At 39.0% G+C, this 71159-nt stretch overlaps 6 protein-coding genes across 8 annotated transcripts; 4 read left to right on the top strand and 2 right to left on the bottom strand.

Annotated features, from left to right (window-relative positions):
• Positions 1-17717: 17717 nt before the first annotated feature.
• Positions 17718-21677, top strand: LOC133982287 (receptor-interacting serine/threonine-protein kinase 3-like). The gene is made up of 12 exons (XM_062421265.1): positions 17718-17839; positions 18073-18252; positions 18999-19302; positions 19403-19551; positions 19639-19688; positions 19862-20011; positions 20162-20244; positions 20414-20480; positions 20579-20676; positions 20886-20931; positions 21072-21314; positions 21427-21677. Exons 2-12 carry the CDS (start codon positions 18098-18100, stop codon positions 21432-21434), a joined length of 1353 nt encoding a protein of 450 aa, XP_062277249.1. The 5' UTR covers positions 17718-17839; positions 18073-18097; the 3' UTR covers positions 21435-21677.
• Positions 21678-23408: 1731 nt separating this feature from the next.
• On the top strand, positions 23409-31100 carry impdh1a (IMP (inosine 5'-monophosphate) dehydrogenase 1a). Of its 2 annotated transcripts, none has more exons than XM_062420538.1 (15): positions 23409-23644; positions 24383-24481; positions 24966-25092; positions 25881-25982; positions 28132-28206; positions 28361-28567; positions 28702-28789; positions 28872-29071; positions 29149-29239; positions 29349-29444; positions 29631-29774; positions 30074-30215; positions 30303-30446; positions 30529-30612; positions 31079-31100. In XM_062420538.1, the coding sequence occupies exons 1-15, from the start codon at positions 23409-23411 to the stop codon at positions 31098-31100; spliced, it is 1857 nt and encodes a 618-aa protein (XP_062276522.1). The 2 variants fall into 2 exon arrangements, with proteins under 2 accessions (XP_062276522.1, XP_062276524.1); XM_062420540.1 differs by having other exon boundaries at positions 25044-25092.
• Positions 31101-33954: 2854 nt separating this feature from the next.
• On the bottom strand, positions 33955-38373 carry prrt4a (proline rich transmembrane protein 4a). Its single transcript, XM_062421491.1, has 3 exons — positions 38052-38373; positions 37557-37784; positions 33955-36065 (listed from the first exon to the last, which is right to left on the bottom strand). Exons 1-3 carry the CDS (start codon positions 38371-38373, stop codon positions 33955-33957), a joined length of 2661 nt encoding a protein of 886 aa, XP_062277475.1.
• Positions 38374-42994: 4621 nt separating this feature from the next.
• On the top strand, positions 42995-48943 carry si:dkey-5i3.5 (uncharacterized protein LOC565091 homolog). Of its 2 annotated transcripts, none has more exons than XM_062421372.1 (4): positions 42995-43095; positions 44669-44940; positions 46207-46453; positions 46632-48943. In XM_062421372.1, the coding sequence occupies exons 2-4, from the start codon at positions 44692-44694 to the stop codon at positions 46991-46993; spliced, it is 858 nt and encodes a 285-aa protein (XP_062277356.1). In that variant the 5' UTR covers positions 42995-43095; positions 44669-44691; the 3' UTR covers positions 46994-48943. The 2 variants fall into 2 exon arrangements, with proteins under 2 accessions (XP_062277356.1, XP_062277355.1); XM_062421371.1 differs by lacking the exon at positions 42995-43095 and adding an exon at positions 43350-43413.
• Positions 48944-50713: 1770 nt separating this feature from the next.
• rbm28 (RNA binding motif protein 28) lies at positions 50714-59027 on the top strand. The gene is made up of 20 exons (XM_062420542.1): positions 50714-51047; positions 51970-52116; positions 52205-52371; positions 52485-52560; positions 52883-52975; positions 53094-53165; positions 53321-53420; positions 53507-53745; positions 53844-53910; positions 54072-54181; positions 54278-54351; positions 54480-54615; positions 55402-55466; positions 55554-55712; positions 55919-56068; positions 56247-56321; positions 56400-56526; positions 56885-57020; positions 57159-57273; positions 58507-59027. Exons 1-20 carry the CDS (start codon positions 50930-50932, stop codon positions 58645-58647), a joined length of 2367 nt encoding a protein of 788 aa, XP_062276526.1. The 5' UTR covers positions 50714-50929; the 3' UTR covers positions 58648-59027.
• Positions 59028-59332: 305 nt separating this feature from the next.
• LOC133982067 (leptin-like) lies at positions 59333-61292 on the bottom strand. Its single transcript, XM_062420970.1, has 3 exons — positions 61191-61292; positions 60343-60535; positions 59333-60247 (listed from the first exon to the last, which is right to left on the bottom strand). The coding sequence occupies exons 1-3, from the start codon at positions 61235-61237 to the stop codon at positions 59912-59914; spliced, it is 576 nt and encodes a 191-aa protein (XP_062276954.1). The 5' UTR covers positions 61238-61292; the 3' UTR covers positions 59333-59911.
• Positions 61293-71159: the final 9867 nt, after the last annotated feature.

Genomic DNA, 71159 nt, shown 5'->3' on the forward strand with positions numbered 1-71159 from the left:
TTTGGCATGTTGGGCCACACATTTCAGTTGGCAGCATCTGTGTTTCACTGTCATGGAAAGGCAAAATAATTAATGGGTTGTCTTGTTTTGCAATTTTTTTTGTCAACCCAAAGTCTTCAAATACTATCTTTTATTTCAGCATCCAGATTAAGACATTTCACAAGGCAAAGAGGCAATCCACTAATTCCACAACTTAATATTGACAGATCTATGTGGTGTGTATCTGTGGGATTAAAGTAGTAAGCCTAAGAGAGGGTTAATTACTGTTTAAATCAATTAGCCACATTATCATAATTAAATATTAAAAATCCTCATTCCTGGTGGAGACTTGAGGTAAGCTGCTGTACAGTAGACGTGTTAATCCAGGAATTACTCAAGCAGAGATATCTTAAAAACTTAAATACTTAAATACTTCATACTATACATCTGAGGACTGAGAGAGGTCTGAGGCTGCTCCAGAAGCTTTCAATAAGATTTTTGCACAATTGGTTAGTGATGCTTGGTGTTGGACTCACGGCCAAGGCTAGAGATTTACTATGATATATTGGAGTGTGAAACTACTTTAGCCTGTTCTTGGAGCCAAGGGTCCTGGCCATGTTTGAGTGAGCTGGGGCTGATTGTTGCCAGAGGGAATTTGTCTGACATCCCATCTAAAGTTCATTAAATAGCAATCCCTGGAAACATGCTGCACATGCACATTGATATGCCCATGCACACACTCACAAGCACACACACACACACACACACACACACACACACACACACACACACACACACACACACACACACACACACACACACACACACACACACACACACACACACACACACACACACACACAAACACACACACAGAAAATGTCCTCCACCAATATGCACAGAGATATATACATTTACTATGTGTGGCTGCCCTCACTGGCCTGCAGTCCTGGGAGGTAGTCAAAGGGAGAGGAGGGAAAGACCCTCTTCTCTCACACCTTGCCACAGCTCAGAGGGAGGAACATCTTATCTCACTACTGCAGAGAGACAGAGAATTAGAGAGGAAGAAAGATGGATGGGTTAGGGTAATGTGAGCAAGAAGGACATAAGGGATTGAGAAGAGTGTGGGCAAGAGAGAATAATAGTGATAGCTATGGAAAGGAGGAGAGAGAGCATATTTAATTAATCTCATTTACATAACTTTCATCCTCTGGAGGAACAGACTTTGTGCACCCACTGATTAGAAATATGTTGTTTTAGCCAGATTTAATTAAAAAATGGTCATCATTTGGACTATATTTAGGTCTTTTCCATTAGGATGCATTTTTATAGCAACTAAGATGTATACAATCATCTATTCACTGCATGCATTGATGTACGGATATTATATCAGTGCAATAAAATATGTTTGTACATTTTGTGTGAGGAGGAAAAAAGGGAATTGGCTTTATTCATCGTGAGCCACGGTGTAAGCGTGCCTGATGCTATGAAGTCACTCCAGAATGGTATCCTAGCAACTGTTGTCAAGGGCAACCAGCATTCTCTGCAGACAGCACACTGAGCCTTGTAGAGAGAGAAAGAGAGAGACACACAGAGAGTGACAGCATGGCTGAGAGTTGACCATGGTTAAAATACTGTTTGCTGTGTCTTCCCGACGTTAGAGGCAAAACACAATCTTTGTATTTCAAACACTGATCATATACCATCATGTGTCATTACTATACATAATGGCTCAAAAAAGCTAATTATACAGCCTATTCCTATTAACAGAGTCCTGGTTTGTATGTTTCTCATACTGTTTGTGTTTGCAGACACAGACACCCACAGAAATCTGACCTATTTCTGTATTTCTCACACATGCTGTATACTCACACAAATGCCCAAAGCATGGCGAGACACTCACTATTGCATGTACTAGGCTTGGTGTATCGCCCACCCACATACACACACTGCCCTCTACTGCTAAACCTCAAACAAAACATGCAGGCATTACGTCAGCTCTTATAAATATGACCATATGGCAAAGTGTGAAAATCTGACACACGCGGATGTGGATAACAAATCAATTAGCATTTTGTTTTCCAAAACTTGAATCATGAATAATGTAAAAATGCATGCAGGGAAGATGCAATAATAGGATGGATAATGAAAGCACTGAGTTAAATCTGCTATCTCCATACTGATAATGTCTGGATTCCCATCGCTTACTGGAATATTAATACGGAAAAACACATTTTTTATTTATCAAAATTCATCTCTTTGTTGTCTTGTATCTTTGAACTGACTGTAATTGAATCCTGGTCCATGAGTCCGTGGCACTCAGATGCATTCATTAACATGTCATTCAGACACTGATAGGATTTCTTAGGGTAGAATTATTCTTCTGCTTCATGATATGATAAGGAAGCTGATAAAATTCATGGCAGAAAATAGAAAAGTATAAATGGTAAATGGTATTAACTGGTTTTCACTGATATTCAAACAGCAGGGTGTAGCAATGAATGTGAATTACCTTCACTACTTCTACAAATGTAACTGCTGCTGAAAGCACAATCACAACTGTGATATCTGCAGGACTATCTATAAGCCTGTGCAGATACATCATGATCCAACATTAAGATACAGGTACTATCTTCGTTATGTACTCATTACTCGTTAACATCAAAGTAATCTACAAAATATTGTTGCTGTGGCTTTTGGGGGATTTGCTGTTCTGTTTTCAGGTTCAAAGTGGGATTTTATATATTTCCATTTGAATGTTAAACTTAAAAGCAACAGAACAGATGGTGGAGAAAAAATGACAGTATGATCTGGAAACATTATGTGTATGCATGGAGACACTGAACTGCACACCAGCTCTGACGCATTGCATGGCAATTGACGGTTAGTATGAAGGTAAGAATCTGGATACTCTATTCAAACATCATGATATAAATGTTCATGATACTGAAACCATGAAAGAGAGAAACGATTGGGAGACAGTCGACATTATGGCAAAGACACTATGCAATAGCTTTGAGATAAATTTAGCCAGCAGCTTTAGCCCAGAGGTTTGAGAAGAGGGCTTTAGATTCATAAAATCTGCATATTTCAACCCTGGACTGGTGTGATAAAGGGCTGATGAGAGCAGAAGGGGTAAATGCGCTCTCCTCCCTCATCAGCAGCTGCTGAGATGACCCCATGTGCGAGAACCTTGACCCCGGATGGCTCAGTGGTCAGCAATAGAAGACTTTGGGCTGAATAAAAGAAAAAGAGAACCCGGAAAGGTTAAAGGAGCAAAACTAAACAAAATGACTTTATGTACACGCTTAGATGTGATGTGACTCTGAAGTTATAATAATGTTGGCTGCTGGCTTGTATGTGTCTTCTGGGTAATATATTATGCATTACGGCTGGGATTAGTGTGTCTAAGGCTCCATAATGCTTAAAAAGCAGCAGCTCTGATATCAGTCATCAATCAGAGCTGTATCGGCCAGTCAGCCTATACAGCGCACAGCTACATTAACTGAGACAAATCACAGACTTCATTTAACAATAACAACCACTTTTACCCTCTATGTGTGTGTGTGTGTGTGTGTGTATGTGTGAGTGTGTGTGTGTGTGTGTGTGTGTGTGTGTTTGTGTATGTGTGTGCGCGCGTGTGTGCGTGCAAATGTGAACCCCTGGACTCCTGGAGAGTTGCCATTTACAATAACATGCTGAGAAGATGCATCCACTGTTGACCTTACTGCTTCCTGACCTGCTCATAACTGCAGGGGTTTTCACTTTTAAACCCAACAACTGTGTTCAACCCAACTGGATAAATGTCATTCAAAGGACTCGAAAGAAAACACAATACACTCTTTGAAACCTCCAGGGATCCAATAAACTGTAAACACTTCATGGATCATCATTAAAAGCAGAAACAAGCAACATTTTACTCTGCCATTACAGAGGTTATAAAACTTCATTTGGATCTGATTCTGTAGTCTTCATCTCCCTCTAGAGGCAGGAAAGAGAAGCTACAACAAATAGTTTACTGCATTCCTCTTCCTCTTCCTCCTGCCGTGTCCTGCTCTTTCATCATCTTCCTTTCGTCATTGCTGCATGGTAAATCATCTGCAAAATGTACATGCTGGTAATTTCCCCCTCGCTTTTCTAACCGCAGTTGCCTTATGTCAAACAGGAATAACTTCCATATTTTAAACCAACAAAAGCCACAATTCCCTCTTGTAACCACCCAGAACTCCTGCACACTTCACCTCTCTTATCTTTGTTATTTGCTTCTTTGTATGCATGTATATAAATATATCTTATTTCTTTTTATGTGGTTTCATTTGAGCAATTAATTGCATTCAGATGCTAGATACCCTCATATACTTATCCATACACTTACATGTTTATATTATTTTTTTATATTTTGACTGATGTTTTGTCTGTTTTTAGAAAAAATAAAAAATGTAATTAAAAAATAATTAGCATGGTTCAACAACAAGGTTTGGCCAGTTTCCTGGGGCAAGTAAAAATGCTGCATTGAGCTAGTAAATCTAGCAACTCACTTGCCCGATCAGGCAAGTAGTAAAAAAAAAGAAGAAAAAAGTAAACAAAATAGAAACAATAAAAACATTTCAATCATTCTTTTTCGATCATCATTGTATCATTAATCATTTTCTCATTCCCCTTGCATGCATCACAAAATATTGGCACACACTGTTGGCCAATCAAAAAGAGAGAAGGTTAGTTGTGTGATGTGTGAAACAAACATCCCTCAGGTTTATATGAGCACTATCAAATAGAGGAGCATGTCATTTTTCACTGCCATAAATACTCTTGAGAGCAAGAAACTTTAAATAAGGAAATCAGGAGGCTTAGAGTAGAAGAAATAAGTCTAAAAGTGTATTTGCCATCGAAAGAAACTGGACTGAGTTTAGATTAGATGACCCACTTACTGAATAATAACATTGACATTGAACCACAATTACGCTTGAACTTTAAAGCATCTCAACAAAACACATAATTCATTCCTTACGACTGCTATAGTTACAAAAAGACAACTTTACTGCTGTAAACTGTATTTTATGTATAGTTGGGGGTTAATCATACATGAATGCGTTTATTAACTTTGGTACTGAGCATTGAGGGGAGTAAAAGGGATCTTTAAAATTGCTTTGCAGCAAGGCAGCTGTTGCTGGGACAACCAAGGTTACTTTTTGTCTACTACAGAGATGCTCCAAAGTCAGTCTGAGCTGGACAAAATGCAGTGCTGATTCAGAAATCTCCCAGTTTTTGGATAATATAATCTTTATCAATACATATACTGTATATGTCAACGTCATTATGACACTTTTAAGTAATTACCTGGAATCTAATGAGACAGTTCCTTTCATCTTAAGAGTTACTGGTTACGCAAGTGTTTCTCAATATTTAGTATTAAGTCATCTTTCACACAACCCCTGTTGCTTCCTGTTGCAAACAGGATGTTACCGCCAGCCCTTCCTCTAACAGATTTCACTGTTTATACACATTTTGTTTCCCATTGTGCCTTACTGAAATAAAGCAACATGAAATCAATAGTCATTCACCTCTTTTACCACTAAGTTAAAAGCTTTATTGTCCAGTGTCCACAACTACTGTGTCTCTATCATAGGCAAAATGCCAAAAATCACAAACATAAAATATAATTTATCTATTCAAAATATGTGTTTAGTTTTAACTAAACATTTGAGAGAACTGATGTCTGGTTATGACAGTTGTTGCTGTATGTCATTGTCCAAATACCATAGTCTGAAGTAAACAAAAGAAAACATAATCATGAAATACAAAAAAAGAAAAAAAAGAATACACAGAGCTAATGATTATATTGTATTGTACAGTAAGTTAACCAAGTTGTAGAAACTGCGCACATTTTCAGACAGATTGCTGTAAAAACTATTACTTTGCACAATAAACGTACATCTTGCACTACTTCCTCTTTTCTAGTCTGAAAGCTTTGGTTTGTTTTGTTTTTTTCCTGTGATTTGCTACACTATGCCCCACTAGCCCATTAAACACTGTGTGCCTTTTCCAATTAATTTTTTTTTTTACACAATATTTTTAGTGACTCTCACATAATCCTGATAGACAATGGATCCCTGGAGCAATAGAGGGTGAAGTGAAAGGGTGGGCATAGGATTAAAACAAAGCTTGTCTCTCTACTTCTGTTTAATCAAGAAACATGTTATGTTTTATTTTCATTTTTACAATACACTTGAATACAGTCACTGTGCACACTGATTCACACCGGGTCTCCTCATCTGTGCTGTATGAGCTGCTAACAAGACAGCTCTTCATTATGAAAAGAACCTGTTTACTGTTAACTCACTCCATATGGAAGACAATCAGCCCCACTGGGACCTGTGTCAACCAGAGTGTGAAATGTCAGGAGTGTGCACACACAAACACATACACACAAATACACATGTGACTACATTCACCGCCACAGACATACACACAAAGGGAGAATGGGAGACAGTGAACTTGGAAGCAAATAGATTGGTCTTTCTACTCAGACATCTGCTTGGTCCCAAAGACAGATGGTGAGCCAATCAGACCGCATGGCCATGCCTGGTCATGCCACCCTGCCGCCCCTCCCCAAAATCTGCACCCTGGCACACATGACAGGTGGCACCTTGCAAATGTGACACTGCCATTACCCTGAAAAATAATTTATGTATTCATTTCATTAAAACTAGCAATTGGCAGATAAGCAGAATACAAACAAAACTACCAGTGTGCAGCCATGTTAAAGCCTCTGTGAGGCTGTACTTAAGCACAGCAGGTAATTTAAGAGGAGCTCCACACAAATTTCGCATTTTTGAATTAAATATGCTGGGAGGGGGGCTTCCAGCAGAGTTTGAGGGTGTAGTTACCCTTAACATGCTCACATTAGTATGCTAGTATGCTCATAACAAAAATGCTAACATGTTGATATTCAGCAGATTAAATGTTTATCATCAGAGTTTAGTGTGTTAGGACTGTAATATTGAGGAGTATTGGACGAACAAAATTTTAGCACTACATCAGGGGATGAAGTCTTTATAGTTCATCCTCTGAGGAACATGACTGTCAGTACCAAATTTCACAACAAACTTTCCGATAGAGGTCAAAATGTTCTTTAACAATCAAAAATGTGAACCTCATGGTGACACTAGAGGAAAAGTCAGGGGATCACCACAGTCACTTCAAAATTTATCCTCACTGGTATCAGATCCGTATTCAGTATCGGCTGGTACCCAAAGCCCAGGTATTGGTACTAGGACTGAAAAAGTCAGATCAGTGCATCCTTAAAAATATCTGTGGCAAATTTCATGACATCCAATCAGATAGCTGCCAAGATGTTCACTTTGAATGACAAATGACAACCTCATGATGGTGGAGGAAAAATCAGAAGATCACCGAAATTGGCAGGATTCATCTAATGGGGACAATGAATGTCTGTACCAATTCACAATAATCTACCCAATAGTTCTTGAGATGATTTGGTCTGGAACAAAGTGGTTGACCAATTTTCAGCAGTGTCATTAGCATCGCTATTTTGTTTCTAAGTGACTAATGGAAACTACAAATTTGAAATTGGTCCAGTATTGCGCGAGAGCACTTCAGTCTTGCTTCAGTCGGGTACCTTCCATAATGTTGTCACACAATTATAACAATCTGAGACTGTCAGTGGTAAAAACAAGCACTTTTAGTGGACATACATTGATGGTGTGTAAGTGCCCCGAAGGATTAGGCTACACTGAAGTTCGTTTCGTGGCTGCAGTGCTCTCGCTCAATACTAGACTAACTTAGAAAATTGATTTCCCCATTAGTCACAACAAAATGGAAAAAAGTGTCCAGGCTGAAAAACACTGAAGTTTCCCTTCAATTAAATTCACAACAATTTTGTTCATGGACAGTTCACTGAGGTCATTGGTAAGAAGTGCAACCCAAAGTCAAGGAATAAAAAGCAGCAGACAGAGTTCATTTGCTGACCTCCGCCGATAGTGCACCAACCATACCCAGAGGCTTGCCTCAAATTCTGCTGGGATTGATTAAACTGGAATACACTGAGCTTATTGTGTTTTGATGCTCAGACACCAAGCAGAAAACCCTCATTTATCCTCCGTGAAAGGTTTATTTCAACGGCAGCTTGACCTTCTGTAGGACACAGTCATCAGTCATATGTGGGCTTTTGCTGTGGGCAATATCCTGAAAGCTAACTGACTTGACTCTCTTAAAAATGGCACAGGAATTTCATCTTAACATCTTGTTTGTTCTGAAATCATTGATTGACTGCACCATATAGTATAGTAGGTCATGTACAAGAATGGGCAGTGTGTAAATGTGGGAGTGTGTGTGGGTGGGAAGGAATGAAAGAAAGACGTTTTTTTTCTCATGCTGCTGTGCGATCAATGAAAAAGCCAGCGTTTCATAGTGAATGCAAACACAGATCTCAGTCCGTAAACTCCTACCATGCGTTGATTCAGGGATCGCATAATTAGCAAGCCCTCTTTCATCTGAGCAGTTTCAGCACACATCAATGTATCTAAATACTGGCAGACGTTGATGAGCATCTGCCAGGGTGCACATGTCCTGCTCGTTAATAGCTGTTTCAGTAACCCCTTCCTCACATCACCTACACAAGCTCAGCTCAAACGACAACCTGGCTCACAGACGGTCGGCCATTTGGATGCACCAGCAACATTGTCACGCTTCAATCTGGAGCCTGCCGCATACATTAGCATGCAGGAGGGGATGCACTGTGCACACACACCTCAGACTGCAAACACTTCACATGTCCACACCTGAGACCCTCCCCTGGCTACACACACAAACACAAATGACCACAGCTGAGCGAACAGATACTCTGGTGGAGTCAATTAGAACTGAAGCGCCTTCACCTCTGCAGTTCATCAATAGTCCTTAAACAGGCTGCAGTGTAAATAGCTCAAAAGATTTAATGGTATGCTGTGGTTTCACACACAATCATACACACACAACCACACACACCAAACCTTATACATTTATGCATGTGGTGAGAGGTGAGAATCATTTCTCTTATTTGCGCTTCCTGTTGGTTACTCTCTCCCCACAAACACATTTTCTCTTCCTCTTTAAAATCTGAGGAATTCTAGTAAAACTAAACAAACACACACACAAAAAACTCACAATTAACACATCTTCTTTGTAATTCCATTGAGCCTACAACCATTTTCACCCTGCAGCAGAAACTCTTGATGATGCTCCTTTGATGTTGGACAGGCTAATCAATACCGTGATCATGGACAACTTTCAAAGCCGGACACCAGAGAATCAAAGCTTCGATCAATATCAAATGCAGCATGTGTCCATGACTTTGAAGACTCTGTGAATGGTTTTACATTCAACCGTAATAGGTTGAAACAATAGATGTAATTACACCTAGACAACAACATAAACCTTCATTAATCAATTTTTTTATGCTCGCATTAAATCAAATGACCACTTCCATTACATATGACTATATGTCATATAATGTAATGACTATCTATAATGAATGTGGTCATTCATAGCAGGGACCCACAAAGATTGGCTGCTATATGGTTCAGTCACATCCAGGGCACACAATTAGCACCAGCCACTAGCCAAATGCTGATAAAATATGCAAAATATGCAACTGGCTGCTTCACTCACTAGCAAAAAAACCAACCAAATAATGGTACTTTATTGAATAGCTGACAAAATGTTAACATTAACTTGGCATTTGGCCGGTGGACAAGGTGAAAACACACATTTTTTTCAGAAGTTGGTTGAGACTAAACTGCAGATAAAAAAAGAGAGTTGGACTTACATTACACTAGACGCCAGAGATACGACTCCAGTGGGATGATAATGTTGTGCCATGTTTGCTAACAAGCTTTAACAACTTCAACAGACGTTAAAGGACCCCTCCACGTGTGTAGGAGAAACTACGGTAGCCCCAAAACTCAAAGAAAAAGGTATAAAATCTTTCATTCAAGACATTTTGCTTTTAAGTAAAATTCAAAACTGCACTTACAAATCCTGACATGGTCTACTCTCAAGCAGCTCTATTTAACCTAAAGCTAATATGAGAAAGAATAATAGGTATCTGATTTTTATAGAACATACAAAGTAATACTTTAGAGCATCAAAAGTGATTTGCAGGTCAGTGACACTTAGTCACACTGTATTAGGCAATGAAAAACATCATAACAATGAATTTCTCATAAAGTGGTAGTTTCATTTTTAACATTTTGACCGTAGTAGTTGCTGTTTCCTATTTCATGAGCAGTCGGTTTTACACACATTTTAAGCATTTGAAAGCTAGTAACGGTCTTTCTTACTATAATTCCTGTCAAATTTTGTATACCCAGTTTTTCCCCAAAGTTAAGCTGTCACACAACAGTCTGGAACAAATACCCCAACCAATTAATATTTATACTCTATTTAATATAAACCTAACAGTCAAATCTACAATGTTATTGAGAAACAGCTGAATGGACACAACTGGCATGGAGTAATGCGTAAAAAGGCATTTTTTTCTTTTGAAATGTAGTAGTGTTTCTTTCCCTCTGCAGCAACTCCAGAGCGTTAGTTAGCTGACATCAGCAGTACCAGCTCCTAACATCACTCAAGCATGACTGTTCTGCAGTCAGACTGCAGGTTTTTGGAAATTATGAATTGTAAAATGATTAGTTTAGAGCATTCTAGTATTATTATAGAGAAGCTAGCTCTATTCAAATAAGTAACACCAAAAGAAAAGAGAAGAGGAAGAAGCATAAGAACATAAAGTGGCAGATAGTCTGACGGCATCAGTGAAAAACAGCAATGATGAAACGCCATCTGTGCCTGTGCTTCTCATTCATACAGCACTAATCACTCATAAGAGGAAGAACTATATGTGGGTATGAACTGGAGAAAACAGAGGTGTCATTGTGGTAGTAATATGAAGGTTTGTGTGTATCTGTAATTTGTATAGTTCTGTTTTTTTTTTTTTAAACCTATTGTGGATTATGGTTAGATTTAAAAGTGACATGTGTTGCTGAAAGATAATGTAAATAACTGAATCACTGTAATGTTACTGTATATTGATGCTGCAAATCTCATGACACTCCATCTCAAAGAAATTCAGGGCTACAACCTGCACAGTGCCCCAGCACCTCACTCTCACACACACACGCCTCCACACATACACTTATATACACAAACTGTTATCTGCCTCTCCCCCTCCGCCATTGTTACAAGGCAGTAATCAATTATCTCAGTATGATGTCATTCTGCTTACCCTCCCCCAAACCTTTCAGCCCTCCTCCATTCATACACTGGCTGCTGTATCACTGTAAGCATCAGATCAGGAGTTAGAAATCTAATGATAATCCCACTTGCATGTTAAATTACGCCTATTGTTTAAGTATAATATAATAATGAATGTCGAAACTTCATGTTGCAAACGCACATCGCAATTAAGCCACACATACAGTACCAGTCAAAAGTTTGGACACGCCTTCCCTTCCCTTGAATGAGAAGGCGTGTCCAAACTTTTGACTGCACTATACTGCACTCAGTGCATCACGTCATAGAGAAGAGATCTGATTAGAGCTGAATGAATCCTCTGGCTTGATCACACAGAGTCATCTGGTCTCCATCCTCAGTGACAGGATAATTAAATGAGGGACAGTAATGAAGAAACATGGGCGCCAACATGAAGGGCAACGCGAGGTCTTTGTTTTGGGGTTGCCTCTCTTACTGCGTAGTTACAAATCCTTACCTCAATGCTTGCCCGAGTATAAATAGCACTTCCATTATGGGGGCTATCAATATGACTTCAAACGGTGAACTGCAGGCCACACATTTGCTGCTTTAGAGATGTGCTAATTGCTTTTGCAGGTATGATGTCATCTATACTAGAACAGACAGAAGCATGTGTGTTGCGGTACCAACTGAGGAACAGTGAAGTTGTGAGCTGCTGTTCTCTCACTGTATGCAGAGCAGAACCCTCCAGCAATATGAAGATAATCCACTTAACTCCTCTGCGTTTCAAGATACGAACTTGCCCTGCTTTCTCTCAGCTGTTTGCAGGGCCAAGAGTAACAGATAGCAAAATGCATATTGAACATCTGCCCCTGCTTCCAGAAAAAAAAAAAAAAAAACGAAGACAGAACACAAGAACTGCAAAATTGAAAAATAAAGATGAGCCAGAGCAGAACGTTGAGATAAACTGTATTCCCATTTTTGACAGCCTCATCCCATTCTCTAATTATAATTCCATGTGACGTTTTTGGATTAGCTGCAACAAAAAAACAAACATACTGACTGGAGCCTGTGAGATGTTGTTGGCTTTAGTCAAAACTGTAATCACTGCTGTTATTTACACCCTACACTCATTAAAAGGTGCAGATTTAAATCCACTCTTTACAAACCCATTTTCAAGTTGCCCCCTCAATATCCCCCCACCACCGCCTCCAGGATATCCATCTCTGAGATAGCTTCTCTTCTCAGAACCCTCAAGAGCAAAGCTAATCAGCTCAGCGATGAGCATGGTAGCAAAGACTATAACTGCTCCAATTCAGATTTAGAAGTACAATCCCAGCCCTGCAATCAAGAGCATGCACATTAGTTTGAACCACAAATGGATAGACATGTATGTAATCACAAGTCCACAGTCCAAAATAGAGGCTGTCACAGCTTAGAGGAAATGAGTAGTCGCTCATTCCAGTTGGATGAGGGAGACATGTAAAAACCCTGTGATAGAGATCTCAGCAGTGCAGCTATAGCATGCCCCATTGAGGTCAAATGATACCGTCTAGTTTGAGATCTGTTCCAATACCAGATGACTGCATGTCAAGTGTTTTAGCTGGCGACAGACATATTATTGATCTCTTCATCCTTTGCTAAAACAAAAGAATTTCAGAGCAGGCAGACAGAGACACAGATGAACTGGCAGACATCCCTCATTATTTTGTATTGCTGTGCTTGAAATAAAAATCTATTAATTAAAAAAATTAGTTGTTGTATATCTATAAAGTGCATACACAAGAGTGAAAATCCCCTTAATAATCTATTGATCTAATTCATTTAACATGATATCAGGATACTGGCCATAATTCTCATACTGAATAGTCTCCCCCACTTGGCCCTGCCTTTATCACAGACATGAGACCATTCAGTTTTATAGCTGAGCTATAGTGTAACTCCGGGCCAATCACATTAGCTCCACACACAAAGAGCCCTGCGGAGGGCTAAAACACAATTTACTGCATTCATTTATGTGTATCAGTCACAATGTGTGCATGGTAGAAAACAAGAAATGAATTAGATTGTGGTAACAGAATGAGGTCATTTCCTGCCAAATATTAAACTAGCTTCTTCTATCTATCTATCTATCTATCTATCTATCTATCTATCTATCTATCTATCTATCTATCTATCTATCTATCTATCTATCTATCTATCTATCTATCTATCTATCTATCTATCTATCTATCTATCTATCTATCTATCTATCTAAGTCTGTTTGTTGTGCTGTGAGTTATTTGTTGTGCTGTCAGTGCAAATTATTTAAAGCAGCTCCAGTAATTACTGCGGGAGATAATCACTTATTCACCTGAAATATTAATACACATACAGGCAGGAAGCATGATCAATATTAATATTGGCTTACACACAAACACGTATATCCATGCGCGCACACATACACAAACACACACACATATACGCTGAATAAACTCATTAATAATTAAAATAGGTTGAAGCTCTGAACATGACAGAGTGAATACAAATGCCATGGATTTTGTGAACAAATCACTGAGCTCTGAAATTAGTTATCCAATGTCAATTTTGTTCAGAGTGTATGTTAAAGAAAATTCAACACAGAGCAGATTTCAGTCAGATTTTCAGCCTTGGCTCTGATGTGTTTAACAGCCGTAAATAAATCCCAGCCAAAGAAAACAGCACAAGAGCCAGTGATGTCCACAGTGACCCTTGTTGCTCAATGTCACCTGCTGAAGACTAAAGTGGCTCTGAATGGTGAGAAAATTGTATATGTGGGGCTCTAATCATAAATGGAACAGTGATGGTAAAAAGTTGTGACGGTAAGCTGGCTTTCCTGTGTGAGGTGGGGTGACAAAAAAATCTGGGGTGACAGCAAGGTAATTTAGGGCTGTCAGCTATGACAGTAAGAGTACTTGTAAGGGAACACCCTCTATGCTAATGCGAACATATGCAGAGGCAGTGTAAACTGGAGACGGGACACCAACTGGCAGCTATAGGAGACAAAGCTCAGCAGAAAAAACCCATAAGGATAAATCTATTTTGGTGAGAGCAATCCTAAGGATGGCAATATTTACTGCACCACTTTCTGCAAAAACAAAAATCCCTTTCACCTCCTTTTCTAATTCACTCCTTCCTCTCATCACTCACCCTTCTTTTTTCACCTTCCTGTCTCTGTTCTGACCATCATCTCCTGCACTGTTCTCCCCCCGGTTCATTTTACTGCTGCCTCTTCCCCCCCCGAGTAGGGTGCATGGCCTATCGCCATAGTAACAGACAGCCATGACAGGTGGAGATAGCAGGTAGTGCGGCGATGCATGACTCCCCCTGGGACTGCAGAATGCCAACACTATAGAATGAGAATGAGCAGAACACGCTCTCTTATACAAAGTCATCCTGCATGCATACAGGGTTTACATTCAGTTCACTGAGACTTAATCATAAAAGGGGTTCCTTGCCTTATCTGTATTCTACACATGCAGCAAAGCCACACTGCCATTGTTCCACTAGTCGGCTGGACAGAGGGGAGAGTGGAGTTCAATGGATTTAAGCGATTGTGTGTTTCTATTTCATTGCTCTCTATGGTCAGATCTGTACCAGGTCAAGCCGAGCCAATCTGTTTCAATTCAATGAAGGACTAGATTCTACAGTAACCACATCCTCTTCTGTCGCTCCCAGCATAACTGTTCTTTCTATAATCAGTGTAATTGAACTGATTCAGTCTCATCACACACATACAGGACACATCCTTTCAGCACCTTATTTACATGAGCTGCAGACTCATGTACGTATGCTCACACATATACATTTAATAAGATACACAAACTACTTTAAATGACATCCGTCTCTAATGCACCAACATCATGTTTAGCATTGCACCCTGATGCCTACAATAGACTGTGAGGGATTTCTCCCTCACTTGACCACTGCAGTGTTTGAACACGTGGAGGATTTAGACAAAAGATAAGAGTTTCCTGAGTTGGATGCAAAAGTAACACGCTTCTTAAGTAAGGAGAGTGGCGTCTGATCCTCAGTAGGAAGTTATGAGAAAATTTCAGGCTGGTAGATGGTAGTAAAGGGGAGGAGCAAACAAGCAACATCCCTGCTTTGGTGGCAGCATGGGCATTTGCCTTGAGGAGAAAGTGATGAGAGAAAGGCATTGCAGGAAAAGGATGAAACAAAGACAGACAGTAGACAGCGCCGGCAATACTATACCCTTTCCGAGACTCACCATGAGCAAACACACGGCTGATTCAGGCATGAGTTGGACAGCCATGATGGGATCCTCCTAAAGTTTCTTGCAAAAAGGGATTGTCAGCAATTTCCTAAAGGGACCCTCTTATGCTCTTCCTCCTTCTTCTTATTCAGAGTCTCACTCTGCCCTCTGTCCAGGTGAAGTCCTTTGACTGGTCCTCCCACTCTGTGTCCTAAACCACCTCCCTGTGTCTCTCAGTCAGTGGTGCAGACAGCCTCTGGTCTCTAATTGTAATGCCACAGTCTCTGGAGAGCCTACGACTCCCCAGTCTCACTACGACTCTTCAGACTGAGCGAAAAGCAATCCTCCTTCTTCCAGCTCTTTGATCTGAGAGCAGAGTGGATCCCCCCCTACTCCTCCTTTTCACTTTTAAAACACTCCCTGCAGACCCCACGCCCACCTCCCCCAAACCTCTGCGACTCTGGCGCCCCTTGCTAAACACTCCCCTCCCTCTGATGCTGCCTTCTGCCTCCCTCTTCCAGTCTACTCTCCTCACAACACAAAGCACATCCAGGCGTGCACATGGATTTTTGGTCTATCTGCTTTCTCCTGAAGGTGTCTCCTCGCTGCTCCAGAAGATGTAACCTGCATCAGTGATGCTCCCCAGTCTAAAGCACTCCTCCACTGTGGCGGGAAAGACAGACAATCACCTTTCCACTGATAGATCCAGTGAAGAGAGCTCCCCTTTACACTAATCCCCAGCCTCTTATATCATCAGCATGAGACAAGGGCAAGGGGGAGGCAAATAAAAGAGATTATGATAGACAGTTTCAGAAAGACAGAGGATAAGGTAAATACAGCCAGGAGGAGAGAGATGTAGTGGAGAGAGCAGCCACTGGTGAGAGAGGTCCACACTGTGCTGAGCGTAAATGAAGGTGGGTGGAGAAGAGGGAGGGGAGAGAGCGATGGAAATGGAGAGAGCGAGAGCAGACCGCGCCTATCGATGCCAGCTGAAACAGCAAGGCAGCATGGGAAGTGGGTAAATGTATCTCAGCTCACTTAATGAAAGGGTTGTGAGGTTGGGTGCTCATATGATTTAGACCCACAGAAGCTGTCATATCCACAGGCACCTGTGCGCTAGACTGTGATTTTTTAGGAGCAGTGCCTGACATTAATAATTTAGGTGGAAAACAGTGTCAGTATGGCTTTTGTCTTATGTGTGCATGAGGCAGCACGCAAGGCAGAGAAATGGAGAGATAAAGAGGAGTAATGAGACACAGGAAGCAGAGCAGAAATCATATAAATAATGAATGTTGTTATTGAAATTATTGAAAATCTTGGTACAGTCGAATAGCTCGGGCTCAGCTTTAAATGTGAGCAAATGTATGTTTGTGTGACTGAGAGTCTGTGTGTATACAATTCCAGCATCATGCTGACATTTGCAAAACTATGAGTTTTGTTTTTTCAGATACCTGCAGGTTAAATACTGTATTTTTTAAGTATTACATCAAACTAGTTCAATTCAATGTATTTTATTTTGCTTAATGCTATATGAGTGGGTTATTTGTCTCACAAAAAATCTAAGCCTAATAAAAGGCAGCCATTGAGTGAAACACAAAGAATGATGAAGAAAGAGTCATTCTTTAATAACTGTGATCTGTTGGCTTAGTAAGAGCTCACATTTTAATTATTCATCTGTATTAAGAGTTACTCAGTACTGACTAATATGTAAGGTGCAATGTCTCAACAGAAACTTTGAGTTCTTTCTTCCTAGACTGCACTGACATACTTCTTATCTGGTATAGATTACAGAGTACCATTTGTGAAACCTTTGAGCCACACTGCCACAAACACCTTTGTAACTTCCTCTCACACAGTGGGTTTGCCACCCTTAATTTATAAGGAAGTAAAAATGGGTCATGGCATTTTTATAGCCACTACAAAAATAGTGGCAAAATGGAAAAAGTATTCTGGTTTGTGTTTGCATTTCATTTCACCAAAAAAAATAAAAAACAGCAATGATGGAACGTTTTATGCTAATGTATGTTTTATTGGAGTTGTCTGAGGCATTGGAAATGAAATAAAATAAAAATTGCAGCAGAACTTAATTGGTGAAAGCATTTTAATCCATTTCTTTCTTAATAAAATGTATTCTTTCACTACCAAAGTTGTATTGTACATTCATTCCTGTCCTGTAATGTTAACAAGAAATGTGATCCACATTAATTTTACTCATGTTAAACTCCGCCTCTAAGCTCCAGCCAGAGGGCGGGCTGCTCAGACAACAAGTCCAGGAAACAGACTTGTATCGTTACATTTTGCCACAGTGGTGGCATGAAATGTATGAAATAACTCTTAAATCTGTACGGATTGTGTGGACAACATATGAAGGGATATATGGTGAGTACAAGCTAGCTTTTTCATAATATAATGAAAAGAAGACACAAGCAAGTTTGCTGGAAATGGTTGTATAAGTGTTAGTCTTATTGCTGAAGTGTCAGTAAGTGTAAACAAGGATACAATATAAGCCATTCTTAAAATGTAGTGCATAAAAACAAATATGTAAGTATTCACTGAACTCCTTTATTTTTGATTTGTTCCTTTTTCTATAAATATTTCCACTGAAATTGCAGTTGTTCTACCTGACTTCAGCAAAAGATGGCACTAACGAGCAACAAGACTGAGCTGAGTGCAGATGACTTCTTGGAGAAATGGGACCTACTTGGCTCTGGGGGATTTGGTTGTGTCTACAAAGCCAGGCACAAGCTCTGGAGTTTTGATGTGGCCATTAAGCGACTTCATGATGGTGTTGGGTAAATCTTAGATTAAAGGGGACCTAATATGCTCTTTGTTCCTAATATGTTTCTGTTACTTATATATTGGTGTGATGTCAGATATCTATCTTAAACATTGTCAATGTTTACAAATTGAGGTGAACGTACATAGAAATGCTCCCTGCAAGTCAAAACCTAGGAATAGGTCTGCTCTGAAATCATTGTTTCTGGTGTTTTTTTCTACTTTGCCGACAAACTGACATCAGATTGTGGTGCATGCCCATTAAACAGCCGCCCGTTCCGTAGCCTTGTTTACAAAGGGTTTTTTTTTCCATATGCTGTCTGCCTTGTTCACTCACATACTTTGGATCAGACTCTGGCTCAAATATATGTATGAATGTATTAGAGAAATTAACATTTCGAGTAAAGAATGAGATATACTGTAGTTTGTTTCAGGGTTTGTTTATGTAGCCTCCCAATCAGCCAGAAGTCAGGCACAGCTTCCAGAAACCAATCAGAACAGAGCGGGTTCATCTGGAGCCAGGAGTCAAAACGGCCTGTTTCAGACAATCTAAAATGAGCTGCTGTGTAAAGAGCCAGTATGAGATAAATAGAATTTTGTTTTATTTGGACTCTTTAGTAAAGTCCCAGAATACAAATATAGAGCTGGTAATGGATATCTGTTCCCCCTTTAAGTAATACATTCATATGCATCCTTTTTTAAATCAGAAATAGTAGTTCAAGAAGCTCTCTCACTTATGCTTTCTCTACCTTCTACCTACCAGCACTGAGAAAGCACTCTATGAAGAGGCTTCTCATATGGATGAGGCCTCCTCTGAGTTTGTCGTGCGGGTTTATGGATTTTTTAAGGAAGGAAATGCCATGAGAAAGGGAATAGTCATGGAATTCATGAGAGGAGGCTCCATTCAGTCCCTGCAGAAGGACCTGTCTGGCCCTCCACCGTCGGCCCTGGCCTTCCGCCTGGCCCATCAGGTGGCTCTAGCCATAAACTTCCTCCATTTAAAAGGTCTTATGCACCAAGACCTAAAGCCAAGTAATGTGCTGCTGAATGACGACCTCAATGCCAAGGTAGTAGTAGCAGCAATCCTCCTAAATTCTTGAGTTTATATTTAATATAAAACTGAATTAATTATTTGTGTAATGGTATGTTTCCCTTTTTTCTTTGTAGCTGGCAGATTTTGGTCTGTCCAGGGTTTCAACCAGTACATTCAACAACAAGGACAAAATGACAGGAGAAATCGGAGGCTCATACAAGTACATGCCTCCTGAAGCTTTCGAAGTGTCATACAAACCTGTTCGTGCTTTTGACATATACAGGTTAATATTCAAATATTCAAATTGTTGAAAACTTTAACTTTATAAATACATTACTTAAAACATCATCCCTTTCTCTTTCTTGACTAGCTATGGTATCCTTCTCTGGTCCATTGTTACTGGCGAAGAACCCTATCCAGGCATGTATGATTAATATTACTGTTTGTTTGGCAATGTCTTTTGTATTGCTTCCCTCATTAATTTATAATTTTACAGTTAAATTAAGCGCTGCACATACAATTCACACACTCATGTACACACATTTTGTTGAAAAGTTTTGATGCATGTATTCATTGGATTAAATGTATTATAGGTAAGGATTACAGCCTTGTGGAACTGAAGATCCCTAAAGGGGACAGACCTCAGGATATTTGCCAGAAGGAGGTAGAGGGGTTAAAAGAGCTTGTTGGCCTCATGAAGAGTTGCTGGGTCAATGAACCCTCTGAGAGGCCTGCTGCTAAAGGTAGGCGTCTTTATGTTTGTTATGACTGTATTGTATTTTACTTTACTGATATATGCTATAGAAATAAATTAACTAAAAGTATGAACAAAGCTTTGACATTTCTGCGCATTCATGCATTGACGCCTTCTAAAACAAAAACTCCCACTTCAGAGTGCTGTAAAGTCACTGAGAGTCTGTTCTCCAGGCATGAGACGGGAATTAGTGATGCTGTCCATTACGTCAAGAAAAGACTGGTACAATTTATAACTTCTGTTTGCAACATCCAGTATGTATGTATACATATATATATATATATACATATACATATATATATATATATATTGCTGATTACTCTCGATTCATAATTTACAGAAAACAATTTGTCTCTGTATGTTTTAATCCGTTATCTTCTCCTTGTTTAAGGATTCACAGACCAATAATCAACATTCAAACACACCTGTTGCCTTCAGTTGTCCTTTTCAACCACCAGGTAGATTATTTAGTACGGTTTATGGGTCATGGGCCACAAATTGTTCATACTTTCTTCAATAAAACAAAAGGTAAGGCAGATGTCTCCTTTTTTCCCAGAAGAGTCAAAGTTACATGATGAGGCGGATCATGCAGGATTTGAAAATCCTTTAAGGTCTTTTCAACAGCTGCAGTTGAAAACAGATGTAGTAAGTACAGTAAGTCAACCAAAAAAGCAGTGAATATTGGGGAATATTGCCTAATTTCAATTGTATTAGTATTACTTGGCTAGACAGGAATGGACATTACATTCCCAGCATTTACTACAATATTATACCACTATTGTTTCATTAATGGACAGATAACATTCTCAGACATTGGACCACAACAACAAAATCTTATATTTTCTTTTTTCTTTTGCCAACAGGATCCTGTCACTGTGTCTCTTGAAAAAATGAATGACACAGATAAAGGTGAGCATTTCTGTCACTGCTCTGAGGCATGAAAATTAATTTGAGCTTTTTTTGTAAAGATTTCTCGTATGTTAACAAAGTCAAATGAACACGCTGCCACGGTATTTATGTGCATTCTCTAATTCTTCATTTTAAAACAGCAAAGTTTGTTGATACCAAAAGGGCAGCGTTAATCCAAAGCGTTTCTGAGGTACTGGCAATAGCAGAGGAGCTTGGAAGCATGGTCCACGGTGAAACTTACTCACTGATCGAAGTTAAACAGACAAGCCAGGAGAGAATGAGAGTGCTCTATCAGCGGACGTTTCGGTCAGGAGGGGTAATTGTCAAAGCAGCCTTCTACGACGCCCTCAAAAAACATCACCCCAACCTAGTGGAGGATCTAGGTAGGAGTTTCGCTCTAGTTAGAGACATCAAACATGGTAGTTGAATCTATGACAGTTTTTAAAAGTTGTTTTAGTTAGTTTTTTTTTTAAATTTCACTTTCTTTTCTCTCAGGTCGCTAACTCCAAAAGGACTTTCCTTGTCTCTCATCCACCCATGATGACCAAACCTACACTTGAGTCTTTCATCAAAATGAATATATTTTACTCATATGTATATATCTAATGTGTAAATATCTTACTACACCAACCTGTTTTTTAATTTAACATATTATATGTATATATTTGAATAAATAAATAAAATTGTCTCACAGTAGTGTTGTGTGGTGGCTGTGGCTTAATAATCAGCAACACACGTTTGGCTTTGTTAATATTATAAAGAGGGGACGTTGCTTGTTTCCTCCAGTGGATGGAGGACAGAGAGAGAGAGAGAGAGAGAGAGAGAGAGAGAGAGAGAGAGAGATAGAGAGAGAGAGAGAGAGAGAGAGAGAGAGAGAGAGAGAGAGAGAGAGAGAGAGAGAGAGAGAGAGAAAGAAAGAGAGAGAGAGAGAGAGAGAGAAAGAGAGACTGGGTAAGAGGCTTTTCTGGTTCAATCCCTCAGTAACTGTCACAAGCAGTCAGTCAGTCAGTCACCTGCAGATGATGGTGTCGAGGGCATCCCTGGCAACAAAGTTACTCTCCTGTTTCAGTTTAAATGTTCAGGTCTGTAGTTCACCACTGTGGCACTGCATAATGGATCGGACAAGAAAAAACTTAAACCTAATTATTGTTATACATAATCAATAGTATTCTCAAGTTCTTTGACTTTATTTATAAGACTATTTTGTTATGATGCTGTAGGAGAAAATAAGGTGCACACACGTTTAGGGATACAAACTGCTTAATGAAGAATCAAATTATTTTTGTTTCCCATCTTTTAGAAGTTTTGCCTTTCTTCAAACACACAAACACTTCCCTCTATCTGTCTCTCTGTCTTTCTTCTCTCTGTGTCGAGGGAGCAAAGCTTGCTGCGTAACAGTATTCTGGGATTTGACCTGTGTCTCATTCACAGCTCCGTCTCCTTGAGCTCGGCGAAAACACACACACCTTTACACCATGGTAATCCTCACAGGAGAAAGTGTGTTCAAGTGTGTTCTTGACCTATCCTTCTCTTCCTCAGTCCTACTGCCTCACTCCACCCTACACACCCATCTCACCCCACCCTGTCCTGCATTAATGCTCCCAATCCTCTTTGTGGGAGAGTGACGTCTGCTACTGTCAGAAACAGAGTTAAGCTCAGCAGGCACCAGGAGAACAGAGTGGAGAGAAGCTCCCAGCCTTAGGAATAACCAAGCAGCAATGCTTTCTGAGCCTCCAGGGGGACATATCTCTGCCACCTAAGCAAGGAGCTGCTCATGCCGCGGGGGAACATGCACAGATTTCAGGGAAGTCTGCTGTGCCAAGATAGTTGACTTCATCAACAGGTCAGCTAAAAAGCCTTTCCTCCTGTCTAAGAGCCGTAATGCCCTCAAACTCCAAGGGTGAGCGCTGAAAAACTGGAATACAAACTGTCTCCTGGAAAAACAACACTGTTTTTAGTAACTTCAGTTGCTTCTCTTGCTGCATTTTTAAGGAGATATTTTTTGAGAAGTCTTCACTTGTTGCATGCGTGTGATACACACCAGCAATCATATATCTGTGTAAACTGCAAGTTTGTGAAATCTTGTATTTTGCGCATTTTGTTTTAACTGTGTCACTAGCAGCAAAACAGATGGCAAGACAGCTTTCTCCCATGTCAGGTGTGCCTGAGAGGTGTTTGTGTTTGTGCACTCCAAGCATTGGGTGTTTATGAGTGCTTATAATTGGGACAGCAAATTGAGTGTGTTGTTGTGTGTCTGTTGGGAGCTGCTGTGGCCACATTTTGCTGGGAGTGTGAATGTGTGACTTTGTGTGTATGATACAAGTCAGAAGTCCTTAAAGTGTGTGTGTGTGTGTGTGTGTGTGTGTGTGTGTGTGTGTGTGTGTGTGTGTGTGTGTGTGTGTGTGTGTGTGTGTGTGTGTGTGTGTGTGTGGTGGCATTGGGGCCCTGTGGAAGTCGTAGCCCTGGATTTCTTTGAGATGGAGGGTCATGGTTATGACCGGTTTGGGGATGGGGAGAGGGACACCTACCAGATTGACTATAGGAGGATTGTAGGGGACATGGAACCAGCACGACCTCGCCTTTCAAACAAAGAGGGGGAACAACCCCACCCCTGTGGTGCGTATGCCCACCCAACACCACACGGACATGGGCATGAGACAGCAGCACAGCGATACAGCGCTACACGTATCCAAGCTGGATACGAACCAGAGAGGTCAGTCTCACTCTCTCCTTGAGCTTTCACCAGCCTGCAGAAACCATAAGGTCGTCAACTTCACATCCCTCCACACCTTTTATGATTTTAAGTGATTGTGTGAAGCCTTATAACCTGTAAACACTGTATCTCCTGCAGCAACTGACATGTTTTCACTTTCTAGTAGCGTTGACTGTGCGCTACAAGCCCATTTATCAGCTACCTGGGCAGCCAACCAAATCCTCTTACGTACTGTACTATCGTCACTGGTGTATAGAAGGAGTTTCCATTGACTAGGACGGATTCCTTTTGTTAGCATTTCCTGTCTTGATTCCAGCTTTTGTAATAGGATCTGCCTACAGCATGTGTGTCAGACACAGAGGTCAAAAAAACAACAAGCATGTTTTGCATAAGGGATAAACTGACCCAAAAATAACTGGCTGACTAAACAAACATGTTATTATTATGAGTTTTTTGTTTCTGACAAGATTTGCCCATGATTTATGCACAATGCTTACAGTCATGGGAAATTATGGATGGAGGATTGTGTGGAAATATTGACTAAAATATGCATTGAAACATTACAAATCTGTAAGATAAACTATAATGACATGATGTCAATTAAAATATTTTATTAACTCTATGAAGCTGTGACGTTAGAGATAGATTTCATCATATCTTCATACACTCAGACTCATATTTTCATACTATGTTAATATTTTCAGCTGTTCCGATATCATGTATATGTTTATGCTTCAGCATGGCAGACTACTTGATAAGTGGAGGAACAGGTTACGTTCCTGAAGATGGATTAACAGCGCAGCAGCTCTTTGCTATTGGCGATGGACTTACATACAAGTAAGAAATGCTAATTAAATAAAATACATAGATACATTTCATTTCATTGTATGTTACGGCTAACTGACATACACAGGAACACAGAGTTATGCAATGTCTTCCATTAGATGTTCAGTAATATCAGCGATGACACATCTGCTTGGGTTTTATATGGAGGATTATTTTGAGTAATACTACTTTCAAGGATGACTGTGATACCTCAGACATTAAAAACTGGTTGTGTGTGTGTGCGTGCGTGAGTGTTTATGCACATGTCAGTGTGCTAATGGTTGTCAGTGGAGTTCCCTTAATGGAGGCTATATGCAGGGTTTATCAGTGTGCAGAGGATGAATGCAGAACGGTCTTTCAGGGAGTTGAAAGGCTGACAGATTATGTCTGCTCAGTGTCAGCTAAGTATAAAAAACTACTGCTTTGTAAGAATAGATATGCACAGTCCACACACTACTAAAGTTATATGATCCTGGTTTATGGTAGTAATTGTTAGTAGTATGATTAATTTGATTTCGGTCAGGCTTTTCAAGTTCCAAAGCCAGATGTTCTCATGTTTTCTCTCTCTTTTCAGTGACTTCTTGATCCTCCCCGGTTTCATAGATTTTACCTCTGATGAAGTGGTTAGTATCGTCACTCTGTCCAGCAGATTACAGACCACATACTGTTTCCTGGTTCACTGCATATTGTTTATATTTAGTTAGTTAGTCTGGACATGTTCTTAACTTTCAGTAAAGTGTTGACAGCCACATCTCTCTGAAGACTGCAGTTGTAGGTTACACAATTAATATTTTTTTGGATAAACTTGAACAATTATATTAAGTCTTGGAGAAAAGGGTCAAAGTACGCTTGCCACAAGTAAAATATGTCTATTGTTTTTTTAATCTCTTCTAATTTTATTTTAACACTGGTACTGAGGTCCTTCTAATTCATTACCATCTCCCTGCTTTATTCTGTTGTTCAGGGTGCGTGAGCACTGGGTTGTTTATTCAACTTGCTTTGTTTTTGTCTTTGCAAGCCCTGCTGGGACATTAAATTAATTTCATGCCTAGGTTACATGGGTTAAGGCTAGATAGCAGGTGTTCAAAACAGACAAACACACACCTGCATCATGTAACTCTTAGCAGCGGAATTAATCAAATCAGAATATGCCCAAACTAGTTTTAAGGTTCATTTTATGGCAGCATAAAAACAAACTAACATTTCGTTAACAAATTTGCTGCAGCTGCAACAGTGTAGGGATCTGTTTGTGGGCAACAGGTTGAAAATCTCCCAGCAGCAATGCACACACCACTGGAGTAATTTAGAATATGTCACAGTTAAAGTTACATAATATCTTAGTTTTGTCAATGTCAGTGTTATAAGATCATTTGATAATGGCTAAGTTTAGAACATTTTCACCATTTTCTAGGATCTGACCTCTGCATTGACAAGGAAGATAACCCTGAAGACACCTCTTATTTCATCTCCCATGGACACAGTCACAGAGTCATCAATGGCCATCGCCATGGCAGTGAGTACACACACAGTACAGCCTTACTGTACATACACCACGCCTAATTGTTCATTTAGTAGTCACCATGCTCCACAGACTGTAGCACTGTTGCACTATTACTATATACTTATACACTATAAAAATGTTGTACGTAGCCTCCCTGACGGCAACTTATTGGTTCATGGGCTCGGCTTTTGAACATGGATGTATTAAGACCCTGGAGTTTGGTATTTTGACCGTCGCCATCTTGGAATTTTTGGACCCAGACCAGACGTGATGAGAAGTGACACATTTTGGACGAGAGGATGGAGCTGGCCCAAGGCTGGTTAGCGCAGAGCATTTACAGTAAGGTGACCAGATTTCTGAAATGAAAATCGGGGACATTTTCAATGCGGCGGTGAAAAATCATTAAATATTATCATTATGAAATAAAAAATGGGGACTAGTACTTTTTCATGTATTTTAACCAGCTTTTATTACACAAAAGGACCTGGTTAATAAATCAAAAATATCAGCACCCACAAATATCATGTATCAGTAGCACACAGCAGTGTCAAAAACACAAATGTAGAATACTTTAGAAAAAACATCTCTCTTCCAAAGTTAAGTGTCATGTGCAAAGACAGCTGCCAGACCAGTAGCTAGTAAATATCATCAAGATGTAATTAATAATAATTACCAAGTCATAACATATGATTATATTAATATTATACATGACTCAGGGCATCAGCTAATCAGATGGTCTGCATTTATAACTACTACAGTCATTAGTTACCCACACAGCCCGACACAAAATACAGAAGTTAGCCTTACACACACAACTATCAACCATTGATTATTATTATTTTTAACAGTCTCATGTTCCTATGCCTACAGGAAAATCATATGTTACCAAAGCAGTCTTCCACCTCCCCCTCTTCCAAAACAGGGCCATATACAATGTCATCACCTGGTAATCTCATGCTAACGTTAACGTTACAGCGTCACTAATGACAGATATGAAAACATTGTCATAATGTTAACGTCCACTGACTTTTATAACGTTACGTTAGGTCTTCAATTGAGATAAACAACTTACTTTAACGTTACATCACTTCTCTCTCTCTCTCACACACACACACACACACACATACACACACACACACACACACACACACACATACACACACACACACACATAGCCAAGTCTACTGCCAATTCACACAAAATAAATAAGTTCATACACAACATACCATTTATGACCGCTGGTCTTCTTTTCTTTCCTTTTTGCCGCCTCTAGATTGTTGTTGTTGACGCTGCCGCGTCTGGTCGTACGTCCTGATAACGTCTGTACGTCATACGACGTCTTCTCTGGCGATGCGTTAAATGGCTACCGTAATAACTGGTGTTTGAGTCTGCGCGCATTTTTCACCCATTCAGTGTCAAAATCGGGGACATTTTCGGGGACAGCTTTGACCGGGGACAGGTCACCCAAAACGGGGACTGTCCCCGGAAATCGGGGACGTCTGGTCACCCTAATTTACAGTCCATGGTTAACCATGATGATGCTAATGCTTGTTTTTCGCTAATGAAAAATCGGCTTAACCCAACATTAAAACAAAATGTACTTACCAGAAAAAACTGAACATCCAACATCTTGGAGGGTCTTTTAGTACAACCAGACGCTCAGCAAAACCTCTGAGGCGACCAAAATGCTACAGTTAACTTTCATGAACTGAAAATACACTGATAGTGAAGCTACGGCTACGCCTATACTCTGTGAATCACCTGTTTACGTACATAACTAACGTTGTCGCCGTGGTAACGACTTGACAGCCACAAGGTAGCCGCGACCTTGCCGCTTTATCATCTATTTTAGTGTAATGGGACCATAATTTACAACATTTGAACATCATATTGTATTGGAGAAGACTTGAAACTAGCAATTGAGACCATAATCCATTGGGAAAGCATTTACTGATGTAATAAATATAGTGAGAAGTAGGACCATTTTTTCAGATTTCCATATAATCAGACTTCTTTTTGAGCCAGTGGAGTCGCCCCCTGCTGACCATTATAAAGAATATCGGTTTAAGGCACTTCCGCAATGGCTTCACTTTTCAGTAACTATCAGCTTTATTGTAATGAGTTTTTTCCTGCTCTCTTTTCTCTGATTGACTGACTTCAGTTGATGGGTGGGATTGGAATAATTCATCATAACTGTACAGCTGAGTTCCAGGCCAATGAGGTGCGCAGAGTCAAGGTAAGATGGAAAAGTCATCCAAGTCATAACCTTATAGTAAAGAAGTCATCTGTGACACTGTAGCATCCAAGACAGCCCTCCTCCAGAAAACTGTATTACTTTCAAAACAATAAGTACCATAACATCTTAGCACTTGTGTTTTTGATCTTGTCAGAAATTTGAGCAGGGTTTTATCACAGACCCTGTGGTAATGAGTCCCCGACACACAGTGGGGGACGTGTTTGAGGCCAAGATACGCCATGGATTCTCTGGGATCCCTGTTACAGAGACCGGCAAGATGGGCAGCAAGCTGGTCGGCATAGTCACCTCCAGAGACATAGACTTTCTGTCTGAGAAGGACCATGACAGACCCTTGGAGGAGGTGTGCATATGAGTGGTTTGTTTATGTGTGGATCCTTGAGAACATAATATTTGCATCAGTTATATGATGTCAAATAACTGGATTGTATACTTATAGATTTTTTTCTAATAGAATTGAACCTCTTTTTGATTCAGGCAATGACAAAAAGGGAAGATTTAGTTGTTGCACCTGCCGGAGTCACACTAAAAGAGGCTAATGATATACTGCAACGTAGCAAAAAAGGTAAATCTGTGAAGACACTGCTGTAGAGCAAATTGGGCTGTTTTCTGCCTTTTTTTCTCATTTTACACCCTGACTGTCTTAGGTAAGCTCCCCATAGTGAATGACAGTGATGAGCTGGTTGCCATCATTGCTAGGACTGACTTGAAGAAGAACAGAGATTATCCTCTGGCTTCAAAGGATTCCCGTAAACAGCTGCTGTGTGGTGCTGCGATCGGTACCAGGGAGGATGACAAATACAGACTGGATCTCCTCATGCAGGCTGGTGTGGATGTGGTAGTCCTGGTGGGTTTTGATTTTTGTACGTTTTTGACAAGTTTATGATTAGAGTGTGATTGTCATAGTCTCTTTTCTTACTACAGGACTCATCCCAAGGAAACTCAGTGTATCAAATCAACATGATAAACTACATCAAACAGAAATACCCTGAACTTCAGGTGGTTGGAGGAAATGGTAAACTCAGCTCCGTCCCCGTCTTTTTTTTGCATTTGTACTATGAAAGCACCAATCTTAAGCATTTCTCCCTCACTCAGCTCTTTTCTGTATCTCTGTCTCCCTCTAGTGGTGACAGCTGCACAGGCTAAAAATCTCATCGATGCTGGTGTGGATGCTCTGAGGGTGGGCATGGGTTGTGGCTCTATCTGTATCACCCAGGAAGGTATGTGATAAAGAGTACAGAACTGGGAAGATCTGCTGCTTTCAAATAAATATAGTCTTAATGTGAACAACAATCAAAAAAGGCAACAAACTATTTTACACCTACTTAAACTAAACCATTTAACATAAAATGTATAATAGCTACAATTTTGTGGCAAGCACCTCATATTTTGTACTTGTTCCTCAGTAATGGCATGTGGACGACCCCAAGGTACATCAGTGTACAAGGTTGCAGAGTATGCTCGACGTTTTGGAGTGCCAGTAATTGCTGATGGAGGCATTCAGACTGTTGGACACGTGGTGAAAGCTCTGGCCCTGGGAGCATCTACAGGTGAGAAAGCGCTACATTTTTCTGTTTATTGAAGTCTTGAATTTGCAAGTTTCACATTTCCATAATAATAATCTATGAAATGAGTGTGGAGATAGGAGATCACAGCTTTGCTCAATATAAAGAGGACACATAGCCACTGATGGGTAGTTGTAGAGATCTAAGTGTAAAGGACTGCTTTTCTCAAAGTAAACAGTTTTTTGTTAAATTGTTTGCTCTTTATTGTAGCCTTTTTTCTCTCACCTGTTCATCTTTGCTTTCAGCATGAATTTATTCAATTTCTTTGATATTTCTGCCCTCAGTGATGATGGGGTCATTGCTTGCAGCAACCACCGAAGCTCCTGGAGAATATTTCTTTTCAGATGGTGTGCGTCTGAAAAAGTACAGAGGAATGGGCTCCTTGGATGCCATGGAGAAAAACAACAGCCAGAAACGATACTTCAGGTGGGGGTTTGCCTTACTCTACACAAATGTAAATCTTGGCACATTTATCTTTTTACTTTGTGTTAATGCATTTATGTGTGTGTCCAGTGAGGGAGATACAGTGAAGGTGGCTCAAGGTGTCTCAGGATCAGTACAAGATAAAGGCTCCATCCATAAATTTGTTCCTTACCTCATTGCTGGTATCCAACATGGTTGTCAGGACATAGGAGCCAAAAGTTTGTCCATTTTACGGTACGTGAGTACAGGTTTGGATGTTTCCTGTAAGTATTGTGTGTTGTTTAAGGGCTTATGAGCTATGTGTGTTTTATCCCAGGTCAATGATGTACTCTGGAGAGTTGAAGTTTGAGAAGAGAACCATGTCTGCTCAGATGGAGGGGGGAGTTCATGGCCTCCACTCGTAAGTCTGATCCTTGACCCCGAGTTAACTTTTCCCCTCCTCTGCAACTACTCCTTATCCTATGTATCTCTTTTTTTGTGATCCCCTTCCATCTGTCTAAATATTTTGGTAGTTTGCTGAAATCTGTCATTGTCTGTTTCCTCACTTTCTTTTATAACAGTGGAGGCACTAGTGCTCACTGTTTGTTTTAGCTTCACTTGTATTCAGTCCCTGTGTGACCCTCTACTGTCAAGTTTAATGTAATTTATCTGTGGTTAGCAACATCAAACTGTCTTTTCTCTTCCTTTTCTTACCCATGCTATCATGTTAGATATTCCTTTGTGCCATGTAAGTATATCCATGCACTTATCACATCTCCATCTTTTCCTTTAATTCATTAGCCTCCATTCAAGATTGTTTTTGTAGGGGTGAAATGTTTTCGCCATGTTGAAAATGCTTACACTTCTTCTTTCTATTCCATTTTCAGTTACGAGAAACGGCTTTACTGAGGCAGGTGGAAAAGGAAATACTCGATCAGGACCTAACGTCCCAACCCCAGCAGCTATGAGCAGATGCAGCGGGCGTGTGTGATCAAACTCAAAAGCTATAATTGCTTTACAACATTTCTACTTTAAAATCTGACACTGGTTTTCTATGTCCTGCTCTTTCCCTCTTGTCTGTCTGTCCCAATTTTGACCCATTCAAGGAGAGACAACACAGTACACCTGAGACTAAAGTTAAAAGGAGAGCCAAAGAGGACATGGTCTTAGGAGGACAGTCGCATTAATGGACATGACTGCTCATGAACTCTTTATCTGTCTTTCTCCTGTTGTGGCGAGGTGTAGTGGGGTAATGTAATCTACCCTTCTGCTGATCCCTTTTAACAAACAAACACATGTCATTGACTGCTTTAGCACAAGCTTGTTTATCTAATGGGAGACCTACCTTCCTTTTGGCCTTTAAGAGAAGAGTGTACAACAAACCTCACAGCGTTGCCGCCCAGTCTTCTATTCTCATTTGATATATTACACGAGATACTTAAACCTGCAGTGCAGAATTTTTACAAATAAATGAGCGTCTGTTACATTCAAGCCCACGCCAAACAAGTTCACACAATGCTGATTAAGCACCAGATAAATATTCCCAAATGGATCAAGTTCTGACTCTGACGTAAGGGAGTGTTGACAGTGTTTTGTAATTTATCTCACTGCCAGAAGGGGGAGACAAAAGTCCCGCACTGCAGGAATCTAGGCAGTCATGTACTATCATTTAAATAAAAAAGGAAGAAGAAGAAGAAAAAGCTGCATTTGTTTGGCATAATGCTTTAAATGTTCTACATTTTATTTTGTTGTACAAGGAAAGCAACACACAAGTTCAATTGCTTCAAGACAACAGCTCTCTCCAGATGTTGAAAGAAAAAGTATAAAATAATCAATATGTAACAATGGTCACATTTTCTGTCCTGCAACCTTGGCTTACTAAGCCAGGAGTAAAACATAGAGCACATATAGTACCATTATGCTCTCATTAGTGTTTCACTGCACTGGTTAGTCTTTGTTTTAGCAAATCCAATGTCAATATTTGATGGGAAAAGAAGCTCCACTCTGATCATCATGCATGTCCTCTCACTCAGTTGTATACTCTGCTGACCTCTCTGAATGGGCTGTACCTTTGTAGAAAGGACCAAAGTTATAATATCAGCCTTAATACATACAGTACACATTTTGTGTAATTTCACTCTGGATTTTACTCTCTCCATCTTATTTGGAGAAGAAAACACTGCATGACAAAATGTTTGAGTGACAAGATAGAAAAGTATCCATCTCAGTTGAAGGGTCTTTTTATGATTGTACATTTTAGTTATGTGATTATAACTCAAAAGAATTATCCCTACTTTCTATTTATAATGCAAATGAGTCCACCTTGGCGTGATAAATGTTGTGATCTTCCATATTCTCATTTTGCAAAAACACATTATTGACAACACTGCTATATACTGTACATAATATATAATATCAACAGTTGTGTATTTTTTTTCAGGTTCAGTATTTAAAAGATTAAATGTCACAGGTGAGTCAATGAAATTGTGCTATGTCAGTGTAGCAGGGTAGTAACCAACTGATTGCCCAGGCTAGATTTATTTGTTCATAGAATTGTAGTCAAAAGGATTCAATCAGTTTTGAAAGTTGAATTTTGCTTATTTTTTCTGGGAGGAACTTTGTTACATACTGTACATTACTGTATAAGCAATTTATTTTATTTTTGCAATAACTTGCATTTAATTTACCAGTTTTATTAGTTATTGTACTGGGTTATAAAATTATTTTACAGTTTAACAATAGACACAGAAAAGAATCATCTTCTCATTAACACCCACCCTCAGGCTTCAAAATTATATTTATTGTAAAAACCCGTCACAGTAATAAAGATAATTTTAACAAAGGCATTTTGATTTTATGTTGTTTTTTTTAAATGTATTTTTTTCTCATATCTCCAGAAATATCTACAAACATTGCTAGATTACCATTATCTCCTGTGTAGGTAATTTTTCACATTACAAGTGGAACCACTAGAGGGCAATACAGTGAACATTATTCAATATTCAAGTTCTAACATTGGCAATACACAGGGCCAAAAAGCATTAGTGAAATAAAACTCAGAATATTGCATTTTTATTGCAACCATACCTGCTACAAAAATGTTAATGTACATATATAACACTGAAACAGTTGGTTAAGTAGCCAATACAAAGACATGGTAAACAAACTCACCCTGTGTATTTATGATTTTTCCTAGTTTAATACATCACACTTAAAAATATATCAGTACAAAAAGTACAACGTCCCAAAATGCTTGTTCTTACACTGAGAATTCATGATTAAGTACTAGCCTGCCAACTCTGTAGACACCTTCATGGCCAGCAGGGTGCTGACCGTGTGTCAGCTGAATATTGTGCTTTACCATTTCAGTCAGACTTAGTTTTTAGCTACCTCTGACTAATTTGATTTTAATCTTTCTGATATTACTCATTATGGTTGCAACTGTATGAATCTGACTCTGAGGCTGTGCTATCACACAAAGCAAAACTATTGAAAACAGTACATCAAACATATAAAAGATACGAGAATAGATAAATATATCAAAAAGCTCAACATCTCAGTTACACAGGTATTAAAACTCCTGCTTAATTATTTTTTTTTAGCAACAGATATTTGATGAGCAAAATTGAATGCATATAATTTCAGCTGTACAGTATTTAAAGAAGTTATGGTTCACATATTGCATCAATACAATTTAACCTTCCAGAGCTACTTCTGTACAATGTCATATGCGCTCCAATCACAACTGGGCCTCTATAACTTCCTATAATTCAATGGTGTCACTGCAAACACTCAAAGCATCAATTTGTCTGCACACGTTGACAAACTCTGCCTGTACAGCCACATCCCATTCCAGCTGTTTGCTCTCACTAAGGTGTTTAGTGCCTGCCAGTCGACCAGATCCCTGGCTGTCCTGTGAGGCTAAGCTTAGGGTTCGGTAACGCCTGTGGTAAGAAAGGTGGGGGATTGCTCTTGGAAGGTTGCTCTGAGTAAAGTGTTGTCCTCTGTTGGCCCAGGAATGTGATCGCACCTTTCCTATCTCCTTTGGTTTGCTGCACAGGCCCTGGGTTGAGCCAGAGACACTCCCTTTCCAATCTAGTTGCTCTGGTGACGTCGGTGGTTTATTATGACACGTCAAAGAGCCATGAGGCTGAGAAGGTATTGAACTGGACAAGGCATTCTCTTGATCCATGTCTCCACAGGAAGACGTTCGGTATAAGGCGTTTTCCACAGAGCTGGACCCTTGCTTTGAGGTCCCTTGGCTAGGAGAGGTCAAAGAAAGGCTGGAAGAGGTATGGAACAGTCTTGGCAAACCAAATATACTGTGAGAGAATAGAGATTCACTGAACAGAGCCTGATCAATGCTGCGGGACAAGTCAATGGGAGATGGGGGCCGCAGGTCCACAGTAGAATCAGTCTCTAGACCTATGCTATCTAGTGAGGAGACCTGAGACTCTGCTGCATTTTTGGGCTTGTGCGGAGGGCTTGGAGGTGTAAGTAGAGGTTGTACAGCAGTCCGGGTTTGGCTGAATTTGGGGACACAGTCAGTCCCATTTCCAGGAGGATCCACCATGGAGCAAAGAGGGAGACCCTCTGACTGTACCTTAGAGATGACATCACACACCACCTGCTTTTCTTGTTTACCCTGGGACCAGGAATCATGAGAAGAGAGGACAGGAGAATTTGGACTGCCCTGAGAGGGCATGGTGAGCCCTCGGGAAGGGGAACTGCAGGATAAACGGGACCACGAACCAGGCCGGGGATGAGTTATGGTCTTGATGGAGTTGTTGTGACAGAATAGAGGGTGTGTGCCAATTAGAGACAAACCTAGACACACTCCAACCTCACAGAGCCTACAGCCTACCTGGTAGCCCCACCAGGGCCAGGGCTGGAACCCATAACCATCAACCCCACCCAAACCAAGGGCATGCAAGATTGCATAGAGCTGTAGGCCTCCACATCCTAACAAACCCAACGAAGCCCCTACTCCAGCACCTGCTGCCCTGCCCCAGTCTTCCACCTTGGCAAAGGGGCAACTTGCAGGTCGCATCACTTCGGGAGATCCTCCACTCTCTCCATTGTCATTCAGCCTATAAATGTGTTTAGTATCAACTTGTATTAAGCAGTAAAAGATGAGGTAGGAGCATGAAAGAAAAATGGTGAGGCATACAAACACACCCTGGGGGATTAAAAGAATCATAATTGGGAGGGTGTGGAAGAACTGGAGCATGCCAACACAACCTAGAGAGACTCCAAAATGCAACAGGGACATCCACAGTAATAGGCAAGGTTTGGGCAAGGCTGAGAATGAAGTGGAAATAGCAAGTGGAAGTGAAAGACGCATACGTGAGTGCAGGGAAAGAAGGAGGAAGGCCAGGGAGAAGGCAGAGATCAAACAGGGGAAGGGAAGCTGAGAGAGCAGCAGAAAGCCAATAGGGGGAAGGCGATCTTGATGACTGTAAGCATCATAAAGCAACGAAAAAGCTTGTGTCCCTGCAAATGCTAGCAGGAACAAGTGCAGCAGAGCGAAGTAGAGGCTTCCTGAAGGACATCGCAGGGGCAGGCCTAGCAGGCAGACCACAGAGATTAGTCCAAACACACTAAAGACAGATCCTAAGCCATAGATGTGTGCTTCCCAAGCAAACCCCCATGTGGCGAGGGCAGAGTTCCAGTCCGAATACAGAGGGATGGAAAGGGCAGGGCTGAGAGCCAGTGAGGGGCGCAAAGACTCATTAGGGGTGAAGTCATCTGGGTAAATGGGAGTCCAGGACTGGTTTGATGTTTTACAGGGTGTGGCTGATGTGTCGATGTTACCATCAAGAAGGAGAGTGCTACTGGCCTTTGAGACCTGCCCGTCATCATCCTTGGAGTCATCTGTAAAACGAATACAACAGAATAACATATTACTAATGTATTCGTTGCGTTGATAAACAAAATAAAAAGTGGTTTCAACTGGCAAATACATTAAAGAACAATAAACCAATATTTCATGAATATTTTTGATTGAATGGATTTAATAATCAATGTTTAAAATGATTTTAAAATGTAATAAAATTACTTAATGTAACATTAACATGAACTTTCAACAAGAGACACATATCAGTTTGGGTCCTGTGTTAATCAGCAATTTTGATAATGGTGGCATTCATTTATCCATGACACCAACATAATAATCTAAGTAATAAACATAGGCTTAAGCACTTTGTATATTTACTGTCCATAAAGAGAGCATGGTAGAATCTGCTGTGTGTGAAGTTAATCCATTATAAAACAGAACAGGCTTCTAACTGGGAATCTATAACTGGGTCACAGAGAGAGTGGAAGCATGAGCAAGTGTATGTGTATGTGTTCGTGTGTGAGGTCGAGAGATGTGTGTTGATTAGCCAGTATTGACCTCATTGTTGCTCTCATTTTGTGAGGCTATTATTAAGCATGGTCAAGGGGTTTAATCGTGCAATTGTTAATGTTACACTGTTTCAACAGGAACCTGCAGAGAACCTGTTTAAATTTCATATCTGACAGTGCTTGTATGACCCATAAATAATGAAAGCAACTCGGAGTAAGCTGTATGAAATCCGCTGGTTATAAATGGAACGTGTCCTATATCTGGTCATCCATTGGTGGTAAAGTCATTGTGTCAATGCAGAAACAGCAAACAAGCAGTAGGATACCTATTAAAGGATTTTCACTGTGTTCACTAGCAAATGTATTCATATGCTGGCAAGTCGGTAGGACATCCTCTTTTGGCAGAATATTGGGTACAGTTCATTAAAAATAAACTGTTTCTGGTATTAAATGCTTGGCAGCTTTTGGTTTTCACACAAATCTGTCAAAACCCTCCTTACCCTCAACGCTTGCGGACACAACACATCATTTACTTTGACAAGTGAGTGCCATTGTGTGTGTGCAGTGTATGCTGTATGTGCAGGTGTGCACCACATTTCTATTAAGATTGCTTGTAATGAACACACACTGCAGTAAAAATTAAATATTTATTTTCTACATTAACCAGTAAATATATGACTGAGAGGGAGAATTCCTGATAAAAGAAATGACAGAGCAAGACAAGGGAGAGAGGGTTAGGTGAAGAGTGAAAGCTTGGGGGAATGTAGTGATGCAAACCACTCTGTGAATGTAAAAAAACTTTGTCTGCCAGCAGAATACATATCACAAACACTGCAGTCACAAACAGACTGTGAGTTTTGTAGATTTCTTTAAGCAATTTAATCAGGTAACACATAAACTATTATTCACAATCAGTCAGAAGTGAAAAGTATTTTGAGTGATTGGACTGTTTGGTTTACTGAATGATAGATGCTCAAAATGTATTATATTTCATTCATGGAAAATGTATCAGACTCTTACCTTCTTCTGTCTCCATGACAGCTCCTTTTTGTTGAATATCATCTACATTATTTACACCAAGCCCAGTTCCTTTCACTGGGAGAGTATCCTCCTGTATTTTCCCCTGTGTGTTAACAGAAGAGCCCGTAGTCCATCCCCAACTGCCAGTAGCTACGGATGGAGAGTTGTAGTCAAGGCTGGTGCCAGGTCCACTGGACAGTGGTGAAGTGGAGTCTTGGTCTGATCTGTCTGATGGAAATGAGCCAGACAGAAGGAAAGGTGGATGGCTATCAGGAGTTTCATTCCTCCTTGTTGAGAAAGTTGTGTGATTCTCTCCAGTGTGTGTGGGATGCAACATAGATCCATTTGTGGTCAAGGTACTGGTATCAGCTGGCTCAAACTTAAACATTTTTTTATTAGGTTGTGTTCCTTCTGATGGTTGGGTGCCCTCCTCAAAGGTAGTATCTTCTGCAGCACTATCTGTAGGTCTGGATGTTATATGTCCCTTCTCATTACCATATAACAGCGATGTCTCTGAGCTCTCCTGTATATCAGTGTATTCACCAATAACCCCTTGTCTATCAATTTCCTCAGATGACGATAAGGGCCAAGTTATTGGTAGACCCAGCGAATCGATACTCTCAGGTAAAAACATGGCATTCCCTGGTGTTAAACCAGATCCATGAGGTCTTTGTGAGGGCTGTGCAAGATTCTGCACCTTTGTGTCAGTGTCTGGTTGTTGTGTTTCCTTCACATTTTCTCCAGTTAAGACTGTGACATGAAATGAGAGAGGCAAGGAGAGGGGGAGGAGAAGATAAAGATTCCACAGAGAGAGCATGGTGAAGGTCCGTAAACTTCACTGCAAAAAGTCACATGCTGTAGGTTTTGGAGGGTCCGATTACATGTTTGACAGATCTGAACCTCAGGTCTCAGGTGATCTCATGCTTAAAACACCTGTAGGAAAAAGACAGAAAAATCTCATTCAAATACCAAAAACATACCAATGAGGTATATGAAAACAGTACATTGAAAAACCACTACCTTTATTCATATGACACACACACACACACACACACACACACACACACACACACACACACACACACACACACACACACACACACACACACACACACACACACACAAACAACAAACATTAGAGCGCAGGCATCTATTTATAATAACAGCACATTAGGATACATAATTACAGTACTGCTCCATTTCTGGTATTCGCTCTCATTTCAGTGTTTCTTACCTCATCAATAGCCCAGTCTGCTGCAGCCTCTTTAAACATATATGCTGCTCTGTACTGCATGCCTGCAGTCTCTCTGCGTAGCACTCTGTGTTCTCTCATACTCACTGTGCTGTGCCCCTCTTCTCTCCATCAGACAGTCGACACATGGGACAGACCCCACCTCCTCCAGACAACCCCTGCTGTCCCACACTCTACCGCTGCTCAGATCTGACAGTGAGTTTGCCTATTTGTTTCCCATTTTACTAAATCTACGGCATCATCCACACCACACTGAGTATCATCTCTGTTATTGTTGCTTAGGAACCTTACTGCTGTCTCTGTTCCCCATACACTCACTGACGTACAGTATGAGATTTTTGTTTGAGCGTAGAACGAAAAAAGAAGACAGGAAAGGAAAGGGGGAAAAAGGAAAGGAAAGGCATAAATATGTCATGGGGGCCAATGACACTCATCAACCAACAGGCAGGCTGTACCCTGCACTCAACTAACCAGCACTACAGATCAATACATGGTATTGAGTTTAATTTATAGCTGATGCTGTGCCCTCCTCTTAAAGTAGCCATGACATCCACAGCAGTTTGAAACATGTCACATCAGCAGATGAAGCAAAATATTCCCTTTGAATAGCATATGCATAATGCATTAAATGGTTACTTGTGTGCATATGTATATATCTATCTATCTATCTATCTATCTATCTATCTATCTATCTATCTATCTATCTATCTATCTATCTATCTATCTATCTATCTATCTATCTATCTATCTATCTATCTATCTATCTATCTATCTATCTATCTATCTATCTATCTATCTATCTATCTATCTATCTATCTATCTATCTATCTATCTATCTATCTATCTAGCCCTAGCGGATGCACTGAATAAAGAATTGCTAACTTAAAATCCCTAATCACCACTCATGTGACGTTGCTACGCCAATTATTGTGGCAAGAGCTTTTTGATAAGTTTTGTCTCTCTAGTGGTGGCATGGTACTCACTCTCTTTATTTTTTACTTCTTTCACTATTACCAGACTTGCTCACATGCTTTTTTTTACCCAATGGGGAAAATCCAGTAGCCTCGTGGCCTAATTCAATTCCCTTGGATGGTTCTAAAATAGACACTGAACCACATACCTTTGGATGTAGAGAGTTTAAAGCACAGTCACACATTATATACTGTCTGGCTGATGTAAGCATCTGAAAAGTTCTGCTTTAAACTCTCTTCTGACCACATCTGAATTAGCAGAACACAGGCAAATGTACATTGATTCTTCTTCCATCCAATAAAATTGGATAAATAGGGATCAAACTGCATCACAAACAAATCTGTCAAACATATATTTAGAACATAATGAGGATACAAAAGCTGATCCTACATGCCAAGAATAATGCTGGCTGTGACAGCAAATACCGCAGCCAATAATGAAGAGGGCAGTTTACCAACTCTTAAATATCCTCTTGTCTCTACGCCATCTTCTGTTCAGAGGGTAAAAAATGCTCTGCTCATAACTGATTCACATAAGCACAGTTGAAAAAAGACAGTGAAGGCCATTTCAGATCATTTAGACAGTCAGTCAGTGGTGAAGATAGTAACTTCCCGAGGGGTGTGATTAACCCGCTGTCTGATGAGGACACAGGAAAGCACCAACCCAGCCGTTAATAAGGGGACTGAAAAGGAACAATGGCAGGCCAAACATATGAGCTCAGTAAGGGACATGGCCAAATTATTGCCGCCTCACACTTGCTATCTAAATTCATTGGGCAACTGGTTTCTGTTTAGACAAGTCATCCACCAACAAGACAAAGTCAGCAGGGACTGGGGTCCAGCTGGGAATGTGGACATTCAGGACAAGACACAGAAACAAAGCAGCACAAGCAAAGAGGGGGCCTTTGAGTAAAGGGCAAAATGGTATACTTTAAGTATAATGACATATTTAGCACTGCAAAACATGCCCATGCAAACATAGAAAACCCCCTACATGACTTGAACTTTTTGAGGTCACTCTTGCCGGTGCTGGACCTTGAACCTTGAAAATCATTGCGCTGATAGAGGATCAATGTCAACTTTTTAACAAACTGTTGATATGACACTGAAAATGCTAGAGACTAAACAATGTACCATAAACACATACCTGCACTGATTGTACTGTTCTATCATTTTTTTTTTTAAATTATGAATTCAAACAATGAGTACATTTGAATATTCACAAAAAAATACAAAATTAAATAACCTATAGATAGGCTTTATGAATAGGCTTTATGAATCATTAATAAAGGGTTTCACATTTTCTAAGTCAACAAGTATGCTGTTATATTTGATAGGTCATTAATGAAAAAAATGAAAGTCTGCAATTATAAGTATTATTAAATTGATTTTCGTTTGGATGTCCTGCAGCCCTTTCCATTGCTTGCTTATGACTTCTCAATCATTTATAAATCATTAGTAAATAATTTATTTAAACTAATTAACCCATTAACTAATTCTTATAAACCCTTTATAAAGGGTGCCTTATCAGAAAGAGGTGAGCTACCCAGTGTTATTAACTCTTTTAACACATTAGGCTATAGCCTTCCACTGGCACACTATCGATTCCTGCATGTTATGTAACAATGATTTATCTCTTAGGGAAAAGACAACAATAGCCTTGTTCTTGTGGTCACCTTTTAACTCCCTCAATATAGTGTTTACTGTTGAGTCTCATGTAGACCTCAGTTTTTAATATGAACACAAATTGTATAAAGAGCAACAATATGTTATGCCTTATGAATGGGTTAGTTAGTTTAGATAGATAGATAGATAAATAGATAGATAGATAGATAGATAGATAGATAGATAGATAGATAGATAGATAGATAGATAGATAGACGGGCAATTAATACACATTAAATTTAGGAATGAGGCTGAAGTTGGCTTCCGATTGGAATTTCCCGGTCCACCTTAAAAGTCGCATAACACCTGTAGATGAAATGAGAATGATCAGTAGAGTGCAATTGTCCTAAATTTTGAGCATTTTAGCTGTAGCATATTTTCCTTATTGTCCTTACTCATGGTAAACTGCTTTTCAGTCTTATTGCTATGTCTGCCTATTTGCTGTGGTCTTATCTGCTCAGTATTAAAAAGTATACAAATATACGATGACTTTAGCCACAGGACACTAAAATTTTAACTTGCAAATTAAAAATCTTAATTGGACATCACAATGAGTTAATTACTGATATTAGCTTTACATCAGATAACACTGTTAACACTCTTTATATAAATGGTATTGATATCCTGTGTAAAAAATGCACAAATAAACATATCAGAGAATGTTTCTATAATGCTAGGAAAATAACACCATGAGGGAAATTTTTTTTGGAATGCTATTTTTGTGGATATTTATTGGCACAAGGCGTGGCTTGTTGTGTCACAAATAAAAAAAATACTACATAACATATACCCATCTAACATATATATCTCAAAATTCGTTGACATCGATAACCAATGTACCTTTTGTAAATCTGAACCTGAAAGTGTAACTCACTTGTTTAATGGTTGCTCATATAGCAGTACATTATGTAAAGAACTTGAGAGCTATATACTGTGCAAAACACATAAATTCAACGTTGAAGGGAAGAACATTATTACTTATTTCAGATTTCAAAGAAAATAAATTATGTACTATTGTCAATCTTTATATTTTATTAGGAAAATTTCACATCCATAAATGTAAATTTAGTTGTATTTGATTGAAGTTGATAATTATTTTAAGTCTCTTAAGTTAATTACAAATAAGAAATGTATCTCAATATGGATATTTTCAACCAAGCTGTCACAAATACAATTTTCATTTTATACGGAAGATTATGAAGACTGTCACACCAGGGTTTTGTTTTTCTTTCTTTTTTTCTTTTTCTTTCCTTTGTCTCTCATATTATTACTTATGACCCTTGTTATGACTTCACATGACTGTAAACCATGTTGTTGCTATAACTGTGAACTGGAATGACTATTTTTTGTAGTTTGTACATTGCAAACTTCAATAAAGTTTTGGGGGGAAAAAAGCTTTACATCAGATTACACCTGGTATGTAGCCTTGTAGTGTTGTAGTGTTCTCCTGTTATGCATAGCTGCTCGAAGGAGGGCAGCAGTGAAATGCGGCGGACAGGCGCTAAGACAGTACACTGATCAGATGAAGGAGACGGAGCGAGCAGGCAAGAGTCGACATTGAACTTTCAAGCACTGTGAACGATGTGCTTTAGAAGAAAGGAGCCGGGCAGCCTGCTCCACTAGAGCATCACCGGCACACACCTGAAAACGGGTTAGTAAATGAACTCAGTTACCAGGCGGAATAAAGCGGGCGGCTTAACCTCACGTTAACATTTCAATGTTGATGTAATTTGCATTTAATACGAGGCGAGTTCTTTTAATTACTCAGAGTTTTGTTCGTGTTATTATTTGCCAGAAAAAGTAGGTTAGCAGCAAGTGAATACATAATTATTATTGTTTCAGTTACGGAATCACTGTGACGTCGCCCTGACAACAACAGTCACTTCCGGGTAGACGACTGGCGGATCATATGAATTTTGGACATATATGAAATCTGCTAACTTTATCATTTCTGTCGTCATTTATAGCTGTAAGTAATAGCCGTAGTGTTTAAACATATCTAGTTAAACACGGTGGCCCGACTTATCTGACGTTTCTGCTGTGCTTATTTTATGTAATGTGTTGCTTTGCTAGGGTCTTTGGTTTGTTTTGTGGGGATCAAAGGTAAAACCCGGAGCGAACATTCGACTTTTTCTTTCTTTATGCTTGTGAAACTGGATTGAACTGAACTGATTTGGTGTTGTGGAGAAAACAAACGTGGATTGAACTCTGAGACTGTAGGACGGTTTACACTATGGATATAACAGAGCTTATAATACATCCATGAGTTACATCCACCACACTTAACAAGACTTCACCATTTCTCTTCAACTGAGTAGGCTACATCTCTTTGTTACTCGCCATGAAATGGTGGCGATGGGGTGTCTTAAAGTTATTGTGAACATAACATAACTTATGTACACCATGGATGTATTAAGAGCAGAGTTTGGGAAGGTTACTTTGAAATGTAATAGGTTACAGATTACTATTTACCTTATTTAAAATGTAATACGTAACTTCATGTAGTTTTTGGAATATAAGATAAAGATATTTTATGATAAAAGTCAAAAGTCTGGCAGTTGGGCTTAATTTGTTATTTATGGCCTGTAGGCCTTATAAAGATAAGATAAAGATAAAGAAGCTTTATTGTCATTGCACACAAGATATAATGAAATTTCGTTTGGCAGCAATCCTTGTAGCAGCTACAATCAGTATAAATATAAATAAATATGTATTAAAATAAATAACAACGTATCTAAAAGTATAAAAATCAAGTAAAAACAAGAACAAGAACAAGTTAAAGTGCAGGTAAAATTGCAGTATGTTCATGGTTCCTGCAGCAGTCTCTTCACCGCCATGGGGAAGAGACTGCTGCAGGAACTGCTTATTGACTTATTGACTTGAGCTCATACAACTGGTTTTTGAGTAAAAAAGCATGATGTATGGATTATTTTGACCACAACAAATACTCAGATGAAACATATTGTGCTCATCATAGACTAGTAGACAATACTTAGTCATCATTATGACAAATCTGATTAAATTAAAAGTAATGTTTTTGCTAAATTTCTTATTGTCATTTTTATATAAAGGTACTTTATTTGTCACACATACAGTTGTACAGTGAAATTCAGTCTCTGCATTTAACCCATCCTAAGTACTATGAGCATATCTACTGTTTTTTAAATTTTTTTTTATTTTTTAATATTTTACATTCTTGTTTCCTTGTTTCTTCCTTCCTGCAGACACATTTGTCACCTTTAACCCGATGGCTGCTGCTATGTTGAGCAGGACAGCTTTGAGCAGAGGTGTTACTGCCCACCACCTCAGTAAAAATGTCACTTTCTATGTGAATGAGGTGGCATCTCCTGTGTCAGGATGTCAGACCAAAGCCACTGAAGATATTAAACCTCTGACACTAATGCTGCCATGGTTTGGATCACGTCCACAAGCTGTGGCAAAGTACTGTGAAATCTACTTCCGCACCGGCTTTGATGTGCTTGTAGTGGAGAGTGAGGTAAGGAGAACATAGAATACAAAGAGAAATTAAATTACACATTAAAGCATAACTGTGGTTGTTAAGATAATGTGGATGTTTATTCTTAAGATATAGATATAACATATAGGGAAGCTGCTGGGTTAAAAGTGCTTTTAAAGGACCAGTGTAGGAAACCTACGTCGGCCACAAAACTCGTAAGGTTCTCTTTAGAGCCAGTGTTCATTCTTGGCTACTGTAGAAACACGGTGATGCAACATGGTGGGCTCCGTGAAAGAGGACCAGGACCCTATGTAGATATAATGAGCTCATTCATCGGTAACAAAAACACAATTCTTATTGTCAGGTGATTATACACTAGTGAAAACATACCTACGAATGTTATATTCCATTTCTACCTAGTCCGTTCCACTAGATGTCACTAAAATCTACACACTGCACCTTTTAATATTATTTTAGTGACATCAAATATAGTAGAATAGAGATGTGTATCATCCATACAGAAACTTGGATAGACAAGATAAAGAATAAATAATTAGCCTCAGAGATGTTTAGTTAAGATGGGACATGAGGTTTAATACTCGTTGAAGTTAAAAGGTTGTATTTCATGTTACAGGCCTTAATAATCAGAAACAGCCGATAACCCACCTCAGTGTCAACATAGCTCTGACCTGTCTGACACAACACTTGAGTGGTGCAAAGGTTCGTTTCAAGAATTACATGTTTTGTTTTGGGAGTTGTGTGGCAGTTTAGGGTCAGTGGAAGAGTCAGAGTTGTCGCTGTAACAGCAGCTATTTCTGGAGCTTCTGTGTAGATGCAGTACAGGAGTCCGTACAATGTGGTCTTTGTTTGTGGTCACAAGGCCATGCACTGATATGCATGTAGGAAAATTGCATCAAAATATCAGAGTGAGATTTTTATGATTAGACTGGTCATACAAAATGATTTTCGTGTCTCGTGGACAAACATGTCACGAGACACGAGACACTGGTCTTCAAATATCTGTAAAAAGTTTTTAAAGAACTCAGAAAAAGGCAGACTGAAGTCCTCATTGTTTTCAGTACCTGGAGAAAGAGGAGTATTATTAAGTATGATTTTGGGCCACATATGGTTAATTCCACCTTTTTTAAAGTTTTATATTTTCATTCTTTTTCTATTTAAAGATAACGTAAGATTGGGGAATTCTGTAGAAGTTAGGCTATGAAATTGTCCATCAAAGTGATTTTATCAAACACTGATAATAAATTGAACAGAGCTTCAGCTTTCTGTTTGTATGGTTTACACAAGGTGCAAGACTTCCTGTGGCCTCGCTGGGGTCTGGAAAATGGGAAAAGGTTGCTGGAGTTGCTCAACAGTGAACGCTTTGTGTCCCGCCCACTGCTTGTCCATGCCTTCTCCATCGGTGGCTACACATTTTCTCATCTGCTGGTACATATGTCCAACGACACACAGAAATATCAGGAGTTCACAAAGAGGATCAAAGGCCAAATCTACGATAGCCTGGTGGTCGGCACTATAGAGACGATGGCTGTAGGTAAGTTCAGTATCAACAGGATTTTTCATCTACTTTTATTTAATTTCATTAGTATGCATTTTCACACTAACTAGATTGAAAATTATATATTTATACATGAAATACTAAAGAGTAAGTAGAAAATAAGTAGAAAATTGTCAATAGAGCCTAAGTGTTGTTTTGTCTCCTCTCTACCCAGGTCTTGGTAAGACTGTATTTCCACGTTTGGAGACACTGGTGAAACAAGTAAGCCTGCTATACTTTCGAATGTTCAAACGGCAAACAGTGGACTACTTTAACATGGGCATCGATGCGTTTTGGAACAGTCCCGTCACTGTTCCTGCACTGTTCTTCTTTTGCGAGAACGACACACTGAGCAACGCACGAGCTTTGGAAGAATTGATTGATTTCTGGCAGAAGCGCGGTATTGATATAACAGCAAAAAAGTGGGAGGATTCAACACATGCAGGTCACTTAAAGAGGCACCCACAAGAGTATGTGACCACCCTAGATATGTTCCTCCATTCACTCCACATCACCCCTTTGAAGGCAAAGATGTGAAAGGGCTTCAGCCTAATCTAATATGATCTTGAAATCGCCTATTTTCTTTGAGTAACTGGAAAGGTTTGCTGTTCTACAGTGTGTAACAGGGGCAGTGATATCAAACAGTTCATGGTGAGAGACACTCAGGGCGTTTACTTATGAGCAGGATTTGTGACGTCACAACTAGTTTGGAAGCAGTCAGGGGTGAGTATGCAAGTCTCCAGTGCATAAACACTAAAGCCTGATTTATACTTCTGCGTTACGTCGAAGCGTAGCTACGCAGAGCTCTCTGCGTCGAAGCGGACCCCTACGCTGTAGCCTGACGTGCACCTCCAAAAAATCCTAACTACGCGTCACGGCAACGCGGACCGCAAGGGTTGTGATTGGTCCGCTCAAAACGTCATTTCCTCCGGCAGTTGCTTTTTCCGGTCTTTCTTCCTGCAACACCGCCATTATTATTAATAATGAACAAAAGGTATGTGTTTTCTGTTATTAGCGCACATAACGCACATAGCACAATGCTACATGCTACTGTGACCAACAAAAAACAAAAAAACCATGCTACTGTGACCGGAAGATAAACAAGGATACGGATATGACTCCTCTGAAACCACACACACCCCCTAGCGGCATGGCGGTGAATTGCAGAGCAACGCGTTCCCTCGACGCAGGGACTATAAATGGCCAAGCGCACTGGCGTAGCTACTCCGTCGACGTAACGCAGAAGTATAAATCAGGCTTAAGAATGAACTTTACAGTGGGAGTGGGAGAGTGGTAGACATTTTCTGTCCATCAGGGAAACAAATCTTATTTACATATTCACATGAATAAATACATTCATCATTTAAACTGTTTCAGACAGTCTATTCTCATCATTCATCTGTTACAATACACAGTAGTGTTTGTTTTATGTTTTTTTTTCAGGCATAGTGGCTTTAACTTGTGTTGGGAGTTGATTGTACTGTTGTCTCAGAAAGTCTTTCTCCAGAAGTGCTGTGCTGAGTAAGTTGCATATTGAAGGTGTACATTTCGTATACATTTGTCACATTGTTGCTATGACAATGAACACAGTGACACTCATTTACTATTACTTGTGAAACCAGCCAGAAACAGGGTGAAAAACCACTCCACCTTCGAGTTTCCTGTCATTAACCTTATATCTTGAAAGGATTTTGTATATAGCCATAATAGTGACTTAGAGTATATACTCTTCAATGCACCAAATCTGTTTGGGTAAGCAAAACATTTCCATAAGCCATTGTTCATGCATTTCCTTTACTTTCTCCAGGTTAAAACATAATCCCATCACCGCACAGCCCATATTGATTCAAATAATCAAAAAAAACATAGACTCTTAAATTCCACCATGGTGGTATAAGTTAAAGCTGATACATACATCCAGGAGATCATATTGTCCTCTTGATCCAGAGATGATCACAACACTATTACATTGCTGTTTATTGTTTACACAGTACCTGGATACTTGGTGCCTTAAAAAGTGGATACTTCATTATCACAGTTGCAGGGTTCTTTTGAGCGTTTTATGTACTGAAGTGATTAATTGTGGTATCTGTCACCCAGCTCTTAACAATAGTTTATTTGTCTGTTATTCTGCTAGTATTAGTCCTGCTTGTTGTGTGTTACACCAGTAGACCAGTTTACCTCTCAACAGTGGATAATGACCCTCAGTAGAGAATCTGTATGAATGAACAAGACTGTCATAAACTACCAAAGCAGCAAGAAACAAGTTGGACTTCAAAACGAGAATGTGAAGATGACAAGTTTCCATTGTTTTGCTAACAAATGTCATGTCTGTTGGAGGTGTTTTTTGAACATGAAATGGTGCTTCTTGTATTGTAAAGCTTTGTGTCTTGTCACTTGAACGTACATCATGTCTGATTTGTTTACTTATTATACATACGTTTTCATGTCTTCTGCAGCCTCTATTTGGAAATAAATCTAAAGACATATTGTTTGAGGTTGTGGTGTTATTTTTTCAGACTCCAGTTAGTGAAAATTATGATATGGAAAGTAGCCCAATGGATACACAGGACATGTTGGAGCATAGACATGTATGTATTTATTTAAAGCTGAGGTAATAACTATGACTCAGCACTACAAAGCTTTCTGTGAAGGTAAACCTGTGGCTCAACACAAGAGCAGTAATTTTCTCTCTGGAGTCAAACATGAAAGGAGATATAGAAACTAAACTAGAGCATATTTTGAAGGTAAACTGGATGAGAAATTAAAATTGCAGTATTCTTTTAGAGAAACATTTAATGACAAGACAGGTTTAATGGGAGTAAACTTGAAAGTCCCACTCTACTAAAGAATGTGTTTTGCTTGCTGTTACTTCACTTGGATGTCTGAGCGTCACTGTGCAGATTCAGTTGCTTCTCAGTGGACTTTACAATGAGAGAGAGAGAGACCTCTTGTGTCCAAAAGTTAAGTTTTTGAAATGAATCACAATTGATTATTTACATTTTTTCCCTGAATTTTAAAAGAAGGAATAATTAGGATATGTCATTTAAAGTATTTTAATGAGATCATTTATCCTATTTTGTGGAAAAATCTGACAAAAAAATATTTAGTCTTGCGATACATGACAGTCTGATAGTCTGAGGATTTCTAAATGCAAGGTAGTGGGAGTTGCATATCAGTTTGAAGGAATTTGAATTGGTTCTGCAATTGTTTGCAATTGTTTGTTTTTTTAAAATTCTAATTGTTTCCACAAAGTTTTAACAATGACAGTTGGGAAATTTATAATTATTATTATCATTATTATTGTTGTTGTTTTTACTATATGATTAAATTAGGGAGGGAGATTAAATGCCATTTTAAGGATTTTAAAGTGGAAGTCATATTTTTTGGTGGTAAAAACATTGTTGGATTCAATGTTTCATGTTTCTAGTATTTTTATATATTTATATATTTTTAGATTAATACCAATTCTTAATGTCTTGAGCAGAGGCGGATCTAGGGGGTGGCTTTTCAGGCTGCAGTCCCTAATGTTTTCTCTAAAGCCCCAAATATATACTTTTTAATCTTGTTACATTTACAAGCTCCTCTCAGTATTAGAGCTTCTTGTTAACCTTTGTTAACATCCAAACATGGGCACGCCGTTGGGAAGAAATAACCACATGAATGGGACTTTATGTATTACACTCACCGACTCTTTTGAATCCACCTTTGCTTCATCAGTCGTTTCTAATCATCTAAAAACCTGCAGTAACAGTCATCAAACCTCCGACCTCAGTATGAACCGCAGTCTGCATAAAAACGATATGGCAACTAATAATGACTGACATATATGATTCTGAAAATATAATTATAATTTTTAAAATGATAATGTATGTATGGTATTTAAATGCAGGCTAATGAAAATGAGGCAGGATACATATAGCCTACGAAGACCATGAATTAACTTTAAAACACATTTATTTCCGACCAGAGTGACAGCTGACTGAATAAATAAGGATTAATTAAGCTTGGCTGTTACATAATAAATCTTCATGATAATTTATGCTCCTTTGCTTTCGTGCAACGGAGTCCCGGGTAAATTTAGCCAGGATAACCGGAAAATCCCGGTTTAATCCGCTATCTAGGTTTTGTGCAAGAGCCCTCAGGAGTGAGAGAGCAACATGTTTTTGTAAGCCTCCGGGACAGCAGGGGGCGACACTAAGCAGCTTTCTGCGGGTAAAAACAAAAAGAAAGGAAGGAAGAAGAAGCAGACTGGATGATGGCTGTCCACGTTTATAAACATGCTTGATAGCCGTCGTTGGAGTGAAACAACTTTAAAGCATCATTTCATTTCACCGATTCGCTTAACATTTGATATTTAGAGAGTTGCTTTCAGTGTTGAACTACTGACAGTGTAGAGAGCATTGTGCGGCTTGTTATCGAGCCACACATCGTTACATTAACAAGCTACGGTTAGCCTGGCAGCGGAGAGCCATGCCAGCACAGACCCTGTTCGTCGGTTCTCTTCCAGCTTCGGCTACAAATGAACGACTTGAAGAGATATTCTCTGAGATTGGCCCTTTAAAGCAATGCTTCGTGGTCAGAGAGAAAGGTAATGCTCTTTTATGACATAAGTTAACATGGAAATGAGTGGCATGAGCCTAATGGAGATGGACCACAGACAGTGATTTCTTTACTAAATAGTCACAGTATAATTAACTGAGGACATTAACTCAACAATTACGTACAAATAATTACCAATGTTGAGGTATTTGTTCTTCACTTGAGTATGTCTATCTTTCTTCTACTTTATCTAATCTATATTCTCTATGTAAATGTCAGGAACTTCTGCACGTTGCACTTTTGATATAGTACTGCAGAAATATTAACACAAATATCCAGTTCACTGTATGTAGTATATGATTTATTTAATCCTATTTAATTTATTTATTGTTGATTCTTTTTTTTAGTACACTTTCGCCCTTACTCTGCTACTTTTTTCCACTATAGTGCTGTGTCTATTTGAATTTCTCCCAAGGGGGATCAATAAAGATATATCTCATCTTACTCTACTACATTTCAGATGGAAATGTTGGTCTCTTTACTCCACTATATTTACCATTCAGATCAATAAAACATATGATCAGTTTGTTATAGTATATATGCATTTTTATACAGTACACTATTCAGCAGTAGAAGTTGTTAAAATTAGCTCAACCTCTACAACATAAAAAAAATGCTAGCTTACATGTACATCTGAATTATTCAGGTTTAATATTCTACGAAATGTAAATAAGATCTATACATGTATGATACATGTAACATTCTAAATTGCGACATTTTGCATAATGAGTACTTTTCAGACTGTACATATGTACTTGTACTCAGTAATGTTTTGAATGCAGGAGTATTTTTTTCACTGTGGTATTGCTGCTTTAACTTAAGTAAAAGATCTGAGTTATTCTTCCACCACTGTGTGTATGTGTATAGATATGTAAATGATGATCATAACATATTTGTTTTTTATAAATCAGGCACAGAAAAATGTCGGGGATTTGGCTACGTCACATACTCCATGGAGGAAGATGCCCAGCGAGCTATGAAAGAAGTAAAAGAATACGACGGAAAGAAGCTTTCTGTGACAGTGGCAAAGAAGAAAATAAAAGACAAAAAGAAGCCAGGTGTGTATGACGGCATGTCCAAAACTAGCAACTGGTAGAGTTTTCACAGCATGTCTACTGATAATAATGCCCATGTCATTTAATTTAGCACGGAAAGAGCCAGAGCCAGAGCCAGCATCAGAATCAACATCAGCGCCGCCACCAGCACCAGTACCAGCACCAGCACCAGCACCAAGTGGAAGTGAGCAGAAATCCAAAGGCCTCAGGAAAAACTGTCTGAGAGCAAGACTCATCATAAGGAATCTCAGTTTTAAGGTGCAAAATGCAACATGGTTGTCACATGCAGCAGTTGATGAGCACACTTTAATTCTGTGAAAGTTGTAAAGTCATTGATTGACCTGTAGTGTGTCATATGTCTTGTGTTACAGTGCTCAGAGGAAGATCTGAAGCAGGTTTTTGCCAAGTTTGGAACAGTTCTTGAGTCCAAAATCCCCCTCAAACCTGGTAAGAACAGTTTAAATTATTAATGCATGTACAAATAAGACACACAAACAAACAATGGCTGTGTCTGATATCACTCCCTATTTACTACATAGTACACTACATATCCTACACCATTTTGTTTGAGTGTCCGAATGCTGAGTGTGTAAATATCTCCACTATATAGTGCTCTCAAATATTCTACCGTGGAATCAAAAAATTAGCGTCCATGGCATGTACACTATTTGTGAATTCGAACACAGCCAACGTGTTGAATTCTTGTGTGACCCCTGTTTGTTTGTTTTTTCTTTTTTTTGTAACTTATATCTTTTCATTCTTTGTACAGATGGTAAGATGCGCGGATTTGCGTTTGTCCAATTGAAAAATGTGGCTGAGGCAGCAAGAGCGCTTAAAGCCATGAACCTGAAGGAGATCAAAGGTTAGTGATTGAGACACTAACATTGCTGATGTGTGAGAACCACTGTTCATTGTCGACATCTCTCTTTTGTTTAATTTGTGTGACGCGACTACGTTTATGGTTGTTGTTTCATTCGCAGGTCGGCAGGTAGCAGTTGACTGGGCTGTACCAAAGGATAAGTTTGTTGCCATGAATCTAACTGCCAGTACAGGTAATTTAGCACTCTCAACAGACACTTTCTCTTTTTGTGATACACAACAAATTACTTTCATTATTCACGAAGAAAATTATACAAAAAATACTTAAGCCATCAGTCTACAACAAAATAGAGATAATATTATTAATGCTATTCTGTTCATCTTGCAGGAAATAAGAAGACAGAGGAAGCAGCTGCAAAACAGTCAGACACAAAGAGCAACTCTGAAGATGAGGATGAAGAAAAGAACCAAGCAGCTCCTGAGAAGAAGTGCGAATCTGAATCATGTTTCACACTGTTAATATGCTGCTTGGTGTTGAAATTGGTTGACAGTTTTACATGAAATCTATCCACAGGGTCAGTTCAAAAGCAGCTGTGAAGCAGGCAGAGGAATCACAATCAGATGATGAAGAAGAACAAGACAGTGAGGAGGAGGAGGAGGATGATGACGATGATGATGCGTCCCAGGAGGGAGGAGACGATGACGACAAGAGTAGCCTTGGTTCACATAATGATCAAGACGATAGTGAGGATGAAGATGAGGAGGATGATGATGATGATGATGATGATGATGATGATGAAGAAGATGAATCAGGTATAAAAATCTCAGCCATGTTTTTCATATTTTGAATAATACTTTTTAGTAATATAAATATTTTGTTCCATAAAAATGCTGTTACTTTTTTACGCTAGCTAAAAAGAAAGCCTCAAGGAAACTTCTCCCTTCAGACGTGAACGAGGGCAGAACACTTTTCATCAGGTTGGTGATTCTTCTCACAGCTTCATCTTAAACCTGCCCTCATTTTGTGTATTTTGAAACATTACTCCATCTGTTTTTTCATCCTCAAACTCTCTCCATGCATTCATACTCATTAATTATTTTATTACCCTCTTTGTTCATCTTACTTGTGGCTGATTAAGGAATCTGTCCTTTGATACGGAGGAAGAAGGCCTTGAGGAAGTTCTTCTACGGTATGGAGAACTTAACTACGTAAAGATTGTTGTCCACCCTGATACAGAACATTCAAAAGGTGAGTCAGCAACGCTCTAGTGCAACACTCTTCTCCCTGATTTTTGAGACAACTAGATGTCAACTAGAACTCATACTCAGTTTGTCACGTTTCCAGGTTGTGCATTTGCTCAGTTTAAGACAAAAGAGGCCGCAGACAAATGCATGGCTGCAGCGCAGGATGAAGCAGAGGTAATATATAAGACATAAAGAGATAAATATTCTCCTGTGTCTGCATTTTTTTATTTCATGGCATCGTCTGTTTGTGCAATGACTTGATATGGATGTCTTCTTTTAACCTTGGGTTATATTTGCTGCAGAACGGAGGCATCCGTGTAGATGGTAGAAAGCTGTTGATTGCGGTGGCAGTGACCAGAGAGGATGCTGCTAAGCTGAAGGACAACAAAGTGAAAGTAGAAACGGGCACCAGGAACATTTACCTGGCCAGAGAGGGATGTGAGTAAGCCAAATGAATTATCTTCTTTTCTCCTCTGCTGACTAGCTTTTCCTCTTGCATGTAGCCTGGCACAGTGTCTTTTGTTACTTTGGGCTCTGTAGTAGAAAGTTCTGCTCTGCTGATTTTGGCTGCACAGCATGTTGCCACCAGTTGGAAAGTGTTAAATATTAGCAAACAGCTGCCTACTTGCAGATCCAACAAACACAGAGTGACATGAGCATCTCTTTGGGGTTGTGGGACAAAGTCAGTCCGACATGGTTTAGATCTGGTCTTGGTCATCAGTTCTCTACAACGGGTTTTCAAATTCTGAGACTGTGGGCCTCCCCTCAGATCAAACTAGTGGGAAAAACTGTAAAATGTTCCCAAACTACTGTATCTCTGAACTATCTCGTTAACCAAATCACACACATTTAGGGTATTCTATCATGATCTCCTTTTGATAACAAATGTAATATTTTTTTCACTCGTTCACCGAGCCTCCCCTGAATCTGTTTGGAGCCCCTCAGCAGATGCCTGCCTCCTTGCTCTAGTCTAGAAAATGTCTGTAGTTTGCTATATGTGCAACTTTTTTGGCCTGCAACCTGTTAAAAGGTAAAAATCTGCATTAAGCTGTATTCAGTAGTACTGTGTTAATGACTCCTGTGCAAAGTCATGTCTGCTTTGTGATACACCTATTAACTAAGTGTGCAAATAGGTTTAGTTGCCACACCCCTTTCTTGAATTACTTCTGTGTCTGTTCATTTTATTTATCGTACTCTTTTTCTTACTCCATTACTATCACCCAGTGATCCGTGCTGGGACAAAATCTGCAGAGGGTGTGTCTGAAGCAGACATGATGAAGAGAACCAGAGTGAGTTTTTATTTTTTGCTCATTTTTTCACATATCAGCTCATAAATTACTACACTGTTGACATTTTGTGTTTGCTGTTTCCTATAGTTTGAAGAAGTAAAAAGGGCAAAGCTTCGGGACATTAAAGTTTTTGTGTCTAAGACTCGTCTGTGTGTCCATAACCTGCCCAAGTCAGTGGACAATAAAAAGCTCAAAGCGCTCTGCCTTCAAGCTGTAAAAGGAGGCAAGGGAGTCCGCATCACAGAGGTGAGAAACAATATGGTACACTGGTAGGCAGTAGTCTCGAATAGATTTTTATATAGCTGCAACTTCCTAAAATATAACCGGCAGTAGTTCGTGCAAGTAATATTATGAATATCAGCCTGTCAGAGAATAAAATACATTTGCCCACTAGGGGGTGGTGTTCTCATTTTTGTTGATGGTTTGTGTGCATCTGTCATTTCCCTTTTTAGTGTAGGGTCATGTATGACAAGAAGCCAGAGAGAGGTCAAGTGATGGGACAATCACTTGGTTATGGCTTTGTCCAGTTCCAGGACCACGAACATGCTCTCAGTACGCTTCGTTACCTCAACAACAACCCCGACATCTTTAGCTCACACAAGGTAAAAGGCAGTGGATTACCTCACAAGCTTAAAAACAGCTTGTCGTTTGCTTTGTTGCAATTGTATTTAATAACCTTTAGAGATTTTCAGGTTTAGATTGTATGTTGTTGGATTTTTTTTTCCTAATCCAAGTAATCTTTTACTTGTTTATAACTTTGCCTTTTATATTGTCCTGCAGAGACCTATTGTTGAGTTCTCCCTGGAGGACACTAGGAAACTCAAAATAAAAGAAATGCGACATCAAAAAAACAAGGTGAGTTTGTATCAGTTTGTGTCGTCCAGTTTGAGAAATGTTTTATTCTAAAGCTAAAGCATTGTCTATATTTTACAGGAGTTTTTAAGAAGACCGCCTCTAAAAGGTGGACCGAAACCTCAGTCCCAGACATCCGGAGATGGAAAAGGATCTAACAAAAGTGGAAATAAAACACAATTGTCAACACAGCTGACAGGAGAGCGAGGTGTGGAAGTATTTTTTTTCTGTATTTATGTATAGAGATCACATTAGGCAGTTGGACATGAAGGTCTAAAGCAGACAGACATTAATGGCTTTCTATTCTCCTGGCCACATCACAATCAATAAGTGATGTCACAGTAAATCATTTATGGTTTTAATAACTGAACTTAATGGAAAAGTGACTTAAAAAAACATGATCTAGTGTCACATTGAAGGTACAGTACACACGGTAGTGCTGCTGAATATAAAAACCATAGAATTGAGTGTAACACTGAGTTTAATTCATCTCAATGTCCAGTTTATGTTTATCATCTGATTTACTCCTCTTAATTCTCTCCTGTCCACTTGACTGTGTTTTTCAGCTCCTCATCAAAACCAGAGGCAAAAGAGACATGCCGGCTTCCAGACCAAACCTGAGGTGGAGCACGTAGATTTGGAGAATGGAAAGAAAAGGAAGAAAATTCTACCTTTCCCCTCACACAAAGGACCTAAGATCAGGTAAAGTTGTTTTCATTTCTATTAGTCTCCTTTTTACAGGAGTAGTTTAAAGTAATAAAAGTTACTGTTAGTCACTCATTACTAATTACTGTTTGTTTTAGTTACAGATTGAGAACCTCTGTCATTTGTCTTTTGCAGAATGCGTGATAAAGGAAAACAGCAGCCCCCACCTCCCAAGAAAGCACGGCCTGGATCCAGCAGGAGGGAGCGTCAAAAACAGCAGATGGAAAAACCTACACAACCCAGAAACCAGGTTGGTTATTTTATCATGTAGACTGGGGTCATATTCTTACAACATCTTAAGAGTCTTTAGAGTGGCTGCTGACTTACTGGTTTATTGGGCCCATTACAGTCCAAAATTTAGAAAGAACATAAGGCTTTAATGTGAGAGTAACATCAAGACTAATTTCTGTATTAAATCCAGTCCCTGAAGAACCAAATCAAGCAGCAAATCAAGAAATTGCTGTCAGCAGTCAGTCTCAGAAAGATCAAAGATTTAATAAAATTCACTTAAAAAAAACATTTCACTGTATCACAAAAACAAAGCATGGAAGAATATTGCACAAGATTGACTGAAGACAGCACATTCACATTTCACAGTAGTTCACTCTCACAATGCCACCAAGTGAAGCTTAGTGGGATTAATACAGTACTGAAAGGAAAAGAGCAAGCTGAGAGGGAGCTTTATTCATGTATAGTAGCTAGTAATCACAAATAACTTTCTAGCAAATGACACCCTCTATCTTTAGATCATCTGTTACAGCCAGTATAGTATATGTTCACTTGGCCTAAAAAAATCAGCCGAATGGCTTAGTACAGGCACTAACGGACCCACCAGAGTATCTCGTAAATTACTCCACTAATAATGCCTGGATTGTTATCAAACTTCTACAGTAGTACAAATAGGGTCTTTACTCATAAATCGATGCATTGGAAAGTTTTTAAGTACACCAGGAGTTTATTAAAATAAACACTTACCTGATGGCTTTTACTCTGCTGCTACTGCTAAAGCTGTAAATATCTCGCGCAATCACTGAAATGCCGTGTGGTCGTGCGAGATCCCGCACAGATCTCTAGATGTGCTGTGCTGTAAACATCGTCGAAATCTCGTAACAATCCAGGCATTATTAGTGGAGTAAATTACGAGATACTCTGGTGGGTCCGTTAGTGCCTGTACTAAGCCATTCGGCTGATGGCTCTAACTCCACTATTTTGTGAACAAATGAAAAAAAAGGGCTGAGGCGGTGATTACATAGACCTCATGGTGCATATGACGCTAGGTCGACATTACGCCGAACCATCGCTTTTAAGCCTTGTACTTAAATGTGGTTTAAAGCCCCTCTAATGACATCACACAGCTTGCTTTAGACACTGATCTCTGCCAGCAAGTGGGACTATTTCTTAAATAATGGTGAATTTTGGTGACACTTTAGTCTTTCCTCTTGTGCCTCATAACTGGTTTTTGTGTTGTTTTTTTGTATTTCAGAAGGTCAAACCAGCAAAGAAGCATTTCAGGAGCAGGGACGGGGACCGTTTTGACAAGCTGGTGGAGCAGTACAAGAAGAAACTGACTGGTAACAGTAACACGAACAATGCCATCAAAAGAAACAAGTGGTTTGATAGTTAATTCTAGGGGCTACAACAGCTCCAACAGCAACAACAGCTACAACAGCAACAACAGCAGAGGTTTTCTATATTTGACATCCTGAAGTTTTAGAATTAATTCAGTGATTGTTATGATTTAGTTTGGTGGCATATTGTACAGTATATGATTCCCATGTGCTAACCTGTACTGCCAGTTATCGTCCTTCATCCTGTTTTATATTGTGTGATTTGCTCTCAATATGCCACATTGTGTTGTTTCTGTTTTATCTGTTTTTCCTCCCTCACTGGAGCACAGTGTAATGTAAGGGTCACTGTTTCATGTAAATGGATTTTTATGAAAATATATTAAAACATCTCAATTTGTGTTTTATTGTTAAACTATCCATTTTGTATTAAATCTGATGTCTGAATTCATTTTTGAAGTTGCCATACATTTTTTTAATACTAGTTTTTATCAGGGAATTAATCATTAGCTGATGTAAACACTTCCCACTCATGAATGTCAAATTTGGAAGTGTAGCAAGAGAACACCCACAAAGGATATTATATATTAACTTGGAGTACGTGCCCCCCCCCCCCCCCCCCCCCACTTCATTCTGATCTCTCAACTTATCTTTCACTCATTACACAACCCTGAAAAACTTGCATAATACAAAAACAGAAGTTTCATGTTAAATATTTATTCAAATTTTACAATCCAGCGGGTATAAAAAAAAATCGGCTGTACAAAAATATATAAAAAGTCATGTACCGATATAAATAGCCATTTTTGAACAGTTGTTGATATTGCACTGAAAAAAGTTGCCCTTTACACTTCCTGTCCTCATGCAAACACACCTGTTATTTTTGGCAAAATTCAACCTGGTTTTCAGGAATTTCCAGGGGTGACATCACTGTTCACTGTGACGTTTCCTCTGGCTGCAGTTAACATGACAGAGCTGATTCATAATTATGAATGAATCAATCTACAGGTCAACATAGCTAGTTGTTGATAAGACAGTGGTTTCATTAAATAAATCTATATGAGCAGATTTATCTTTGTGTGCAAAACATAGATCCGGTAAACATTCCATCAAAAACTACATATTTGCTTCAAACATGATAAAAAAAAAGATCATGTTTGTTTCAAAATACATACTTCCTAGTATATAAATAAATACATACGTATATAAATAAGTGCATGTTCAAGAATACATTTCCACGAAAAGTTTGATGTGGCCAGAGAGGAATGTTATATCAAGCATCACAGATGTAGATTTCACAAATCTTTCCCCAAAGTCATTTTATCAGCAAGTTTTCAGCTGATCCAGGTTCTTCAGCAGAAGAGTGAGGAATTCCTTCACTCTCATCAGAGCCTCGATGCCGACGGTGTGAATGTATTCCTTTCGACTCTGTAGCTCCTGCAGCGGGCCAGACACAAGGGGCTTTGGCCGCTGCTCGTTGCAGTGCCCCTTCTTCCACTGTTGAAGGTAACCCGTTAGCGAAGATATTTCAGACTTCACCTGGGAGACCCCGTTAAGAGTGTCCGAGATCAAACTGTTATAACCGTCCAAGATCATCACTATGGAGGAAAGTCCATCCACATCATCAGCAGGCAGACTAAGTGTCAGGCCAGCAGGAACCTGCAGAGACAACGTGATTAATTTAAACACCAATTTTTGTAAAAACTTGTGTCACCTACAGACTCCGTTGCCACAGATAGAACTACAAATATTACCTGGAAGTCTTTGTTCAGCTTAACCACAAGCTGCTCAGCCATCCATTTCACTTTAAATTTCATCTTCACTACTTCCACTGACAGAGGAGCAGCTGTTCCCACACACAAAACTTGCGAAAGAGAAATCAGGAGGGTCAGGGTGCTGTAGTCCATGTTTTTAGTAGTTGTACAAAATGTAGAAAAACTGGTATTTCTAGAAGAAAGATGATGGAACATCATTAGAGATTATGCAGGTTTTTAAATTTTAAAACATTGTAGTTGTCTATTTCTCACTGGCATTCTTGAACTATTTCACTAAGAGGCATGAGTTCAGATCTACTCTGATCTATCAGTTTATGCATGTTTCCAGTAATTTGCACAATATTATACTTGTAAATATTTGTGATAAGGAAACCTGTGAATTTTTCACTGTGTAATAGGTCCAAAGATCACTGACTGACTAACAATGTTGTAGTTTCTGTTTCCTAAAACTCTGGCTGATGCTTGTAAAGAATAAACAGAAACTTAAGCTCATAAAGAATCCGATATTCTGGAGCCACTACACTACTGGAGCCACTACACAAGCAATCTACAAATAAATAAATAAATCAAACAAGAAACAAAAAACAACTATTTCTTTTTGAAAAAAACACCTCTCCTTTCTGTGACATGCTACAACATCTTTGACAAATAAATACAGCTTTTATTTGAAACAGAAGCTTCAGCAATCAGAAACATCACAAAAAGACTAAAACATGGAGAAAATGTGTCTAAAGATACTTCAGAAACAAAGACGGAAAAGTTGAAGCTCCAGTAAAGGAAATGGAGACTGAGATGGACAGTGAGATGGAGAGGCGAGTTGACCTTACCTTGGCTGGTGTCTGTGTACATGTCTGTCAGGCGCCATCAGGGGCATCTTATAGTGGAGGGTTGTTGAGTCATCTCTTACTCACCTCTCGCCAACCCCCCACTCCCCAACACCTCTCCCCTCCTCATACTCCTCTAGTGGTACTGCAGGAGACAGGAGGCAAGTTGAATATGCAATATATTTTTGGTAACAACCAATCAGACATGTTTGAGTCACCAGGCAAAAATGTACACTAAAAATAAAAGACTTTTATCAGTTTTAGGGAGTATTTTTGGAAGAAACTGATGATGACTTTTTTTTCTCTTTAAGAGGTGTTGGAACGAAAGTTAAACATGTCTTAGTAACATCTCTTAGTTGCTGCTGACGAACAGCTTTTTAACAGTGGAGAAAACAACGTTTTTTGACAGCACATCTGAAATTGCATGCCATACGTAGATATAAATATCTGAACATTCCAGTTCTCAGATGACAAATAATAACATTGTTTTTAATGATGTGACCTGCAAGTAAAAGTTATGTAGCTTCACTGACTAAATAATCAATAAGCCTTATGTGTCATGTCCTGTACTGTCACTCTGCTGTGCTTTCGAAACATTGCCTAATGCTGCCAGGTCAGTCACATCACTATTTATTTAGTATGTAAACTCACACACTACTAGCACCTGTGTAGACAGAGATTGTCCCCAAATATTTGATTGTATATGGTTTGTTCTTGTCCAAATATATTATTCCTTCAAAAAACACAAGGAGAGCAGTATGACAAATCTCCTCTGACTGTATTCATGTTTCATGTCTCTATATCTTTTATCATTGTACTTTATTCAATTGCATTTCAGCTGAATTTCACTTATTTATTTAATAGTCTGAGAGATAAATATTGATATTGGATGTCAATTATTTGTAGAACATGGTGAATCAGCTTTTAGCTGTTATGCTCCACAAAACTGGAACAAACTACCAGCAGAACTGAAATCCTCCCAACATTTTTAAATCCAGGTTAAAAACACTTCTCTTCTCCCGTGCTTATGATTGAGCTCTTTCAAAGCACTTTAAATTGTAATCTTTCATTTGCACTGTATGTCCTTTTAATGATTTTAAAGCAAATCATTATTTGCTTTAAAACATACAATTAACATAATTGTATGCTTTAATGTTTCTTTTACTATATTATTTATCTTTATTTCTCAAATTGCATGTTTTTATGTTGTTTTTTATTATTATTTCCAATTCTTACTGTTAAATGTTTGTTTCATGTAAAGCACATTGAGTTGTCATTGTGTAAATTAAATGCGCTATATAAATAAAGCTGCATTGCCTTGCCTTGCCTTGCCTAGATGCACATTTTTAAAAACAATCAACACATTTTTGGCATCCAGTTGTATACATACAGTGTATGAGTAACAAGGCAAATATATACACACACATAATTCACACAGACTATAAAGTTTGATATGTGGTTGCAAAAACAAAACTTAGTTTTTTCAATGTATTATTTTTTTCATGTTTACAACATCAGAAAAAACAGAAACAGAAAGAAATATCACACTCATACGGTCAAAGTTGCAAAGCTGCCTCTGACAGAATTCATGGATTAACTGTTCCAGTTCAGTCTTTTACAGATTAGAAGCATGAAGTTCCTAATGTATTCCAGGCAGCAAACGTTTCCCCCAAAAAGCTTTTATCGATTTTACGGTTTCAGTTGTGGTGTTCATCGGCCTTCTTTGCATGTTATCTTTTGAGCTGCTTCAACATCACATCATCAAAATGGTACTTAAATATACTGAATGAAGTTAAATTAAACATAGTTAAAAACTTCCAATGATCAACAAGAGAGATGCCAGATGTTTCTAATGTAAGCCTCCTGTCTTTTGACATCTTAGACACTTTCATTTCCTTTGATTCCATTTGATTTTGCTAAATGCTCACAAATTGTTTACACATAGAGGTTATTCTTTGAAGCAGATTTCTATTGTTGCGCCATGGAGAAGGAGAGGACAGGCTACGCTGAGTAAATTTTTCTTTCTCCTAAGCAAGAGGAGGTCAGAGAGGCCACAGGGAATGAAACAGGACCATTATGATAATTTTGGTTTCCTCATAAGGTAACTTACTGTAATCCTAGATTCTGTAAAATACCTCATGCTCCAGACATCTCATAAAGCTGTTAGCACAGTCATTAACTTAACATGCTTAACTTCAACAGAGATATGATAGGATCTGAAAGATTGTTGGGAAAAATGACATATTTCTGGGAAGGCGAGTAAATGGGTGACAGTGTCCCACTTGTATTTTCAACGGGAATAGTGTATTATTCATGTAAGAAAAACATGAAGTGTCATAATTGGATGAATCGTTTCCAAATTTAAAAAAAAAAAGTTTAAAGTTTCTTCAGAGCTGCTCTCTGGTGGTTTAAAGGAACTGTCTTGGCAGAAACAGAGCAGGTTTCATCACATGCAGGAAACTTTTTCCTGACATCTGGGATGAATAAAAGCTGCCTGTCACCAAAACTATTTTGAATCAGGATTTTGCTTGCCAGAATATGATGTTTTAGCATACAGGAAACATTTAAACAGGCAATGTTGGTGTTAGGTCTTTTTTAGGTAAGGTTTTGTAAGTTGTTTCAGCAGTAAACTTCTCATAAAAATGATGAGATGATGAATGACGTATTTCCTTTTTGCCAGACAGAGCTGTTATAGTTTTAATTATCTTGTTATTTAGCCCATGTTTCTCAGCATGCACTAATTAGTTCCAAACAGTAAAGATACACAATTGTACTTTTGCAGTCAGATCAGAGACAAAAAAAAAATGCAACAATCAGCCATTTCTGTAACTCCCTTAATGACTTCCAGAGTTTCATGATTGGACAGTCCTTTTCCCAGCAATTGCAGGATCGATCAGACTGCATCCCTGTAGGACAAGAAGTCACCTCCTGAAGTATGACAGAAGGACCGCAAGGCTTCATTAATAATTCATGAGGACTCTGTCACATGACTTATGGGAGCATATGAGTCACATCTTCAGAGGAGGTGTGTGTCCCTCTTTTATCAAACTATACACACAGTAATACTGCATTTGTAGTATAGATTAACCCTTTAAGGATTAGAAGAAGAGGATGTAATAACTGTATTAGAGAATTATCTGCATAACATGCTGACCAGAAGCATTACAAACTGTTACTGACCTGTTCATTGTTGTTTTGACTCAGCCATGTTCATGTGCCTTATATAGTATCAGGTTACTTATCCAGACACAGCATGAAAACCAGGAATTCCACTCAGCAGGACCTGGCTGGGTGAGTCACAGGAATGACGGGAATTCAGATTTAGTGATCCTGCATGTGCTGCATTCTGAAAGACGTCTCATTTTCATCCCCAGACACGTGAGTGACGTTAAAGCCATAAAACCATGTTTTGAAAAGACCTGAGTCAGCTTTTCACAGGGGTGCCTCAAAGTGAGTCGAACTCTGTCAAAGTGTAGTAACCCCTCACAGTATCTTGGGATAAAAACATGTTAAGCAACTCTGGTAGCACAGGCTCTTTTACATTTTAAAGACAGACTACAGAAGTGCCCTATAACATAGGATTAAGCAAGGAAATGTGTTTCAACTCTTGAGTGAATTCATGCTGACGATAACTTGTGACATGTTATGCAAGGTCCAAAATATTTCAGGGTTCATTTCTTGTTGCGGATGCTCTTTCCCACCAGCATATTATCAAGAGACTTGATTTTTTGTGGATGCTGAATTAAACATTTGAAACACCTTTACAGTAATCCGCCTTCCAGTCAGCCAAAGTTTCAGTCAAGTCCAAGAAATGCACCTACAGTAAATAAGCCCTCTGTGGAGTTATCTTTAGATTTGAAATCAAGAGTAGGAGTAGATTTATCACCATAATGAGGAACCATAAAAGAAAGAAAGACATCTAATGAAGATAATTTAAGTTAATGACATAAATGAACCTACTTCACTGAAATACTGTAAATTCAGCAGTATTTTGGTGACCATTTGTGTGTCTGGGATATTGATAATTACTAATACCTTTAATAAAATTCTCATATTTCCACTGAATACAAAATGCAGTATCTCAACAATCTATTAACATTTTTAATATTAACAGTACAGTACAAAAAAGCACACACACACACACACACACACACACACACACACACACACACACACACACACACACACACACACAAAAGAGTAAAAGAATAGTTTTGAGGTACTTTTACTTTACTTGAATATTTCCATTTTAAACTATTGTATACTTCCAATAGGGGATACTTAAAAGGGGTCTTTTTATGCTGGTCATGTCATAAAATCTGCACAGAATCCTCTTTGATTCAATGGTTTAAGACAATATGACAAATTCCAAGACTCATGGATGTATTTGACAGGCACTGTAGATGTGGTACTGAGGAATTTGAAAACAATTTAATTCCTATGAGAGTTGTTAAATTATATTTGTTGCATTGCATTTCATAGCATGATATTCATTTTCATCTTGGTTATTCTGCTGAAGTTTTTAGTTAAGGTGGTACAAATAGGTGACAGGTTGTTTTTTCTGTTGCTTGTGCGTCAATGTGTTGTTAATGCTTTAGGGATCCAGTAGGGTGAAGTTGCACTTCTCTCTCACATAATACACACAAGTGAAGTTGAGAGCAGTTTAGCCTATGTTTTCATTGCTCTTCCCTCGCTATTTTGCCTATTTCAAAGTAATTACCATACAGAAAACACTATAAACATAGCACAATGTTGTGGATAATTGTTATTTTATCAGCGTTTTTCATTATGAGAGAAATAATGTGACTTTATACTTTTATGTTGCTAAAGAATTTCTGGCTAACTCTGTACCTGTGTAAGCTAGCTATTGTTATCATCCCGCTCTAGTGTCAGACTGTTATTCCGGCATTGTTCATATTTGTCCAGTTCGGTGAACTTCCTGTTGAAAAGAAAAACACCAGAACCGGCCCGCGAAGGGGTCAAATCCGGCCTGCTGGATAGCTTTGCAAAGTATGAAAATCGCAGAAAAAGAATTTCCAATTTTTCAATAAAATGCAGTGATTCCTGATTTTACCACTGGGGGGTGCACTGTCCTAATAAGAGTAGCAGGCCCTATTATGCTCCCGCTGGTGACTTTCATGTAGGTGTTCTGCCAAAAGCCTTTAATTGAGGTTTAATCCCTTTTTAATACATAATCATCTGTGTGTAATATCTAAATTTCGCTAACCATTTAAGTTCAATTGTGTTCATTTACCTCTCATAATGTAGAAAGTCAACAGTTAACCCAAAACACTTGTGATGGACAATGTCTGTTGAGAAAATTGGACTGGTTCTAATCCCTTCACAAAGATATATTGTTAGCCAGTGTGCTTGGTGTGTTCACACAACCTCCCTCTTTGTTTGTCCAAGAGAGAGACCATGTCAGTCTCTATATCAAACCTGGTCCAATTTACTCATCTCAGGGTCAAAGGTGACTCTGACCAGATGATGTTCTGAGCTGTACTGATGCTGTGTAGGCTACAACTGCTTTAGGTGTGGAAGTAGTGAGCATTTTCGTTCCAAATTTAAAGCACAGAGACCGACAAAACCGGCTAAGGAGAGCCCTTTAAACAAATAGAGGTTGCAGCAGTTTAGATAGGTCCCACTATTGTGCTAGCTGTGAAGAAGAGAAAGAAAAAAATGAACTAAAATGTTGTTCTGTTTGTAAAACTACACTGTACTGCTCAAAAGAATGGCAACAGACCCCACTGGCCTACACATCAAAGTCACTGTAAGCAATACACACGTTCAGCTATTAAACATTGACGATAAGGGACCCTGGTAGGAGTTTTCTGCACAGACAGATTTCATGCACTTTGGGACACAGGCTCGCAGTGCTATAGATGAGGTCTTGAAAGAGAGGCACCTACAAGAAGTTAAGGGATATAGCAGAACTAATTGACTCATTTAACCTTTTGCAAATTGAAGCACCCAATGGAACGGAAATGCTGTACAGTGGTTGGCTTGAGGTGAGCTTTAAACTTGCTGCTTAAGATGAAGAGTTGTTCATACCCATGCTAGCGCAAAAAGTCAATCAACAGCCTTGTCCTATCATTGGCTTTAAAGTCATTGTAACAACGGACTGCTATTACCGGCTGTATTTATCACACAGATGTGTTTATAGTAAATTGAAAGCATACATTTTCAATTTGGCAGGTACTAATATAAAATGAGCGGGTGGCGCAGTGGTTAGCACTGTCGCCTCACAGCAAGAGGGTTCCTTTCTGTGTAGAGTTTGCATGTTCTCATCATGCCTGCGTGGGTTTCTGTCTGGGTACTCCGGCTTCCTCCCACAGACCAAGTAAGTAAGAAAGTATTAAGACTGATAATAGTTTGAAGTGCTTTGTTACCAATCAACATTAGAAATAAGCGGAGTGGCTAACTTCTCAGTTATAAACTCCTTGGTATTGAATTCAATGTCAACAGATGCACTCAGGCTCTTTCTATCGAAACTCAACAGCAGTGTTTCCCACAGAACTTTGAGAAACTATGGTGGTTGGATTTCAGTCCAGGGAAATGCTAGCAGGGTCTGGGGGCCTGGTCCCCCAGCAGAAATACATTAAGTCGAATGCATCATTCTGGTGCCCTCTGAGAGCAAAATTAAAAAGGTTATATCTATAGCTTATCTTTTTGCACATGCATAGCCTACAGGTCAATTTATCTGCATTTCCCCCCATTTAAATTACAGAGCCTAACGCAAAGATTTTAGGGCGTATAGCACTCTATACCTTTATAGATAGATATAGATGCTAAACACGTTAAACCATGCTTTGGTAACAAATCAGGACCTTCAAATAATTGCTTTAATAACAATCATTTTAGGTTATAATTCAGTTATAGGTTCAAACAGGAACTGTATCATATTGCCCCTGAAACAATAGTTTCTTCTGAGTCCATGGAGTAGTAGAACAGAAAGACTAAAAAAAATCCAAAGGGTCCTTTAATTGTCTTAAACTGGGAAATGACATGCTGAAAGTTGTCCAGGAGGTTGTATACGAGCATTTGTCAGTTCCTCTCTAGTAACCACAGGGAACAAGCAGTTACTATTAATCTGAAATCTTCCTCAAAGCTAACAGGAGAAAATCAGATAAACAGGTGATTTGAGGCTAGCAAGTGCAAAGTTAGCAACTAGCTCCCACAGGTTAATTACCACAGTTAAAACCGGTTAAAACCATCTGAGCCCCTTTTAAGCTCAATAACGAAGAGTAATGTTACTGTGCTTTAGGTTTGACACACAATACAAACCATAGCTCACTGTAACATTAAATGCAAAACACACATACTTACTAAAAATCTATGAAACTATTAAATCTAATGCAACATATTCCTTTGGCATTTGGCTTAAACAGTATCAACCAGGTGAGTTTACTTTCTGCACACAGAGGTATCTTCTAACTTCTTCAGTTCACCTAGCATGGTGGCTAATTAGCGATTAGCTTTACTAGCTATTAGCATGCTAATCTTTTTTTGCTTGTTAAACTTTGCTATAAGACAGGCAACACATGACCATAAGACAAACAGAGTTATATGTCTTAAATACGAATGCTCTTCTTTGTCCATGACACTCTAAAAAACACATCTGTAGTGACAAACTAGCTTACATTTAGGATAGCCTCTTTAGTTTAATGTTCATTGACTAATGTTAGCTGAGCTGACACATCACAATAAACTCCACATTACTAACCAGTTAAACAGCCTTTTCATACCTCTGAACTGTTACTCCCTAATCTGTTATCACAGCCAGCTGTAAGTGATAGCAGCACTCCCCAATCAGCATGTATATAAAGGCGACACTGATGAGGATGATGAGGGCCAGCTGTAGAAGAGGGTGGGGAAACTCAGGTGAGGGCAATGAGGTGATTGCAGGGCAGAGGGTGGCAGGATCTGCAATGACAGAATAATTAATAATGCAAATGAACAGGGAGAACAACCAAAAACAGTGCTAAGCAGATCACCATGTGATAGCTATGTTAACATGTTAACATGTTTTGCATTTTAAATATTGCAGAAACATTACATTATTATTATTACATTATGAAAAATCAAAAACAGAAGCATTACAAACCACTCTGCAGTGTGTTCATTGACCATTCAATGCATTAATCTGTAACTCCAACTGGACTTCCTGGATTGTATTTCATTGTCAAACTGGGACCTCAAATAACAAACCCCCACCACCTCAGCCCCGTGTGCTGTTTTAACACAGGGCTGTTTTTAGTCTAAAAGCAGCCTAGCTCAGACTGCTGAAGCCTCATATAAACTTCAGATTAATTTTTAGATGCATTTTACCAGCACTGGATGATGTTGCGTTTATTTGTATATGTTGCTTACCAGATCTGCTTTGTCCAAAGAAACCAAATGCCTAACAAAACATGAATGGCAAGCTAACAGGTCATGGATTAAAAGACGACAGATTAAAAGTAGTAGAAGCCTACATTACACAAAACTAAAGTAACTCACCCTCCATCGTGAGCGTCTAGATCTCAAAGTCAGAGCGTGCACCAAATTGTGCACTGCTAGGTCCTCACAAACCACGCCCATGATGGCTACATTGTATGTCATGAAGAATTTCAACATGGTATGTTGGGATTTATTAAGACAGATGTTAATTATGGAGGACATATTATTAGTATATTAAGTTGTATGGTGTGAAAATGATCACCAGACAATATGTTCTATTAACATGTAAATTTGAAGTAATAAGAGCAGAGAGTACAGTGGTGTATTAGTAAAATGTAGTGTTTAAGGACTACCCTTGATCCCTAAAACCAGATTGTACTAACATGCTGTATATTAATACAATATGAGTTAATGTTTGATTCATTAAAAAGTTATACAATCAAAGCCTGGAGGTATATGTTCTGAAATCAACAGGCTACATGAAACAAGGGGCTATTAACAATCACGGTAGGATAAGCTGAAGTCAAAAGTTATGGTTTCTGGCAAACAATCTTTCCCATTGAGAGTGAAAAGCCAGCTTTAGGAAACAGATTTGACACTATACCTTACGTTTCAGATAAAATAAACCTGCACCTAAATATGCATATCCATGTCATGAGACTGCTCAAGCATTTATCTCTCCACAGAGTGTCGTCTGAGGTTACTGCCATTCAGATGTTGACAGGTTTAAAAAGATCAAGCTGGAGGTCCATTGGCATAAGGAAAACAGGGGGAAAAAACAACAACTTATTTTGGGAATATGTTTCTCTGGGGTTAAATTATTGGGTGAAGTTTTTACAAAGGCAGCTACTGATCTTCAAATGAAATGCTTAACACACCTTGAGTTAATGACAGACCATTAATAGTCAGGACACACTTTGTCACTGACTGTAGATGTGCAGAAAGTCCTTTGTCTCTATTAAATGAAAAATTGAATGTATGACAAAAAGGCCATTTATCTTTTCTTATTCTATCACCAAAAGACTGAAGATCCCCTTTACATGATAAGTGATCTCCTTGTCTGGATATAATTATGTTGACTCTGTGGAGGCTCTTTTACAGATGTGCTTATTTTCATTTACTGAAACACGTTTAAATAACATACAGTGTGTGTGTGTGTGTGTGTGTGTGTGTGTGTGTGTGTGTGTGTGTGTGTGTGTGTGTGTTCGTGTGTGTTTACTGGAAGCAAAAATGCATCACTTCTGAGCAGATGTACCATATCAGATGTACCACATCTGCACAGCAGAGCTGAAACAGTAAACACCTGTTTTTCAATCATGCATTTATCTTCTATTGTACTGTAATTCCAAAGAATGTGATGGCGCAAGACATGCATGTTGTTTAAAAAATGAGTAACACATAGGAAATGACAAATTTCTACTGAAGTGGTTTATTGAGTCAACACATGCTCACAGGAGCTCATAATAATAGCCAGAGACAACTGCTTTTCATTTATGTAATGGATGTGGGTTTAAAATTACACCTCCAGATTGT

The sequence above is a fragment of the Scomber scombrus genome, chromosome 6 (assembly GCF_963691925.1).
Source record: "Scomber scombrus chromosome 6, fScoSco1.1, whole genome shotgun sequence".
NCBI lineage: Eukaryota > Metazoa > Chordata > Actinopteri > Scombriformes > Scombridae > Scomber > Scomber scombrus.

Coding starts and splice junctions, on each gene's coding strand:
- LOC133982287 (XM_062421265.1), top strand. CDS start 18,098: ATGGCACTAACGAGCAACAAGACTGAGCTGAGTGCAGATGACTTCTTG. Junction 20,012..20,161: donor TGAGAGGCCTGCTGCTAAAG/GTAGGCGTCTTT, acceptor CTCCCACTTCAG/AGTGCTGTAAAGTCACTGAG. Junction 20,481..20,578: donor TTGTCCTTTTCAACCACCAG/GTAGATTATTTA, acceptor CTTTTTTCCCAG/AAGAGTCAAAGTTACATGAT.
- impdh1a (XM_062420538.1), top strand. CDS start 23,409: ATGGAGGGTCATGGTTATGACCGGTTTGGGGATGGGGAGAGGGACACC. Junction 29,240..29,348: donor TCAGGTGGTTGGAGGAAATG/GTAAACTCAGCT, acceptor GTCTCCCTCTAG/TGGTGACAGCTGCACAGGCT. Junction 30,613..31,078: donor GGAGTTCATGGCCTCCACTC/GTAAGTCTGATC, acceptor TTCCATTTTCAG/TTACGAGAAACGGCTTTACT.
- prrt4a (XM_062421491.1), bottom strand. CDS start 38,373: ATGCTCTCTCTGTGGAATCTTTATCTTCTCCTCCCCCTCTCCTTGCCT. Junction 37,785..38,051: donor AGAGACATCGCTGTTATATG/GTAATGAGAAGG, acceptor CATTTCCATCAG/ACAGATCAGACCAAGACTCC. Junction 36,066..37,556: donor TGTCATGGAGACAGAAGAAG/GTAAGAGTCTGA, acceptor TTCGTTTTACAG/ATGACTCCAAGGATGATGAC.
- si:dkey-5i3.5 (XM_062421371.1), top strand. CDS start 43,371: ATGAAATCTGCTAACTTTATCATTTCTGTCGTCATTTATAGCT. Junction 44,941..46,206: donor TGCTTGTAGTGGAGAGTGAG/GTAAGGAGAACA, acceptor GGTTTACACAAG/GTGCAAGACTTCCTGTGGCC. Junction 46,454..46,631: donor TATAGAGACGATGGCTGTAG/GTAAGTTCAGTA, acceptor CTCTCTACCCAG/GTCTTGGTAAGACTGTATTT.
- rbm28 (XM_062420542.1), top strand. CDS start 50,930: ATGCCAGCACAGACCCTGTTCGTCGGTTCTCTTCCAGCTTCGGCTACA. Junction 52,561..52,882: donor CAAAATCCCCCTCAAACCTG/GTAAGAACAGTT, acceptor TTCTTTGTACAG/ATGGTAAGATGCGCGGATTT. Junction 57,274..58,506: donor CTACACAACCCAGAAACCAG/GTTGGTTATTTT, acceptor TTTGTATTTCAG/AAGGTCAAACCAGCAAAGAA.
- LOC133982067 (XM_062420970.1), bottom strand. CDS start 61,237: ATGCCCCTGATGGCGCCTGACAGACATGTACACAGACACCAGCCAAG. Junction 60,536..61,190: donor GTACACAGACACCAGCCAAG/GTAAGGTCAACT, acceptor TCTTTCTTCTAG/AAATACCAGTTTTTCTACAT. Junction 60,248..60,342: donor AGCTGAACAAAGACTTCCAG/GTAATATTTGTA, acceptor TTGTCTCTGCAG/GTTCCTGCTGGCCTGACACT.